We start from the raw sequence: 72,089 nt of genomic DNA, 5'->3' as shown, positions 1-72,089 counted from the left end.
CCCTAAAGAAATTCCTGACGTATCCATAGAAACGTTACTCGATTTAAAGGGAGAAGACATAGAACACATACTATTTCATAGCGACGCCATTTCTGTGTTAATTCGTCAATGTGAGGGAGCGAGGGAAGCAGTAAAGAAGGAATAGTGCATCGAAAAGAACATACTCGTATACCAAAAGAAAATCCTGTCGTTTCCATAGAAATGTTACTCGATATAGAAGGAGAAGTCAAAGAACCCACAGTATTTCATAGCCACGCAATTTCTGTCTGAATTCGTCAATGTGAGGGAGCGAGGAATGCAGTAAAAAAGGAATAGTGCATCGGAAAGGAGATACTCGTATCCCAAAAGAAAATCATGTAGTTTCAATAGAAACGTTACTCGATTTAGAAGGGGAATTCATAAAACCCATAGTATTTCATAGCGACAATTTCTGTGTTAATTCGTCAATTTGAAGGAACGAGGGATGCAGTAAAGAAGGAATAGTGCATCGGAAAGGAGACACTCGTATCCGAAAAGAAAATCCTGTCGTTTCCATAGAAACATTACTCGATTTAGAAGGAGAAGTACTAGAACCCATATTATTTCATAGCCGCGCAATTTCTGTCTTAATTCGTCAATGTGAGGGAGCGAGGAATGCAGTAAAGAAGCAATAGTGCATCGAAAAGGGGATGCTCGTATCCCAAAAGAAAATCCTTTTGCTTCAATAGAAACGCTACTTGATTTAGAAGGAGAAGTCATAGAACCAATAGTATTTGATAGCGACGCAATTTCTGTGCGTATTCGTCATTGTGATCGAGCGAGGGATGCAGTAAAGAACCAATACTGCACCGGAAAGGAGATAGTTGTATCCCAAATGAAAATCCTGTCGTTTCCATAGGAACGTTACTCGATTTAGAAGGAGTTGTCATAGAACCCATTGTATTTCATAGCGAGGCAAATTCTGAGTTAAATCGTCAATGTGAGGGAGCGAGGAATGCCGTAAAGAGGGAATAGTGCATCGGAAAGGAGATACTCGTATCCCAAATGAAAATCCTGTAGTTTCAGTAGAAACGTTACCCGATTTAGAAGGAGAAGCCAAAGAGCACATAGTATTTCATAGCGACACAATATCTGTGTTAATTCGTCAATGTGAGGGAGCGACGGATGCAATACACAAGTAATGGTGCATGTGAAAGGAGATACTCGTATCCGAAAAGAAAATCTTGTCGTTACCATAGAGACATTACTCGATTTAGAGTGAAAAGTGATAGAACCCATAGTATTTTATAGCGACGCAATTTCTGTGCTTATTCGTCAATGTGAGGGAACGAGGGATGCAGTAAAGAAGGAATAGTGCATCGGAAAGGAAATACTCGTATACCAAACGAAAATCCTGTCGTTTCCATAGAAACGTTACTCGATTAGAAGGAGAAGTCATAGAACCCATAGTATTTCATAGCTACCCAATCTCTGTGTTAATTCGTCAATGTGAGGGAGCGAGGGATGCAGTAAAGAAGGAACAGTGCATCGGAAAGGAGATACTCGTATCCCAAAAGAAAATCATGTAGTTTCAATAGAAACGTTACTCGATTTAGAAGGGGAAGTCATAGAACCCATAGTATTTCATAGCGACGCAATTTCTGTGTCAATACGTAAATGTGAGAGAGCGAGGGATCCAATAAGGAGGGAATAGTGCATCGGAAGGGAGATAGTCGTATTCCAAAAGGAAATCCTGTCGTTTCCATAGAAACGTTACTCGATTTAGATGGAGAAGTCATAGAACCCATAGGATTTCATTGCGACACATTTTCTGTGCTTATTCGTCAACGTTAGAGCACGAGGCAATCAGTAAAGTAGGAATAGTGCATCGGCAATGAGATACTCGTATCTCAAAGTAAAATCCTGTCGTTTCCATAGAAACGTAACTCGATTTAGAAGGTGAAGTCATAGAACACATAGTATTTCATAGAGACGCAATTTCATTGTTAATTCGTCAATGTGAGAGATCGAGGGATGCAGTAGAGGGGGAATAGTGCATCGGAAAGGAGATACTCGTATCCCAAAAGAAAATTCGGTCGTTTCCATAGAAACGTAACTCGATTTTCAAGAAGATATCATAGAACCTATAGTAATTCATAGCGACGCAATCTCTGTGTTAATTCGTCAATGTGAGGGTACGAGGGATGCAATAAAGAAGGAATAGTGCATCGGAAAGGAGATACTCGGATCCGGAAAGAAAATCCTGTCCTTTCCATAGAAACGTTACTCGATTTAGAAGGAGAAGTCATAGAACCCATAGTATTTCATTGAGACGCAATTTCTGTGTTAATTCGTCAATGTGAGGGAGCGAGAGATGCAGTAAAGAAGGAATAGTGCATCGGAAAGGAGAAACTCGTATTTCCAAAGAAAATCCAGTCGTCTCCATGGAAACGTTACTCGATTTAGTAGGAGGAGTCAGAAAACCCATAGTAATTCATAGCGACGCAATTTCTGCGTTAATTCGTCAATGTGAGGGAGCGAGAGATGCAGTAGAGAAGGAATAAGGCATCGGAAAGAAGATACTCGTATCCCAAAAGAAAATCCTGTCGTTTCAATAGAAACGTTACTCGATTTAGGAATAGAAGTTATAGAACCCATAGTATTTCATAGCGACGCAACCTCTGTGTTAATTCGTCAATGTGAGGGTGCGAGGGACGCAATAAAGAGGGAATAGTGCATCGGAAAGGCGATACTCGGATCCGCAAAGAAAATCCTGTCCTTTCCGTAGAAACGTTACTCGATTTAGAAGGAGAAGTCATAGAATCCATAGTATTTCATAGAGACGCAATTTAATTGTTAATTCGTCAATGTGAGGGAGCGAGGGATGCAGTAAAGAATCAATAGTGCATCGAAAAGGGGATGCTCGTATCCCAAAAGAAAATCCTTTTGCTTCAATAGAAACGCTACTTGATTTAGAAGGAGTAGTCATAGAACCAATAGTATTTGATAGCGACGCAATTTCTGTGCGTATTCGTCATTGTGATCGAGCGAGGGATGCAGTAAAGAACCAATACTGCACCGGAAAGGAGATAGTTGTATCCCAAATGAAAATCCTGTCGTTTCCATAGAAACGTTACTCGGATTAGAACTAGAAGTCATAGAACCCATGGTATTTCATAGCGACGCAATTTCTGTGTTAATTCGCCAATGTGAGGGAGTATGGGAATCAGTACAGAAGGAATAGTGCATCGGAAAGGAGATAGTCGTATCCCAATAGAAAATCCTGTCGTTTCCATAGGAACGTTACTCGATGTAGAAGGAGTTGTCATAGAACACATTGTATTTCATAGCGAGGCAAATTCTGAGTTAAATCGTCAATGTGAGGGAGCGAGGAATGCCGTAAAGAGGGAATAGTGCATCGGAAAGGAGATACTCGTATCCCAAATGAAAATCCTGTAGTTTCAGTAGAAACGTTACCCGATTTAGAAGGAGAAGCCAAAGAACACATAGTATTTCATAGCGACACAATATCTGTGTTAATTCGTCAATGTGAGGGAGCGACGGATGCAATACACAAGTAATAGTGCATGTGAAAGGTGATACTCGTATCCGAAAAGAAAATCTTGTCGTTACCATAGAGACGTTACTCGATTTAGAGTGAAAAGTCATAGAACCCATAGTATTTTATAGCGACGCAATTTCTGTGCTTATTCGTCAATGTGAGGGAACGAGGGATGCAGTAAAGAAGGAATAGTGCATCGGAAAGGAAATACTCGTATACCAAAAGAAAATCCTGTCGTTTCCATAGAAACGTTACTCGATTAGAAGGAGAAGTCATAGACCCCATAGTATTTCATAGCTACCCAATCTCTGTGTTAATTCGTCAATGTGAGGGAGCGAGGGATGCAGTAAAGAAGGAACAGTGCATCGGAAAGGAGATACTCGTATCCCAAAAGAAAATCATGTAGTTTCAATAGAAACGTTACTCGATTTAGAAGGGGAAGTCATAGAACCCATAGTATTTCATAGCGACAATTTCTGTGTTAATTCGTCAATGTGACGGAGCGAAGGATGCAGTAAAGAAGGGATAGTGCATCGGAAAGGAGATACTCGTATCCCAAAAGAAAATCCTGTCGTTTCCATAGAAACGTTACTCGATTTAGAAGGAGAAGTAATAGAACCCATATTATTTCATAGCCGCGCAAACTCTGTCTTAATTCCTCAATGTGAGGGAGCGAGGAATGCAGTAAAGAAGCAATAGTGCATCAGAAAGGGGATACTCGTATCCCAAAAGAAAATCCTTTTTCTTCGATAGAAACGCTACTTGATTTAGATGGAGAAGTCACAGACCCAATAGTATTTGATAGCGGCGCAATTTCTGTGCGTATTCGTCATTGTGATCGAGCGAGGGATGCAGTAAAGAACCAATACTGCACCGGAAAGGAGATACACGGATCCCAAAAGAAAATCCTGTCGTTTCCATAGAAACGTTACTCGATTTAGAAGGAGATGTCATAGAACTTATAGTATATCATAGCGACGCAATTTATGAGCTTATTCGTCAATGTGAGGGAGCGAGGGATGATCTAAAGAAGGAATACTGCATCGGAAAGGAGGTACTCGTATCCCAAAGGAAAATCCTTTCGTCTCCATAGGAACGTTACCCGATTTAGATGGAGAAGCCATAGAAACCATAGTATTCCATAGCGACGCAATTTCTGTGTTAATACGTAAATGTGAGAGAGCGAGGGATCCAATAAGGAGGGAATAGTGCATCGGAAGGGAGATAGTCGTATTCCAAAAGGAAATCCTGTCGTTTCCATAGAAACGTTACTCGATTTAGATGGAGAAGTCATAGAACCCATAGGATTTCATAGCGACACATTTTCTGTGCTTATTCGTCAACGTTAGAGCACGAGGCAATCAGTAAAGTAGGAATAGTGCATCGGCAATGAGATACTCGTATCTCAAAGTAAAATCCTGTCGTTTCCATAGAAACGTAACTCGTTTTAAAAAGAGAAGTCGTAGAACACATAGTATTTCATACTGACGCAATTTCTGTGTTAATTCGTCAATGTGAGGGAGCGTGGGATGCAGCATAGAAGGCATAGTGCATCGGAAAGGAGATACTCGTATCCCAAACGAAAATCCTGTCGTTTCCATAGAAACGTTACTCGATTTAGAAGGAGAAGTCACACAACACATAGTATTTCATAGCGACACAATTTCTGTGTCAATTCGACAATGTGAGGGAGCGAGGGATGCAGGATAGAAGGAATAGTGCATCGGAAAGGTGACACTCGTATCCCGAAAGAAAAACCTGTCGTTTCCATAGACAAGTTTCTCGATATAGAAGGAGAAGTCATAGAACACATAGTATTCCATGGAGTCGCAATTTCTGTGTTAATTCGTCAATGTGAGGGAGCGAGGGGTGAAGTAAAGAAGGAATAGTGCATCGGAAATGAGATAGTTGTATCCCGAAACGAAATCCTGTCGTTTCCATAGAAACGTTACTTGATTTAGAAGGAGAAGTTATAGAACCCATAGTATTACATGGCGACGCAATTTCTCTGCTTATTCGCCAATGTGAGGGAGCCAGAGATGCAGTAAAGAGGGAATAGTGCATCGGAAAGGAAATAATCGTATCCCAAAAGAAAATCCTGTCGTTTCAATAGAAACGTTACTCGATTTAGAAAGAGAAGTTATAGAACCCATAGTATTTCATAGCAACGCAATCTCTGTGTTAATTCGTCAATGTGAGGGTGCGAGAAATGCAATAAAGAAGGAATGGTGCATCGGAAAGGAGGTACTCGTATCCCATGAGAGAATCCTGTCGTTTCCATAGAAACGTTACTCGATTTAGAAGAAGAAGTCATAGAACACATAGGATTCCATAGCGACGCATTTTCTTTGCTCATTCGTCAACGTTAGGGAACGAGGCAATCAGTAATGTAGGAATAGTGCATCGGTAAGGAGTTACTTGCATCTCAAAGTAAAATCCTGTCGTTTCCATTGAAACGTAATTCCATTTAGAAGGAGAAGTCATAGTACCCATAGTATTTCATAAAGAAGCAATTTAATTGTTAATTCGTCAATGAGAGGGATCGAGGGATGCAGTAGAAGAGGAATAGTGCATCGGAAAGGAGATACTCGTATCCCAAAAGATAACTCCGTCGTTTCCATAGAAACGTAATTCGATTTTTAAGGAGAAATCATTGAACCCATAGGATTTCATAGCGACACAAATTCTGTGTTAATTCGACTTTGTGATGTAGCGAGGGATGCAGTAAAGAAGGAATAGTGCATCGGAAAGGAGATTCTCGTATCCCAAAAGAAAATCCTGTCGTTACCATAGAAACGTTACTCGATTTAGTGGGAATTATCATAGAACCCATAGTATTACATGGCCACGCAATTTCTCTGTCTATTCGTCAATGTGAGGGAGCGGGTGATGCAGTAAAGAACTAATACTGCATCGGAAAGGAGGTACTCGTATCATAAAAGAAAATCCTGTCGTTTCCATAGAAACGTTACTCGATTTTGAAGTAGAAGTCATGGAACCAATAGTATTTCATAGCGACGCAATGTCTGTGTTTAATCGTCACTGTGAGGGTGCGAGGGATGCAAAAAAGAAGGAATGGTGCATCGGAAAGGAGATACTCGGATCCGATAAGAAAATCCTGTCCTTTCCATAGAAACGATATTCGATTTAGAATGAGAAGGCATAGAGCACATAGTATTCCATAGCGTCGCAATTTCTGTGTTAAATCGTCAATGTGATGGAGCCAGGGATGGAGTCAGGAAGGAATCGTGCATCGGAAAGGAGATAGTCGTATCCCAAAAGAAAATCCTGTCGTTTCCATAGAAAAGTTACTCGATTTAGAAGGAGAAGTCATAGAACCCATAGGATATCATAGCGACGCATTTTCTGTGCTTATTCGTCAATGTTAGGGAACGAGGCAATCAGTAAAGTAGGAATAGTGCATCGGAAAGGAGATAGTCGTATCCCATAAGAAAATCCTTTCGTTTCCATAGCAACGTTACTCGATTTAGAAGGAGAAGTCATAGAACCCATAGTATTTTATAGAGACGCAATGTCATTGTTAATTCGTCAATGTGTGGGATCGAGGGATGCAGTAAAGAAGGTATAGTGCATCGGAAAGGAGATACTCGTATCCCATGAGAAAATCCTGTCGTTTCCTTAGAAACGATACTCGATTTAGAAGGAGAAGTCATAGAGCACATAGTATTCCATGGAGTCGCTATTACTGTGTTAATTCGTGAATGTGAGGGAGCGAGGGATGCAGGATACAAGGAATAGTGCATCGGAAAGGAGATACTCGTATCCTAAACGAAAATTCTGTCGTTTCCATAGAAACGTTACTCGATTTAGAGGGAGAAGTCATAGAACACATATTATACCATAGCGTCACAATATCTGTGTTAATTCGACAATGTGAGAGAGCCAGGGATGCAGTAAAGAAGGAATAGTGCAGCGGAGTGGAGATACTCGTATCCCAAAATAAAATCCGTTTGTTTCCATTGAAACGTTACTCGATCTAGAAGGAGATGTCATAGAACCAATGGTATTTCTGAGCGACGCAATTTCTGAGTTAATTTGTCAATGTGAGGGAGCAACGGATACAGTTAAGAGGAAATTGTGCATCGTAATGGAGATACTTGTATCGCAAAAGAATATCCTGACGTTTCCATAGAAACGTTACTCGATTTAGAAGGAGAAGTCATGGACCCATAGTATTTCATTGCGACGCAATTTCTGTGTTAATTACTCAATGTGAAGAAGCGAGGGATGCAGTAAAGAAGGAATAGTGCATGGGAAAGGAGATACTCGTATACCAAAAGAAAATCCTTTCGTTTCCATAGAAACGTTACTCGATTTAGAAGGAGAAGTCACAGAACACATAGTATTTCATAGCGACACAATTTCTGTGTCAATTCGTCAATGTGAGGGAGCGAGGGATGCAGGATAGAAGGAATAGTGCATCGGAAAGGAGATACTCGTATCTCAAACGAAAATCCTGTCGTTTCCATAGAAACGTTCCTCGATTTAGAAGGAGAAGTCATAGAACACATATTATACAATAGCGTCACAATATCTGTGTCAATTCGTCAATGTGAGGGAGCCAGGGATGCAGTAAAGAAGGAATAGTGCATCGGAAAGGTGACACTCGTATCCCGAAAGAAAAACCTGTCGTTTCCATAGAAAAGTTTCTCGATATAGGACAAGTCATAGAACACATAGTGTTCCATGGAGTCGCAATTTCTGTGTTAATTCGTCAATGTGAGGGAGCGAGGGGTGAAGTAAAGAAGGAATAGTGCACCGGAAAGGAGATAGTTGTATCCCGAAACGAAATGCTGTCGTTTCCATAGAAACGTTACTTGATTTAGAAGGAGAACTTATAGAACCCATAGTATTACATGGCGACGCAATTTCTCTGCTTATTCGTCAATGTGAGGGAGCGAGAGATGCAGTAAAGAGGGAATAGTGCATCGGAAAGGAGATAATCGTATCCCAAAAGAAAATCCTGTCGTTTCAATAGAAACGTAACTCGATTTAGAAAGAGAAGTTATAGAACCCATAGTATTTCATAGCGACGCAATCTCTGTGTTAATTCGTCAATGTGAGGGTGCGAGAAATGCAATAAAGAAGGATTAGTGCATCGGAAAGGAGATACTCGGATCCAATAAGAGAATCCTGTCCTTTCCATAGAATCGATATTCGATTTAGAAGGAGAAGTCATAGAGCACGTAGTATTCCATAGCGTCGCAATTTCTGTGTTAATTCGTCAAAGTGATGGAGCCAGGGATGGAGTAAGGAAGGAATAGTGCATCGGAAAGGAGATAGTCGTATCCCAAAAGAAAATCCTGTCGTTTCCATAGAAACGTTACTCTATTTAGAAGGAGAAGTCATAGAACACATAGGATTCCATAGCGACGCATTTTCTGTGCTTATTCGTCAATGTTAGGGAACGAGGCAATCAGTAAAGTAGGCATAGTGCATCGGTAAGGACTTACTCGTATCTCAAAGTAAAATCCTGTCGTTTCCATTGAAACGTAATTCGATTTAGAAGGAGAAGTCATAGAACCCATAGTATTTCATAAAGAAGCTATTTCATTGTTAATTCGTCAATGTGATGGATCGAGGGATGCAGTAAAGGAGGACTAGTGCATCGGAAAGGATATACTCGTATCCCAAAAGAAAATTCTGTCGTTTCTATAGAAACGTAACTCGATTTTGAAGGAGAAATCATGGAACCCATAGAATTTCATAGCGACACAATTTCTGTGTTAAATCGACATTGTGAGAGAGAGAGGGATGCAGTAAAGAAGGAATAGTGCATCGGAAAGGAGATACTCGTATCCCATAAGAAAATCGTGTCGCTTCCTTAGAAACGTTACTCGATTTAGAAGGTGAAGTCATAGAACACATAGTATTCCATGGAGTTGCAATTTCTGTGTTAATTCGTGAATGTGAGGGAACCAGGGATGCAGTAAAGAAGGACTGGTGCATCGGAAAGGAGATAGACGTATCCCAAAAGAAAATCCTGTCGTTTCCATAGGAGCGTTAGTCGATTTAGAAGAAGCAGTCATAGAACACATAGAATTTCATAGCGACGCAATTTATGTGTTAATTCGTCAATGTGAGGGAGCGGGGGATGCAGGATTGAAGGGATAGTGCATCGGAAAGGAGATACTTGTATACCAGTATACCAAAAGAAAATTCTGTTGTTTCCATAGAAACGTTACTCGATTTAAAGGGAGAAATCATAGAACCCATAGTATTACTGGGCCACGCAATTTCTCTGCCTATTCGTCAATGTGAGGGAGCAGGGGATGCAGTAAAGAACTAATAGTGCATCGGAAAGGAGGTACTCGTATCATAAAAGAAAATCCTGTCGTTTCCATAGAAACGTTACTCGATTTAGAAGGAGAAGTCATGGAACACATAGTATTTCAGAGCGACGCAATTTCTTTGTTAATTCTATAATGTGCGGGAACGAGAGATGCAGTAAAGAGGGAATAATGCATCGGAAAGGAGATACTCGTACCCCAAAAGAAAATCCTGTCGTTTCCATTGAAACGTTACTCGATTTAGAAATAGAAGTTATGGAACCCATAGTATTTCATTTCGACGCAATCTCTGGGATAATTCGTCAATGTGAGAGTGCGAGGGATGCAATAAAGAAGGAATAGTGCATCGGATTGGAGATAGACGTATCCCAAAAGAAAATCCTCTCGTTTCCATAGAAACGTAACTCGATTTAGAAGGAGAAGTCATAGAACCAACAGTATTTCATAGCGACGCAATTTCTGTGTTAATTCGTCAATATGAGGGAGCGAGGAATGCAGTAAAGAAGGCATAGTGCATCGGAAAGGAGATACTCTGATCCGATAAGAAAATCCTGTCCTTTCCATAGAATCTATATCGATTTAGAAGGGGAAGTCATAGAGCACATAGCATTCCATAGCGTCGCAATTTCTGTGTTAATTCATCAATGTGATGGAGCCATGGTTGGAGTCAGGAAGGAATAGTGCATCGGAAAGGAGATAGTCGTATCCCAAAAGAAAATCCTGTCGTTTCCATAGAAACGCTACTCGAATTAGAAGGAGAAGTCATAGAACCCACAGTATTTCATAGCGACGCAATTTCAGTGATAATTCGTCAATGTGAGGGATCGAGGGATGCAGTAGAGGAGGAATAGTGCATCGGAAAGGAGATACTCGTATCCCAAAAGAAAATTCTGTCGTTTCTATAGAAACGTAACTCGATTTTTAAGGAGAAATCATAGAACCCATAGTATTTCATAGCGACGCATATTCTATGTTAATTCAACAATGTGAGGGAGCGATGGATGCAGTAAAGAAGGACTAGTGCATAGGAAAGGAGATAGACGTATCCCAAAAGAAAATCCTGTCGTATACACAGAAACGTAACTCTATTTAGGAGGAGACGTCATATACCCCATGGTATTTCATATCGACGCATTTTCTGTGTTAATTCGTCAATGTGATGGAGCGAGGGATGCAGTAATGAAGGAATAGTGCATCGGCAAGGAGATACTCGTATCCCAAACGAAAATCCTATCGTTTCCATAGAAACATAACTCGATTTTTAAGGAGAAACCATAGAACCCATAGTATTTCATAGCGACACAATTTCTGTGTTAATTCGACATTGTGAGGGAGCGAGGGATGCAGTAAAGAAGGAATAGTGCATCGGAAAGGAGATACTCGTACCCCATAAGAAAATCCTGTCGCTTCCTTAGAAACGTTACTCGATTTAGAAGGAGATGTCATAGAACACATACTATTCCATGGAGTCGCAATCTCTGTTTTATTCGTGAATATGAGGGAGCCAGGGATGCAGTAAAGAAGGACTGGTGCATCGGAAAGGAGATAGACGTATCCCAAAAGAAAATCCTGTAGTTTCCATAGGAACGTTACTCGATTGAGAAGAAGAAGTCATAGAACACATAGTATATCATAGCGACGCAATTTATGTGTTAATTCGTCAATGTGAGGGAGCGAGGGATGCAGGATAGATGGAATAGTGCATCGGAAAGGAGATACTTGTATACCAGTATACCAAAAGAAAATTCTGTCGTTTCCATAGAGACGTTACTCGATTTAGAAGGAGAAGTCTTAGAACCCATAGTCTTTCATAGTGACGCAATTTCTGTGTTAATTCGTCAAAGTGAGGTAGCGAGGAATGCAGTAAAGAAGGAATAGTGCATCGGAAAGGAGATACTCGTATCCCTAATGAACATCCTGTCGTTACCATAGAAATGTTACTCGATTTAGAGGGAGAAATCATAGAACCCATAGTATTACATGGCGACGCAATGTCTCTGCTTATTCGTCAATGTGAGGGAGCGAGGGATGCAGTAAAGAACTAATAGTGCATCGGAAAGGAGGTACTCGTATCATAAAAGAAAATCCTGTCGTTTCCATAGAAACGTTACTCGATTTAGAATCAGAAGTCATGGAACCCATAGTATTTCATAGCGACGCAATGTCTGTGCTTATTCGTCAATCTGATGGAGCTAGGGATGGAGTAAAGAGGGAGTAGTGCATCGGAAAGGAGATACTCGTGTCCCAAATGAAAATCCAGTCGTTTCAATAGACACGTTACTCGATTTAGAAAGAGAAGTTATAGAACCCAAGTATTTCATAGCGACGCAATCTCTGTGTTAATTCGTCAATGTGAGGGTGCGAGGGATGCTAAAAAGAAGGAATAGTGCATCGGAAAGGAGATACTCGGATCCCATAAGAAATTCCTGTCCTTTCCATAGAATCGATATTCGATTTAGAAGGAGAAGTCATAGTGCACATAGTATTCCATAGCGTCACAATTTCTGTGTTAATTCGTCAATGTGATGGGGCCAGGGATGGTGAAAGGAAGGAATAGTGCATTGGAAAGGAGATAGTCGTATCCCAAAAGAAAATCCTGTCGTCTCCATAAAAACGTTACTCGATTTAGAAGGAGAAGTCATAGAACCCATAGGATTTCATAGCGACGCATATTCTGTGCTTATTCGTCAGTGTTAGGGAACGAGGCAATCAGTAAAGTAGGAATAGTGCATCAAAAAGGAGGTACTCGTATCCCATGAGAAAATCCTGTCGTTTCCTTAGAAACGTTACTCGATTAAGAAGGAGAAGTCATAGAACACATAGTATTCCATGGAGTCGCAATTACTGTGTTAATTCGTGAATGTGAGGGAGCCAGGGATGCAGTAAAGAAGGACTAGTGCATAGGAAAGGAGATAGACGTATCCCAAAAGAAAATTCTGTCGTTTCCATAGAAACGTAACTCGATTTTTAAGGAGAAATCATAGAACCCATAGTATTTCGAAGCGACGCAAATTCTATGTTAATTCAACAATGTGAGGGAGCGAGGGATGCAGTAAAGAAGGAATAGTGCATCGGAAAGGAGATACTCGTATCCCATGAGAAATCCTGTCGTTTCCTTAGAAACGTTACTCGATTTAGAAGGAGAATTCATAGAACACATAGTATTCCATGGAGTCGCAATTACTGTGTTAATTCGTGAATGTGAGGGAGCCAGGGATGCAGTAAAGAAGGACTAGTGCATAGGATAGGAGTTAGACGTATCCCAAAAGAAAGTCCTGTCGTTTCCATAGAAACGTAACTCGTTTTAAAAGGAGAAGTTATAGAACCCATAGTATTTCATACTGACGCAATTTCTGTGTTAATTAGTCAATGTGAGGGAGCAAGGGATACAGTTAAGAGGGAATAGTGCATCGGAATGGAGATACTCGTATCGCGAAAGAAAATCATAACGTTTCCATAGAAACGTTACTCGATTTAGAAGGAGAAGTCATGGAACCCATATTATTTCGTAGCGACGCAATTTCTGTGATAATTCGTCAACGTGTGCGAGCGAGGGATGCAGTAAAGAAGGAATAGTGCATCGGAAACGAGATACTCTTATACCAAAAGAAAATCCTTTCGTTTCCGTATAAACGTTACTCGATGTAGAAGGAGAAGTCATGGAACCCATAGTATTTCATAGCGACGCCATTTCTGTGTTTATTCGTCAATGTGAGGTAGCGAGGAATGTAGTAAAGAAGGATTAGTGCATCGGAAAGGAGATACTCGTATCCCACAAGAAAATCCTGTCGTTTCCATAGAAACGTTACTCGATTTAGAAGGAGAAGTCATAGAACACATAGTACTCCATAGAGTCGCAATTTCTGTGTTAATTCGTCAATGTGAGGGAGCCAGAGATGCGGTAAAGAAGGAATAGTTCATCGGAAAAGAGATACTCGTATCCCAAAAGACATGCCTGTCGTTTCCATAGACACGTTAATCGATTTAGAAGGAGAAGTCATGGAACCCATAGTATTTCATAGCGACGCAATTTCTGTGTTAATTCGTCAATGTGAGGGAGCGAGGGATGCAGTAAAGAAGGAATAGTGCATCGGAAAGAAGATACTCGTATACCAAAAAAAAATCCTTTCGTTTCCATAGAAACGTTACTCGATGTAGAAGGAGATTTCATGGAACCCATAGTATTTCATAACGACGCCATTTCTGTGTTTATTCGTCAATGTGAGGTAGCGAGGAATGCAGTAAAGAAGGAATAATGCATCGGAAAGGAGATACTCGTATCCCAAAAGAAAATCCAGTCGTTTCCATGGAAATGTTACTCGATGTAGAGGGAGAAGTTATAGAACATAGTAGTATTTCATGGCGACTCAATTTCTCTGCTTATTCCTCAATGTGAGGGAGCGAGGGATGCAGTAAGGAATTAATATTGCATCGGAGAGGAGGTGTTCGTATCATAAAAGAAAATCCTGTCCTTTCCATAGAAACGTTACTCGATTTAGAAGGAGAAGTCATGGAACACATAGTATTTCAGAGCAACGCATTTTCTATGTTAATTCAACAATACGCAGGATCGACAGAGGCAGTAAAGAGGGAATAGTGCTCGGAAAGGAGATACTCGTATCCCAAAAGAAATTCCTGCCGTTTCCTTAGAAACGTTACTCGATTAAGAAGGAGAAGTCATAGAACACATAGTATTCCATGGAGTCGCAATTTCTGTGTTAATTCGTGAATGAGAGGCAGCCAGGGATGCAGTAAAGAAGGACTAGTGCATCGGAAAGTAGATTAACGTATCCCAAAGAAAATCCTTTCGTTTCCATAGGAACGTTACTCGATATAGAAGGAGAAGTCATAGAACACATAGTATTTCATAGCGACGCAATGTCTGTGTTAATTCGACAATGTGAGGAAGCGAGGGATGCAGGATAGAAGGAATAGTGCATCGGAAAGGAGATACTCGTATACCAGTATACCAAAAGAAAATCCTGTCGTTTCCATAGAAACGTTTCTCGATTTAGAAGGAGAAGTCATAGAACCCATAGTATTTCATAGCGACGCAATTTCTGTGTTAATTCGTCAATGAGAGAGAGCGAGGGTTGCAGTAAAGAAGGAATAATGCATCGGAAAGGAGATACTCGTATCCCAAAAGAAAATCCAGTCGTCTCCATGGAAAAGTTACTCGATTTAGAAGGAGATGTCATAGAACCCATAGTAATTCCTAGAGACGCAATTTCTGTGTTAATTCATCAATGTGAGGGAGCGAGGGATGAAGTAAAGAAGGAATAGTGCATCGGAAAGGAGATAGTTCAATCCCGAAACGAAATCCGGTCGTTTCCATAGAAACGTTACTCGATTTAGAAGGAGAAGTTATAGAACCCGTAGTATTACATGGCGACGCAATTTCTCTTCTTATTCGTCAATGTGAGGGAACGAGGGATGCCGTCAAGAACTAATAGTGCATCGGAAAGGAGGTACTCGTATCATAAAAGAAAATCCTGTAGTATCCATAGAAACGTTACTCGATTTAGAAGGAGAAGTCATGGAACCCATAGTATTTCATAGCGACGCAATTTCTGTGTTAATTCGTCAATGTGATGGAGCGAGAGATGCAGTAAAGAGGCAATAGTGCATCGGAATGGAGATACTCGTATCCCAAAAGAAAGTGCTGTCGTTTCAATAGAAACGTTACTCGATTTAGAAAGAGAAGTTATAGAACCCATTGTATTTCATAGCGACGCAATCTCTGTGTTAATTCGTCAATGTGAGGGAGCGAGGGATGCAGTAAAGAAGAATTAGTGCATCGGAAAGAAGATTCTCGTATACCAAAAAAAATCCTTTCGTTTCCATAGAAACGTTACTCGATGTAAAAGGAGAAGTCATGGAACCCATAGTATTTCATAGCGACGCCATTTCTGTGTCTATTCGTCAATGTGAGGTAGCGAGGAATGCAGTAAAGAAGGAATAGTGCATCGGAAAGGAGATACTCGTATCCCAAAAGAAAATCCAGTCGTATCCATGGAAACGTTACTCGATTTAGAAGGAGAAGTTATAGAACATAGTAGTATTTCATGGCGACGCAATTTCTCTGCTTATTCGTCAATGTGAGGGAGCGAGGGATGCAGTAAAGACCTAATATTGCATCGGAAAGGAGGTACTCGTATCATAAAAGAAAATGCTGTCGTTTCCATAGAAACGTTACTCGATTTAGAAGGAGAAGTCATGGAGCACATAGTATTTCAGAGCGACGCAATTTCTTTGTTAATTCTATAATAAGCGGGAGCGAGAGATGCAGTAAAGAGGGAATAGTGCATCGGATAAGAGATACTCGTATCCCAAAAGAAAATCCTGTCGTTTCCATTGAAACGTTACTCGATTTAGCAGGAGAAGTCGTAGAACCCATAGTATATCATAGCGACGCAATTTCTGTGTTAATTAGTCAATATGAGGGAGCGAGGGATGCAGTAAAGAAGAAATAGTGCATCGGAAAGGAAATACTCGTATCCCATAAGAAAATCCTGTCGTTTCAATAGAAACGTAACTCGATTTAGAAAGAGAAGTTATGGAACCCATAGTATTTCATTTCGACGCAATCTCTGGGTTAATTCGTCAATGTGAGAGTGCGAGGGATGCAATATAGAAGGAATAGTGCATCGGATCGGAGATAGACGTATCCCAAAAGAAAATCCTCTCGTTTCCATAGAAACGTAACTCGATTTAAAAAGAGAAGTCATAGAACACATAGTATTCCATGGAGTCGCAGTTTCTGTGTTAATTCGTGAATGTGAGGTAGCCAGGGATGCAGTACAGAAGGAATAGTGCATCGGAAAGGAGATATACGCATCGCAAAAGATAATCCTGTCGTATCCACAGAAACGTAACTCTATTTAGGAGGAGACGTCATATAACCCATGGTATTTCATATCGACGCATTTTCTGTGTTAATTCGTCAATGTGATGGAGCGAGGGATGCAGTAATGAAGGAATAGTGCATCGGCAAGGAGATACTCGTATACCAAAAGAAAATCCTGTCGTTTCCATAGAAACGTTACTCGAATTAGAAGGAGAAGTCATAGAACCCACAGTATTTCATAGAGACGCAATTTCATTGTTAATTCGTCAATGTGAGGGAGCGAGGGATGCAGTAAAGAAGGTATAGTGCATGGGAAAGGAGATACTCGTATCCCAAAAGAATAACCTGTCGTTTCACTAGAAACGTTACTCGATTTAGAAGGAGGAGTTATAGAACACATAGTATTTCATAGCGACGCAATTTCAGTGATAATTCGTCAATGTGAGGGATCGAGGGATGCAGTAGAGGAGGAATAGTGCATCGGAAAGGAGATACTCGTGTCCCAAAAGAACATTCTGTCGTTTCTATAGAAACGTAACTCGATTTTTAAGGAGAAATCATAGAACCCATAGTATTTCATAGCGACGCATATTCTATGTTAATTGAACATGGATGCAGTAAAGAAGGACTAGTGCATAGGAAAGGAGATAGACGTATCCCAAAAGAAAATCCTGTGGTTTCCGAAGAAACGTAACTCGTTTTAAAAGGGGAAGTCATAGAACCGATAGTATTTCATACTGACGCAATTTCTGTGTTAATTCGTCAATGTGAGGGAGCGAGGGATGCAGTAAAGAAGGAATAGTGCATCGGAAAGGAGATATACGCATCGCAAAAGATAATCCTGTCGCTTCCTTAGAAACGTTACTCGATTTAGAAGGAGAAGTCATAGAACACATACTATTCCATGGAGTCGCAATTTCTGTTTTATTCGTGATTGTGAGGGAGCCAGGGATGCAGTAAAGAAGGACTGGTGCATCGGAAAGGAGATAGACGTATCCCAAAAGAAAATCCTGTCGTTTCCTTAGGAACGTTACTCGATTTAGAAGAAGAAGTCACAGAACCCATAGTATTTGATAGCGACGCTATTTATGTGTTAATTCGTCAATTTGAGGGAGCGAGGGATGCAGGATAGATGGAATAGTGCATCGGAAAGGAGATACTTGTATACCAGTATACCAAAAGAAAATCCTGTCGTTTCCATAGAGAGGTTACACGATTTAGAAGGAGAAGTCTTAGAACCCATAGTATTTCACAGTGACGCAATTTTTGTGTTAATTCGTCAATGTGAGGGTGCGAGGGATGCAAAAAAGAAGGAATAGTGCATCGGAGGGGAGATACACAGATCCCATAAGAAAATCCTGTCCTTTCCATAGAATCGATATTCGATTTAGAAGGAGAAGTCATAGAGCACATAGTATTCCATAGCGTCGCACTTTCTGTGTTAATTCGTCAATGTGATGGGGCCAGGGATGGAGAAATGAAGGAATAGTGCATCGGAAAGGAGATAGTCGTATCCCAAAAGAAAATCCTGTCGTCTCCATAAAAACGTTACTCGATTTAGAAGGAGAAGTCATAGAACCCATAGGATTTCATAGCGACGCATTTTCTGTGCTTATTCGTCAATGTCAGGGAACGAGGCAATCAGTAAAGTAGGAATAGTGCATCGGAAAGGAGATACTCGTATCCCATGAGAAACTCCGGTCGTTTCCTTAGAAACGTTACTCGATTAAGAAGGTGAAGTCATAGAACACATAGTATTCCATGGAGTCGCAATTACTGTGTTAATTCGTGAATGTGAGGGAGCCAGGGATGCAGTAAAGAAGGACTAGTGCATAGGAAAGGAGATAGACGTATCCCAAAAGAAAATTCTGTCGTTCCCATAGAAACGTAACTCGATTTTTAAGGAGAAATCATAGAACCCATAGTATTTCATAGCGACGCAAATTCTATGTTAATTCAACAATGTGAGGGAGCGAGGGATGCAGTAAAGAAGGAATAGTGCATCGGAAAGGAGATACTCGTATCCCATGAGAAAATCCTGTCGTTTCCTTAGAAACGTTACTCGATTTAGAAGGAGAATTCATAGAACACATAGTATTCCATGGAGTCGCAATTACTGTGTCAATTCGTGAATGTGAGGGAGCCAGGGATGCAGTAAAGAAGGACTAGTGCATAGGATAGGAGTTAGACGTATCCCAAAAGAAAGTCCTGTCGTTTCCATAGAAACGTAACTCGTTTTAAAAGGAGAAGTTATAGAACCCATAGTATTTCATACTGACGCAATTTCTGTGTTAATTAGTCAATGTGAGGGAGCAAGGGATACAGTTAAGAGGGAATAGTGCATCGGAATGGAGATCCTCGTATCGCGAAAGAAAATCATAACGTTTCCATAGAAACGTCACTCGATTTAGAAGGAGAAGTCATGGAACGCATAGTATTTCGTAGCGACGCAATTTCTGTGATAATTCGTCAATGTGTGGGAGCCAGGGATGCAGTAAAGAAGGAATAGTGCATCGGAATCGAGATACTCGTATACCAAAAGAAAATCCTTTCGTTTCCGTATAAACGTTACTCGATGTAGAAGGAGAAGTCATGGAACTCATAGTATTTCATAGCGACGCCATTTCTGTGTTTATTCGTCAATGTGAATTAGCGAGGAATGCAGTAAAGAAGGATTAGTGCATCGGAAAGGAGATACTCGTATCCCACAAGAAAATCCTGTCGTTTCCATAGAAACGTTACTCGATTTAGAAGGAGAAGCCATAGAACACATAGTACTCCATAGAGTCGCAATTTCTGTGTTAATTCGTGAATGTGAGGGAGCCAGAGATGCGGTAAAGAAGGAATAGTTCATCGGAAAAGAGATACTCGTATCCCAAAAGAAAATCCAGTCGTTTCCATGGATACGTTACTCGATGTAGAGGGAGAAGTTATAGAACATAGTAGTATTTCATGGCGACTCAATTTCTCTGCTTATTCCTCAATGTGAGGGAGCGAGGGATGCAATAAGGAACTAATATTGCATCGGAGAGTAGGTGTTCGTATCATAAAAGAAAATCCTGTCCTTTCCATAGAAACGTTACTCGATTTAGAAGGAGAAGTCCTGGTACACATAGTATTTCAGAGCAACGCAATTTCTATGTTAATTCGTCAATACGCAGGAGCGACAGAGGCAGTAAAGAGGGAATAGTGCTTCGGAAAGGAGATACTCGTATCCCAAAAGAAAATCCTGCCGTTTCCTTAGAAACGTTACTCGATTAAGAAGGGGAAATCATAGAACACATAGTATTCCATAGAGTCGCAATTTCTGTGTTAATTCGTGAATGTGAGGGAGCCAGGGATGCAGTAAAGAAGGACTAGTGCATCGGAAAGTAGATAAACGTATCCCAAAAGAAAATCCTGTCGTTTCCATAGGAACGTTACTCGATATAGAAGGAGAAGTCATAGAACACATAGTATTTCATAGCGACGCAATGTCTGTGTTAATTCGACATTGTGAGGGAGCGAGGGATGCAGGATAGAAGGAATAGTGCATCGGAAAGGAGATACTCGTATACCAGTATACCAAAAGAAAATCCTGTCGTTCCCATAGAAACGTTTCTCGATTTAGAAGAGAAGTCATAGAACCCATAGTATTTTATAGCGACGCAATTTCTGTGTTAATTCGTCAATGAGAGAGAGCGAGGGTTGCAGTAAAGAAGGAATAATGCATCGGAAAGGAGATACTCGAATCCCAAAAGAAAATCCAGTCGTCTCCATGGAAAAGTTACTCGATTTAGAAGGAGATGTCATAGAACCCATAGTAATTCCTAGAGACGCAATTTCTGTGTTAATTCGTCAATGTGAGGGAGCGAGGGATGAAGTAAAGAAGGAATAGTGCATCGGAAAGGAGATAGTTCAATCCCGAAACGAAATCCTGTCGTTTCCATAGAAACGTTACTCGATTTAGAAGGAGAAGTTATAGAACCCGTAGTATTACATGGCGACGCAATTTCTCTTCTTATTCCTCAATGTGAGGGAACGAGGGATGCAGTCAAGAACTAATAGTGCATCGGAAAGGAGGTACTCGTATCATAAAAGAAAAACCTGTCGTTTCCATAAAAACGTTACTCGATTTCGAAGGAGAAGTCATGGAACCATTAGTATTTCATAGCGACGCAATATCTGTGTTAATTCGTCAATGGGAGGGAGCGAGAGATGCAGTAAGAGGGAATAGTGCATCGGAAAGGAGATACTCGTATCCCAAAAGAAAGTCCTGTCGTTTCAATAGAAACGTTACTCGATTTAGAAAGAGAATTTATAGAACCCATTGTATTTCATAGCGACGCAATCTCTGTGTTAATTCGTCAATGTGATGGTGCGAGGGAGGCAATAAAGAAGGAATAGTGCATCGGAATGGACATACTCCGATCCCAAAAGGAAATCCTGTCCTTTCCATAGAAACGTTGCTCGATTTAGAAGGAGAAGTCATAGCGCACATAGTAATCCTTAGCGTCGTTATTTCTGTGTTAATTCGTCAATGTGAGGGAGCGAGTGATGCAGTAAAGAAGGAATAGTGCATCGGAAAGGAGGAACTCGTATCCCATAAGAAAATCCAGCCGTTTCCATAGAAACGTTACTCGATTTAGAAAGAGAAGTTATAGAACACATAGTATTTCATACTGACGCAATATCTGTGAAAATTCGTCAATGTGAGGGAGCGAGGGATGCAGTAAGGAAGAAATAGTGCATCGGAAAGGAGATACTCGTATCCCAAACGAAAATCCTGTCGTTTCCATAGAAACGTTACTCGATTTAGAAGGGGAAGTCATTGAACACATATTATTCCATAGCGTCGCAATATCTGTGTTAATTCGTCAATGTGAGGGAGCCAGGGATGCAATAAAGTTGGAATAGTGCATCGGAAAGGAAATACTCGTATCCCGAAAGAAAAACCTGTCGTTTCCATAGAGACGTTTCTCGATTTAGAAGGAGAAGTCACAGAACCCATAGTATTTCATAGCGACGCAATTTCTGTTTTAATTCGTCAATCTGAGGGAGCGAGGGGTGCAGTAAAGAAGGAATATTGCATGGGAAAGGAGATACTCGTATCTCAAAAGAAATTCCTGTTGTTTCCGAAGAAACGTTACTCGATTTAGAAAGAGATCTCATAGAACCAATGGTATTTCAGAGCGACGCAATTTCTGTGTTAATTTGTCAATGTGAGGGAGCGAGGGATGCAGTTAAGAGGGAATATTGCATGGGAAAGGAGATACTCGTATCTCAAAAGAAATTCCTGTTGTTTCCATAGAAACGTTACTTGATTTAGAAGGAGATCTCATAGAACCAATGGTATTTCAGAGCGACGCAATTTCTGTGTTAATTTGTCAATGTGAGGGAGCGAGGGATGCAGTTAAGAGGGAATAGTGCATCGGAAAGATGATACTCGTAAAATAAAAGAAAATCCTTACGTTTTCATAGAAATTTTACTCAATTTAGAAGGAGAGGTCGTGAAACCCATAATATTTTATAGCGTCGCAATTTCTGTGTTAAATCGACGATGCGAGGGAGCGAGGGATGCAGTAAAGAAGGAATAGGGCATCGGAACGGAGATACTCGCATCCCTAAAGAAAATACTGTCGTTTCAATAGAAACATTACTCGATTTAGCAGGAGAACCCATAGAGCCCACAGTATTTCATAGCCACGCAATTTCTGTGTTAATTCGCCGATGTGAAGGAGCGAGGGATGGAGTACAGAAAGAATAGTGCATCGGAAAGGAGATAGTCGTATCCCAAAAGAAAATCCTGTCGTTTCCATAGAAATGTTACTCGATTTAGAAGAAGAAGTCATAGAACCAATAGCATTTCATAGCGACGCAATTACTGTGTTAATTCGTCAATGTGAGGGAGCGAGGGATGCAGTAAAGAAGGAATAGTGCATCGGAACGGAGATACTCGCATCCCAAAAGAAAATACTGTCGTTTCAATAGAAACGTTACACGATTTAGAAGGGGGAGTCATAGAACCCATAGAATTTCATAGAAGCGGAGTTTCTGTGTTAATTCGTCAATGTGAGGGAGCGAGGGATGCAGTAGAGAAGGAATAGTGCATCGGAAAGGAAATACACGTATCCCAAAAGAAATTCCTGTCGTTTCATTCGATAAATTACTCGATATAGAAGGAGAAGTCATAGATCATATAGCATTTCATAGCCACACAATTTCAATGATAATTCGCCAAAGTGTGGCAGCGATGGTTGCAGTACAGAGGGAATAGTGCATCGGAAAGACGACAGTCGTATCCTAAAAGAAAATCTTGTCGTTTCCATAGAAACGTTACTCAATTTAGAAGGAGAAGTCATAGAACCCATAGAATTTCATAGCGACGCAATTTCTGTGTGTTAATTCATCAATGTGAGGGACCGAGGGATGCAGTAAAGAAGGAATAGTGCATTGGAAAGGAGATGCTCGTATCCCAAAAAAAAAAAAAAATCCTGTCGTTTCAATAGAAACGTTACTCGATTTTGAAGGGGGAGTCGTAGAACGAATTGTATTTCAAAGCGACGCAATATCTGTGTTAATTCGTCAATGTGAGGGAGCGAGGGATGCAGTACAAAAGGAATAGTGCATCGGAAAGATGATACTCGTATCCAAAAAGAAAATCCTGTCGTTTCAATAGAAACATTACTCGATTTAGCAGGAGAACCCATAGAGCCCACAGTATTTCATAGCCACGCAATTTCTGTGATAATTCGCCGATGTGAAGGAGCGAGGGATGCAGTACAGAAGGAATAGTGCATCGGAAAGGAGATAGTCGTATCCCAAAAGAAAATGCTGTCTTTTCCATAGAAACGTTACTCGATTTAGAAGGAGAAGTCACAGAACACTTAGGACTTCATAACGACGCAATTTCTGTGCATATTCGTCAATGTGAGGGAACGAGGGATGCAGTAAAGTAGGAATAGTGCATCGGAAAGGAGATACTCGTATCCCAAAAGAAAATCCTGTCGTTTGCATAGAAACGTTACTCGATTTAGAAGGAGAAGTCATAGAACACATAGTATTTCATAGCGACGCAATTTCTGTGTTAATTCGTCAATGTGAGGGAGCGAGAGACGTTGTAAAGAAGGAATAAAGCATCGGAAAGGAGATACTCGTGCCCCAAAAGAAAATCCTGTCGTTTCAATAGAAACGTTACTCGATTTAGAAGGAGAAGTAATAGAACACATAGTAATTCAAAGTGACGCAATTTCAGTGTTAATTCGTCAATGTGAGGGATCGAGGAATGCAGTAGTGGAGGTATAGTGCATCGGAAAGGAGAAACTCGTATCCCAAAAGAAAATCCTGTCGTTTCCATAGAAACGTATCTCGATTTTGAAGGAGAAATCATAGAACCCAAAGTATTTCATAACGACGCAATTTCTGAGTTAATTCGACATTGTGAGGGAGCGAGGGATGCAGTAAAGAAGGAATAGTGCATCGGAAAGGAGATACTCGTAACCCATAAGAAAATCCTGTCGTTTCCTTTGATACGTTACTCGATTTAGAAGGAGTAGTCATAGAACACATAGAATTCCATGGAGTCGCAATTTATGTATTAATTCGTGAATGTGAGGGAGCCAGAGATGCAGTAAAAGAGGAATATTGCATCGGAAAGGAGATACTCGTATCCCAAAAGAAATACTGTCGTTTCCACAGAAACGTTATTCGATTTAGAAGGAGATGTCATAGAACGCATAGTATTTCATAGCGACGCAATTTCTGTGTGAATTCGTCAAACTGAGGGAGCGAGGGATGCAGTAATTAAGGAATATTGCATCGGAAAGGAGATACTCGTATCCCAAAAGAAAATCCTGTTGTTTCCATAGAAACGTTACTCGATTTAGAATGAGATTTCATGGAACCAATGGTATTTCAGAGTGACGCAATTTCTGTGTTAATTTGTCAATGTGAGGGAGCTAGGGATGCAGTTAAGAGGGAATAGAGAATCGGAATGGAGACACTCGTATCGCAAAAGAAAATACCGACGTTTCCATTGAAACGTTACACGTTTTAGAAGGAGAATTCATAGAAACCATAGTATTTCATAGCGACGCAATTTCTGTGTTAATTCGTCAATGTGAGGGAGCGAGGGATGCAGTAATGATGGAATAGTGCATCGGAAAGATGTTACTGGTATCTCAATAGAAAATCTGGTCGTTTGCATATAAACGTTACTCGATTTAGAAGGAGAAGTCATAGGACCCATAGTATCATAGCGACGCAATATCTGTGTTAATTCATCAATGTGAGTGAGCGAGGGATGCAGTACAGAAGGAATAATGCATCGGAAAGGAGGTACTCCTATACCATAAGTAAATCCTGTCGTTTCCATAGAAACGTTAGTCGATTTAGAAGGAGAAGTCATGGGACACACAGTATTTCATAGCGACGCAATTTCTGTGTTAATTCATCAATGTGAGGGAGCGAGTGATGCAGTAAAGACGGAATAGTGCAACGGAAAGGAGATAGTCGTATCCCAAAAGAAAATCCTGTCGTTTCCATAGAAACGTTACTCGATTTAGAAGGAGATGTAATAGAAACCATAGTATTTCATAGCGACGCAATTTCTGTGTGTTAATTCATCAATGTGAAGGACCGAGGGATGCAGTAAAGAAGGAATAGCGCATTGGAAAGGAGATGCTCGTATCCCAAAAAAAAAAAATCCTGTCGTTTCAATAGAAACGTTACTCGATTTTGAAGGGGGAGTCGTAGAACGCATTGTATTTCAAAGCGACGCAATTTCTGTGCTTATTCGTCAATGTGAGGGAACGAGGGATGCAGTAAAGTAGGAATAGTGCATCGGAAAGGAGATACTCGTATCCCAAAAGAAAATCCTGTCGTTTGCATAGAAACGTCACTCGATTTAGAAGGAGAAGTCATAGAACACATAGTATTTCATAGCGACGCAATTTCAGTGTTAATTCGTCAATGTGAGGGATCGAGGGATGCAGTAGTGGAGGATAGTGCATCGGAAAGGACAAACTCGTATCCCAAAAGAAAATCCTGTCGTTTCCATAGAAACGTAACTCGATTTTGAAGGAGAAATCATAGAACCCATAGTATTTCATAACGACGCAATTTTTGAGTTAATTCGACAATGTGAGGGAGCGAGGGATGCAGTAAAGAAGAAATAGTGCACCGGAAAGGAGATACTCGTAACCCATAAGAAAATCCTGTCGTTTCCATAGAAACGTTACTCGATTTAGAAGGAGATGTCATAGAACCCATAGTATTTCATAGAGACGCATTTTCATTGTTAATTCGTCAATGTGAGGTATCGAGAGATGTAGTAAAGAAGGAATAATGCATCGGAAAGGAGATACTCGTGCCCCAAAAGAAAATCCTGTCGTTTCAATAGAAACGTTACTCGATTTAGAAGGAGAAGTAATAGAACACATAGTATTTCATAGCGACGCAATTTCAGTGTTAATTCCTCAATGTGAGGGATCGAGGAATGCAGTAGTGGAGGAATAGTGCATCGGAACGGAGAAACTCGTATCCCAAAAGAAAATCCTGTCGTTTCCATAGAAATGTAACTCGATTTTGAAGGAGAAATCATAGAACCCATAGTATTTCATAACGACGCAATTTCTGAGTTAATTCGACAATGTGAGGGAGCGAGGGATGCAGTAAAGAAGGAATAGTGCATCGGAAAGGAGATACTCGTAACACATAAGAAAATCCTGTCGTTTCCTTTGATACGTTACTCGATTTAGATGGAGATTTCATGGAACCAAAAGTATTTCAGAGTGACGCAATTTCTGTGTTAATTTGTCAATGTGAGGGAGCTAGGGATGCAGTTAAGAGGGAATAGAGCATCGGAATGGAGACACTCGTATCGCAAAAGAAAATACCGGCGTTTCCATTGAAACGTTACTCGTTTTAGAAGGAGAAGTCATAGAAACCATAGTATTTCATAGCGACGCAATTTCTGTGTTAATTCGTCAATGCGAGGGAGCGAGGAATGCGGTAAAGAAGGAGTAGTGCATCTGAAAGGAGATACCCGTATCCCAAAGGAATATCCAGTCGATTCAATAGAAACGTTACTCGATTTAGAAGGGGGAGCCATAGAACGCACTGTAATACAATGCGACTCAATATCTGAGTTAATTCGTCAATGAGAGGGAGCGAGGGATGCAGTACTTAAGGAATAGTGCATCGGAAATAAGGCAGTCGTATCCCAAAAGAAAATCCGTCGTTTCCATAGAAACGTTACTCGATTTAGAAGGAGATGTAATAGAAACCATAGTATTTCATAGCGACGCAATTTCTGTGTGTTAATTCATCAATGTGAATGACCGAGGGATGCAGTAAAGAAGGAATAGCGCATTGGAAAGGAGATGCTCGTATCCCAAAAAAAAAAAATCCTGTCGTTTCAATAGAAACGTTACTCGATTTTGAAGGGGGAGTCGTAGAACGCATTGTATTTCAAAGCGACGCAATTTCTGTGCTTATTCGTCAATGTGAGGGAACGAGGGATGCAGTAAAGTAGGAATAGTGCATCGGAAAGGAGATACTCGTATCCCAAAAGAAAATCCTGTCGTTTGCATAGAAACGTCACTCGATTTAGAAGGAGAAGTCATAGAACACATAGTATTTCATAGCGACGCAATTTCAGTGTTAATTCGTCAATGTGAGGGATCGAGGGATGCAGTAGTGGTGGATAGTGCATCGGAAAGGACAAACTCGTATCCCAAAAGAAAATCCTGTCGTTTCCATAGAAACGTAACACGATTTTGAAGGAGAAATCATAGAACCCATAGTATTTCATAACGACACAATTTTTGAGTTAATTCGACAATGTGAGGGAGCGAGGGATGCAGTAAAGAAGGAATAGTGCACCGGAAAGGAGATACTCGTAACCCATAAGAAAATCCTGTCGTTTCCATAGAAACGTTACTCGATTTAGAAGGAGATGTCATAGAACCCATAGTATTTCATAGAGACGCATTTTCATTGTTAATTCGTCAATGTGAGGTATCGAGAGATGGAGTAAAGAAGGAATAATGCATCGGAAAGGAGATACTCGTGCCCCAAAAGAAAATCCTGTCGTTTCAATAGAAACGTTACTGGATTTAGAAGGAGAAGTAATAGAACACATAGTATTTCATAGCGACGCAATTTCAGTGTTAATTCCTCAATGTGAGGGATCGAGGAATGCAGTAGTGGAGGAATAGTGCATCGGAACGGAGAAACTCGTATCCCAAAAGAAAATCCTGTCGTTTCCATAGAAACGTAACTCGATTTTGAAGGAGAAATCATAGAACCCATAGTATTTCATAACGACGCAATTTCTGAGTTAATTCGACAATGTGAGGGAGCGAGGGATGCAGTAAAGAAGGAATAGTGCATCGGAAAGGAGATACTCGTAACACATAAGAAAATCCTGTCGTTTCCTTTGATACGTTACTCGATTTAGATGGAGATTTCATGGAACCAAAAGTATTTCAGAGTGACGCAATTTCTGTGTTAATTTGTCAATGTGAGGGAGCTAGGGATGCAGTTAAGAGGGAATAGAGCATCGGAATGGAGACACTCGTATCGCAAAAGAAAATACCGGCGTTTCCATTGAAACGTTACTCGTTTTAGAAGGAGAAGTCATAGAAACCATAGTATTTCATAGCGACGCAATTTCTGTGTTAATTCGTCAATGCGAGGGAGCGAGGGATGCAGTAATGATGGAATAGTGCATCGGAAAGATGTTACTGGTATCTCAATAGAAAATCTGGTCGTTTGCATAGAAACGTTATTCGATTTATAAGGAGAAGTCATAGAACCCATAGTATCATAGCGACGCAATTTCTGTGTTAATTCATCAATGTGAGGGAGCGAGGGATGCAGTACAGAAGGAATAGTGCATCGGAAAGGAGATACTCCTATACCATAAGTAAATCCTGTCGTTTCCATAGAAACGTTAGTCGATTTAGCAGGAGAAGTCATGGGACTTACAGTATTTCATAGCAACGCAATTTCTGTGTTAATTCATCAATGTGAGGGAGCGAGTGATGCAGTAAAGAAGGAATAGTGCATCGGAAAGGAGATAGTTCAATCCCGAAACGAAATCCTGTCGTTTCCATAGAAACGTTACTCGATTTAGAAGGAGAAGTTATAGAACCCGTAGTATTACATGGCGACGCAATTTCTCTTCTTATTCCTCAATGTGAGGGAACGAGGGATGCAGTCAAGAACTAATAGTGCATCGGAAAGGAGGTACTCGTATCATAAAAGAAAAACCTGTCGTTTCCATAAAAACGTTACTCGATTTCGAAGGAGAAGTCATGGAACCATTAGTATTTCATAGCGACGCAATATCTGTGTTAATTCGTCAATGGGAGGGAGCGAGAGATGCAGTAAGAGGGAATAGTGCATCGGAAAGGAGATACTCGTATCCCAAAAGAAAGTCCTGTCGTTTCAATAGAAACGTTACTCGATTTAGAAAGAGAATTTATAGAACCCATTGTATTTCATAGCGACGCAATCTCTGTGTTAATTCGTCAATGTGATGGTGCGAGGGAGGCAATAAAGAAGGAATAGTGCATCGGAATGGACATACTCCGATCCCAAAAGGAAATCCTGTCCTTTCCATAGAAACGTTGCTCGATTTAGAAGGAGAAGTCATAGCGCACATAGTAATCCTTAGCGTCGTTATTTCTGTGTTAATTCGTCAATGTGAGGGAGCGAGTGATGCAGTAAAGAAGGAATAGTGCATCGGAAAGGAGGAACTCGTATCCCATAAGAAAATCCAGCCGTTTCCATAGAAACGTTACTCGATTTAGAAAGAGAAGTTATAGAACACATAGTATTTCATACTGACGCAATATCTGTGAAAATTCGTCAATGTGAGGGAGCGAGGGATGCAGTAAGGAAGAAATAGTGCATCGGAAAGGAGATACTCGTATCCCAAACGAAAATCCTGTCGTTTCCATAGAAACGTTACTCGATTTAGAAGGGGAAGTCATTGAACACATATTATTCCATAGCGTCGCAATATCTGTGTTAATTCGTCAATGTGAGGGAGCCAGGGATGCAATAAAGTTGGAATAGTGCATCGGAAAGGAAATACTCGTATCCCGAAAGAAAAACCTGTCGTTTCCATAGAGACGTTTCTCGATTTAGAAGGAGAAGTCACAGAACCCATAGTATTTCATAGCGACGCAATTTCTGTTTTAATTCGTCAATCTGAGGGAGCGAGGGGTGCAGTAAAGAAGGAATATTGCATGGGAAAGGAGATACTCGTATCTCAAAAGAAATTCCTGTTGTTTCCGAAGAAACGTTACTCGATTTAGAAAGAGATCTCATAGAACCAATGGTATTTCAGAGCGACGCAATTTCTGTGTTAATTTGTCAATGTGAGGGAGCGAGGGATGCAGTTAAGAGGGAATATTGCATGGGAAAGGAGATACTCGTATCTCAAAAGAAATTCCTGTTGTTTCCATAGAAACGTTACTTGATTTAGAAGGAGATCTCATAGAACCAATGGTATTTCAGAGCGACGCAATTTCTGTGTTAATTTGTCAATGTGAGGGAGCGAGGGATGCAGTTAAGAGGGAATAGTGCATCGGAAAGATGATACTCGTAAAATAAAAGAAAATCCTTACGTTTTCATAGAAATTTTACTCAATTTAGAAGGAGAGGTCGTGAAACCCATAATATTTTATAGCGTCGCAATTTCTGTGTTAAATCGACGATGCGAGGGAGCGAGGGATGCAGTAAAGAAGGAATAGGGCATCGGAACGGAGATACTCGCATCCCTAAAGAAAATACTGTCGTTTCAATAGAAACATTACTCGATTTAGCAGGAGAACCCATAGAGCCCACAGTATTTCATAGCCACGCAATTTCTGTGTTAATTCGCCGATGTGAAGGAGCGAGGGATGGAGTACAGAAAGAATAGTGCATCGGAAAGGAGATAGTCGTATCCCAAAAGAAAATCCTGTCGTTTCCATAGAAATGTTACTCGATTTAGAAGAAGAAGTCATAGAACCAATAGCATTTCATAGCGACGCAATTACTGTGTTAATTCGTCAATGTGAGGGAGCGAGGGATGCAGTAAAGAAGGAATAGTGCATCGGAACGGAGATACTCGCATCCCAAAAGAAAATACTGTCGTTTCAATAGAAACGTTACACGATTTAGAAGGGGGAGTCATAGAACCCATAGAATTTCATAGAAGCGGAGTTTCTGTGTTAATTCGTCAATGTGAGGGAGCGAGGGATGCAGTAGAGAAGGAATAGTGCATCGGAAAGGAAATACACGTATCCCAAAAGAAATTCCTGTCGTTTCATTCGATAAATTACTCGATATAGAAGGAGAAGTCATAGATCATATAGCATTTCATAGCCACACAATTTCAATGATAATTCGCCAAAGTGTGGCAGCGATGGTTGCAGTACAGAGGGAATAGTGCATCGGAAAGACGACAGTCGTATCCTAAAAGAAAATCTTGTCGTTTCCATAGAAACGTTACTCAATTTAGAAGGAGAAGTCATAGAACCCATAGAATTTCATAGCGACGCAATTTCTGTGTGTTAATTCATCAATGTGAGGGACCGAGGGATGCAGTAAAGAAGGAATAGTGCATTGGAAAGGAGATGCTCGTATCGCAAAAAAAAAAAAAAATCCTGTCGTTTCAATAGAAACGTTACTCGATTTTGAAGGGGGAGTCGTAGAACGAATTGTATTTCAAAGCGACGCAATATCTGTGTTAATTCGTCAATGTGAGGGAGCGAGGGATGCAGTACAAAAGGAATAGTGCATCGGAAAGATGATACTCGTATCCAAAAAGAAAATCCTGTCGTTTCAATAGAAACATTACTCGATTTAGCAGGAGAACCCATAGAGCCCACAGTATTTCATAGCCACGCAATTTCTGTGATAATTCGCCGATGTGAAGGAGCGAGGGATGCAGTACAGAAGGAATAGTGCATCGGAAAGGAGATAGTCGTATCCCAAAAGAAAATGCTGTCTTTTCCATAGAAACGTTACTCGATTTAGAAGGAGAAGTCACAGAACACTTAGGACTTCATAACGACGCAATTTCTGTGCATATTCGTCAATGTGAGGGAACGAGGGATGCAGTAAAGTAGGAATAGTGCATCGGAAAGGAGATACTCGTATCCCAAAAGAAAATCCTGTCGTTTGCATAGAAACGTCACTCGATTTAGAAGGAGAAGTCATAGAACACATAGTATTTCATAGCGACGCAATTTCTGTGTTAATTCGTCAATGTGAGGGAGCGAGAGACGTTGTAAAGAAGGAATAAAGCATCGGAAAGGAGATACTCGTGCCCCAAAAGAAAATCCTGTCGTTTCAATAGAAACGTTACTCGATTTAGAAGGAGAAGTAATAGAACACATAGTAATTCAAAGTGACGCAATTTCAGTGTTAATTCGTCAATGTGAGGGATCGAGGAATGCAGTAGTGGAGGTATAGTGCATCGGAAAGGAGAAACTCGTATCCCAAAAGAAAATCCTGTCGTTTCCATAGAAACGTATCTCGATTTTGAAGGAGAAATCATAGAACCCAAAGTATTTCATAACGACGCAATTTCTGAGTTAATTCGACATTGTGAGGGAGCGAGGGATGCAGTAAAGAAGGAATAGTGCATCGGAAAGGAGATACTCGTAACCCATAAGAAAATCCTGTCGTTTCCTTTGATACGTTACTCGATTTAGAAGGAGTAGTCATAGAACACATAGAATTCCATGGAGTCGCAATTTATGTATTAATTCGTGAATGTGAGGGAGCCAGAGATGCAGTAAAAGAGGAATATTGCATCGGAAAGGAGATACTCGTATCCCAAAAGAAATACTGTCGTTTCCACAGAAACGTTATTCGATTTAGAAGGAGATGTCATAGAACGCATAGTATTTCATAGCGACGCAATTTCTGTGTGAATTCGTCAAACTGAGGGAGCGAGGGATGCAGTAATTAAGGAATATTGCATCGGAAAGGAGATACTCGTATCCCAAAAGAAAATCCTGTTGTTTCCATAGAAACGTTACTCGATTTAGAATGAGATTTCATGGAACCAATGGTATTTCAGAGTGACGCAATTTCTGTGTTAATTTGTCAATGTGAGGGAGCTAGGGATGCAGTTAAGAGGGAATAGAGCATCGGAATGGAGACACTCGTATCGCAAAAGAAAATACCGACGTTTCCATTGAAACGTTACACGTTTTAGAAGGAGAATTCATAGAAACCATAGTATTTCATAGCGACGCAATTTCTGTGTTAATTCGTCAATGTGAGGGAGCGAGGGATGCAGTAATGATGGAATAGTGCATCGGAAAGATGTTACTGGTATCTCAATAGAAAATCTGGTCGTTTGCATATAAACGTTACTCGATTTAGAAGGAGAAGTCATAGGACCCATAGTATCATAGCGACGCAATATCTGTGTTAATTCATCAATGTGAGTGAGCGAGGGATGCAGTACAGAAGGAATAATGCATCGGAAAGGAGGTACTCCTATACCATAAGTAAATCCTGTCGTTTCCATAGAAACGTTAGTCGATTTAGAAGGAGAAGTCATGGGACACACAGTATTTCATAGCGACGCAATTTCTGTGTTAATTCATCAATGTGAGGGAGCGAGTGATGCAGTAAAGACGGAATAGTGCAACGGAAAGGAGATAGTCGTATCCCAAAAGAAAATCCTGTCGTTTCCATAGAAACGTTACTCGATTTAGAAGGAGATGTAATAGAAACCATAGTATTTCATAGCGACGCAATTTCTGTGTGTTAATTCATCAATGTGAAGGACCGAGGGATGCAGTAAAGAAGGAATAGCGCATTGGAAAGGAGATGCTCGTATCCCAAAAAAAAAAAAATCCTGTCGTTTCAATAGAAACGTTACTCGATTTTGAAGGGGGAGTCGTAGAACGCATTGTATTTCAAAGCGACGCAATTTCTGTGCTTATTCGTCAATGTGAGGGAACGAGGGATGCAGTAAAGTAGGAATAGTGCATCGGAAAGGAGATACTCGTATCCCAAAAGAAAATCCTGTCGTTTGCATAGAAACGTCACTCGATTTAGAAGGAGAAGTCATAGAACACATAGTATTTCATAGCGACGCAATTTCAGTGTTAATTCGTCAATGTGAGGGATCGAGGGATGCAGTAGTGGAGGATAGTGCATCGGAAAGGACAAACTCGTATCCCAAAAGAAAATCCTGTCGTTTCCATAGAAACGTAACTCGATTTTGAAGGAGAAATCATAGAACCCATAGTATTTCATAACGACGCAATTTTTGAGTTAATTCGACAATGTGAGGGAGCGAGGGATGCAGTAAAGAAGAAATAGTGCACCGGAAAGGAGATACTCGTAACCCATAAGAAAATCCTGTCGTTTCCATAGAAACGTTACTCGATTTAGAAGGAGATGTCATAGAACCCATAGTATTTCATAGAGACGCATTTTCATTGTTAATTCGTCAATGTGAGGTATCGAGAGATGTAGTAAAGAAGGAATAATGCATCGGAAAGGAGATACTCGTGCCCCAAAAGAAAATCCTGTCGTTTCAATAGAAACGTTACTCGATTTAGAAGGAGAAGTAATAGAACACATAGTATTTCATAGCGACGCAATTTCAGTGTTAATTCCTCAATGTGAGGGATCGAGGAATGCAGTAGTGGAGGAATAGTGCATCGGAACGGAGAAACTCGTATCCCAAAAGAAAATCCTGTCGTTTCCATAGAAATGTAACTCGATTTTGAAGGAGAAATCATAGAACCCATAGTATTTCATAACGACGCAATTTCTGAGTTAATTCGACAATGTGAGGGAGCGAGGGATGCAGTAAAGAAGGAATAGTGCATCGGAAAGGAGATACTCGTAACACATAAGAAAATCCTGTCGTTTCCTTTGATACGTTACTCGATTTAGATGGAGATTTCATGGAACCAAAAGTATTTCAGAGTGACGCAATTTCTGTGTTAATTTGTCAATGTGAGGGAGCTAGGGATGCAGTTAAGAGGGAATAGAGCATCGGAATGGAGACACTCGTATCGCAAAAGAAAATACCGGCGTTTCCATTGAAACGTTACTCGTTTTAGAAGGAGAAGTCATAGAAACCATAGTATTTCATAGCGACGCAATTTCTGTGTTAATTCGTCAATGCGAGGGAGCGAGGAATGCGGTAAAGAAGGAATATTGCATCTGAAAGGAGATACCCGTATCCCAAAGGAATATCCAGTCGATTCAATAGAAACGTTACTCGATTTAGAAGGGGGAGCCATAGAACGCACTGTAATACAATGCGACTCAATATCTGAGTTAATTCGTCAATGAGAGGGAGCGAGGGATGCAGTACTTAAGGAATAGTGCATCGGAAATAAGGCAGTCGTATCCCAAAAGAAAATCCTGTCGTTTCCATAGAAACGTTACTCCATTTAGAAGGAGAAGTCATAGAACCCATAGTATTTAATAGCGACACAATTTCTGTGTTAATTCGTCAATGTGAGGGAGCGTGGGATGAAGAAAAGAGGGAATAGTGCATCGGAATGGAGATAGTCGTATCCCAAAACGAAAATCTGTCGTTTCCATAGAAACGTTACTCGATTTAGAAGGAGATGTAATAGAAACCATAGTATTTCATAGCGACGCAATTTCTGTGTGTTAATTCATCAATGTGAATGACCGAGGGATGCAGTAAAGAAGGAATAGCGCATTGGAAAGGAGATGCTCGTATCCCAAAAAAAAAAAATCCTGTCGTTTCAATAGAAACGTTACTCGATTTTGAAGGGGGAGTCGTAGAACGCATTGTATTTCAAAGCGACGCAATTTCTGTGCTTATTCGTCAATGTGAGGGAACGAGGGATGCAGTAAAGTAGGAATAGTGCATCGGAAAGGAGATACTCGTATCCCAAAAGAAAATCCTGTCGTTTGCATAGAAACGTCACTCGATTTAGAAGGAGAAGTCATAGAACACATAGTATTTCATAGCGACGCAATTTCAGTGTTAATTCGTCAATGTGAGGGATCGAGGGATGCAGTAGTGGTGGATAGTGCATCGGAAAGGACAAACTCGTATCCCAAAAGAAAATCCTGTCGTTTCCATAGAAACGTAACACGATTTTGAAGGAGAAATCATAGAACCCATAGTATTTCATAACGACGCAATTTTTGAGTTAATTCGACAATGTGAGGGAGCGAGGGATGCAGTAAAGAAGGAATAGTGCACCGGAAAGGAGATACTCGTAACCCATAAGAAAATCCTGTCGTTTCCATAGAAACGTTACTCGATTTAGAAGGAGATGTCATAGAACCCATAGTATTTCATAGAGACGCATTTTCATTGTTAATTCGTCAATGTGAGGTATCGAGAGATGGAGTAAAGAAGGAATAATGCATCGGAAAGGAGATACTCGTGCCCCAAAAGAAAATCCTGTCGTTTCAATAGAAACGTTACTGGATTTAGAAGGAGAAGTAATAGAACACATAGTATTTCATAGCGACGCAATTTCAGTGTTAATTCCTCAATGTGAGGGATCGAGGAATGCAGTAGTGGAGGAATAGTGCATCGGAACGGAGAAACTCGTATCCCAAAAGAAAATCCTGTCGTTTCCATAGAAACGTAACTCGATTTTGAAGGAGAAATCATAGAACCCATAGTATTTCATAACGACGCAATTTCTGAGTTAATTCGACAATGTGAGGGAGCGAGGGATGCAGTAAAGAAGGAATAGTGCATCGGAAAGGAGATACTCGTAACACATAAGAAAATCCTGTCGTTTCCTTTGATACGTTACTCGATTTAGATGGAGATTTCATGGAACCAAAAGTATTTCAGAGTGACGCAATTTCTGTGTTAATTTGTCAATGTGAGGGAGCTAGGGATGCAGTTAAGAGGGAATAGAGCATCGGAATGGAGACACTCGTATCGCAAAAGAAAATACCGGCGTTTCCATTGAAACGTTACTCGTTTTAGAAGGAGAAGTCATAGAAACCATAGTATTTCATAGCGACGCAATTTCTGTGTTAATTCGTCAATGCGAGGGAGCGAGGGATGCAGTAATGATGGAATAGTGCATCGGAAAGATGTTACTGGTATCTCAATAGAAAATCTGGTCGTTTGCATAGAAACGTTATTCGATTTATAAGGAGAAGTCATAGAACCCATAGTATCATAGCGACGCAATTTCTGTGTTAATTCATCAATGTGAGGGAGCGAGGGATGCAGTACAGAAGGAATAGTGCATCGGAAAGGAGATACTCCTATACCATAAGTAAATCCTGTCGTTTCCATAGAAACGTTAGTCGATTTAGCAGGAGAAGTCATGGGACTTACAGTATTTCATAGCAACGCAATTTCTGTGTTAATTCATCAATGTGAGGGAGCGAGTGATGCAGTAAAGAAGGAATAGTGCATCGGAAAGGAGATCGTCGTATCCCAAAAAAAAACCTGCCTCTCCATAGAAACGTTACTCGATTTAGAAGGAGATGTCATAGAACCAATAGTATTTCATAGCGACGCAATTTCTGTGTTAATTTGTCAAATTGTGGGAGCGAGGGATGCAGTGAAACAGGAATAGTGCATCGGAAAGGAGATACTCGTATCCCAAAAGAAAATCCTGTCGTTTCCATAGAAACGTTTCTCGATTTAGATGGAGAAGACATAGAACACATAGTATTTCATAGCGACGCCATTTCTGTGTTAATTCGTCAATGTGAGGGAGCCAGGGACGCAGTAAAGAAGGAATAGTCCATCGGAAATCAGATACTAGTATCCCAAAAGAAAATCGTGTCGTTTCCATAGAAACGTTACTCGATATAGAAGGAGAAGTCATAGAACCCATAGTATTTCATAGCGACGCAATTTCAGTGTTAATTCGACAATGTGAGGGTGCGAGGGACGCAATAAAGAAGGTATAGTGCATCGGAAAGGAGATACCCGTATCCCAAAAGAAAATCCTGTCGTTTCCATAGAAACGTTACTTGATGTAGATGGAGAAGTCATAGAACCCATAGAATTTCATAGCAACGTAATTTCTGTGTTAATTCGTCAAAGTGAGGGAGCCAGGGACGCAGTAAAGAAGGAATAGTGCATCGGAAAGGAGATACTCGTATCCCAAAAGAAAATCCTGTTGTTTCCATAGAAACGTTACTCGATATAGAAGGAGAAGTCATAGAACCCATAGTATTTCATAGCGACACAATTTCTGTGTTAATTCGTCAATGTGAGGGAGCGAGGGATGCAGTAAAGAAGGAATAGTGCATCCGAAAGGAGATACCCGTATCCCAAAAGAAAATCCTGTTGTTTCCATAGAAACGTTACTCGATTTAGAAGGAGAAGTCATAGAACCCATAGTATTTCATAGCCACGCAATTTCTGTGTTAATTCGTCAATGTGCGGGAGCCAGGGACGCAGTAAAGAAGGAATAGTGCATCGGAACGGAGATACCCGTATCCCAAAAGAAAATCCTGTCGTTTCCATAGAAACGTTACTCGATTTAGAAGGAGAAGTCATAGAACCCATAGCATTTCATTGCGACGCAATTTCTGTGCTAATTCGTAAATGTGAGGGTGCGAGGGATGCAGTAAAAAAGGAATAGTGCATCGGAAAGGAGATACTCGTATCCCAAAAGAGAATCCTGTCGTTTCAATAGAAACGTTACTCGACTTAGAAGGGATGTCCTAGAACGCATTGTATTTCAAAGCGTCGCAATATCTGTGTTAATTCGTCAATGTGAGGGAGCGTGGGATGCAGCACAGAAGGAATAGTGCATCGGAAAGGAAATACACGTAGCCCAAAAGAAAATCCTGTCGTTTCATTCGAAAAATTACTCGATATAGAGGGAGAAGTCATAGATCTTATAGTATTTCATAGCCACGTAATTACAGTCTTAATTCGCCAAAGTGAGGGAGCGAGGGATGCAGTACAGAAGGAATAGTGCATCGGAAAGAAGACAGTCGTATCCTAAAAAAACATCCTGTCGTTTCCATGGAAACGTTACTCGATTTAGAAGGAGAAGTCGTAGAACCCATAGTATTTCATAGCGACGCAATTTCTGTGTTAATTCGTTAATGTGAGGGAGCGAGGGATGCAATAAAGAAGCAATAGTGCATCGGAAAAGAGATACTCGTATACCAGAGAAAAATCCTGTCGTTTCCATAGAAACGTTACTCGATTTAGAAGGAGAAGTCATAGAACACATAGTATTCCATAGCCACGCAATTTCCGTGTTAATTCGTCAATGTGAGGGAGCAAACGATGCAGTAAAGAAGGAATAGTGCATCGGAAAGGAGATACTCGTATCCCAAAAGAAAATCCTGTCGTGTCTATTGAAACGTTACTCGATTTAGGAGGAGAAGCCATAGAACACTTAGTATTCGATAGCGTCGCTATTACTGTGATAATTCGTCAATGTGAGGGAGCGAACGATGCAGTAAAGAAGGAATAGTGCATCGGAAAGGAGATACTCGTATCCCAAAAGAAAATCCTGTCGTGTCAATTGAAACGTTACTCGATTTAGGAGGAGAAGCCATAGAACACTTAGTATTCGATAGCGTCGCTATTACTGTGATAATTCGTCAATGTGAGGGAACCAGGGAAGCTGTAAAGAAGGAAAAGTGCTTCGGGATGGAAATACTCGTATACCAGAAGAAAATCCTGTAGTTTCCATAGAAGCGTTACTCGAATTAGAGGGAGATGTCATAGACCCCATAGTATTTAAGAGTCACGCAATTTCTGTCTTAATTCGTCAAAGTCAGGGTGCGAGGGATGCAGTAAACAAGGAGTAGTGCAGCGGAAAGGAGGTACTCGTATCCCAAAAGAAAATCCTGTAGTTTCCATAGAAACGTTACTCGAATTAGAAGGAGATGTCATAGAACCCATAGTATTTAATAGCCACGCAATTTCTGTCTTAATTGATCAAAGTCAGGGAGCGAGGGGATGCAGTAAAGAAGGAATAGTGCAGCGGAAAGGAGGTACTCGTATCCCAAAAGAAAATCCTGTCGTATCCATAGAAACGTTACTCGATTTAGACGGAGAAGTCATAGAACCCATAGTATATCATAGCGTACCAATTTCCGCGTTACTTCGTCAATGTGATAGACCGAGGGATGCAGTAAAGAGGGAATAGTGCATCGGAAAGGAGATACTCGTATCCCTAAAGAAATTCCTGTCGTTTCCATAGAAACGTTACTCGATTTAGAAGGAGAGGTCTTAGAATCCACAGTATTTCATAGCGACGCAATTTCTGTGTTAATTCGTCAATGTGAGGGAACGAGAGACGCAGTAAAGAAGGAATAGTGCATCGGAAAGGACATACACGTATCCCAAAATAAAATCCTGTTGTTTCAATAGAAACGTTACTCGATTTAGAAGGAGAAGTTATAGAACCTATAGTATTTCATAGCGACGCAATTTCTGTGCTTATTCGTCAATGTGAGGCAGCGAGAGATACCGTAAAGGCGGAATAGTGCATCGGAAAGGAGATACTCGTACCCCAAAAGAAAATCCTGTCGTTTCAATAGAAATGTTACTCGATTTAGAAGGAGAAGTCATAGAGCCCATAGTTTTTCAAAGCAACACAATTATTGTGTTAATTCGTCAATGTGAGGCAGCGAGAGATACCGTAAAGGCGGAATAGTGCATCGGAAAGGAGATACTCGTACCCCAAAAGAAAATCCTGTCGTTTCAATAGAAATGTTACTCGGTTTAGAAGAGGTCATAGAACACATAATATATCATAGCGACGCAATTTCAATGTTAATTCGCCAATCTGAGGAATCGAGGGATGCAATACAGAAGGAATAGTGCATCGGAAAAGAGATAGTCGTATCCCAAAAGAAAATCCCGTCGTTTCCTGAGAGTCGTTACTCGACTTAGAAGGGATGTCCTAGAACGCATTGTATTTCAATTCGTCGCAATATCTGTGTTAATTCGTCAATGTGAGGGAACGAGAGACGCAGTAAAGAAGGAATAGTGCATCTGAAAGGACATACTCGTATCACAAAAGAAAATCCTGTCGTTTCCATAGAAACGTTACTCGATTTTGAAGGAGAAGTCGTAGATCCCATAGTATTTCATAAATACGCAATTTCGGTGTTAATTCGTCAATGTGAGGTAGCGAGGGATCCAGTACAGAAGGAATAGTGCATCGGAAAGAAGACAGTCGTATCCTAAAAGAAAATCCTGTCGTTTCCATAGAAACGTTACTCGATTTAGAAGGAGAAGTCGTAGAACCCATAGTATTTCACAGCGACGCAATTTCTGTGCTTATTCGTCAATGTGAGGGAGCGGGGGATGCAGTAAAGATCTAATAGTGCATCGGAAAGGAGATACACGCATCATAAAAGAAAATCCTGTCGTTTCCATAGAAACATTAGTCGATTTAGAAGGAGAAGTCATGGAACCCACAGTATTTCATAGCGACACAATATCTGTGTTAATTCGTTAATGTGAGGGAGCGAGGGATGCAGTAAAGAAGGAATAGTGCTTCGGAAAGGAGATACTCGTATACCAGAAGAAAATCCTGTCGTTTCCATAGAAACGTTACTCGATTAAGAAGGAGAAGTCATAGAACCCACAGTATTTCATAAATACGCAATTTCGGTGTTAATTCGTCAATGTGAGGTAGCGAGGGATGCAGTACAGAAGGAATAGTGCATCGGAAAGAAGACAGTCGTATCCTAAAAGAAAATCCTGTCGTTTCCATAGAAACGTTACTCGATTTAGAAGGAGAAGTCGTAGAACCCATAGTATTTCACAGCGACGCAATTTCTGTGCTTATTCGTCAATGTGAGGGAGCGGGGGATGCAGTAAAGATCTAATAGTGCATCGGAAAGGAGATACTCGCATCATAAAAGAAAATCCTGTCGTTTCCATAGAAACATTAGTCGATTTAGAAGGAGATGTCATGGAACCCATAGTATTTCATAGCGACACAATATCTGTGTTAATTCGTTAATGTGAGGGAGCAGGGGTTGCAGTAAAGAAGGAATAGTGCATCGGAAAGGAGATACTCATATCCCAAAAGAAAATCCTGTCATTTCAATAGAAACGTTAGTCGATTTAGAAGGAGAAGTCATAGAACCCATAGTATTTCATAGCGACACAATTTCTGTGTTAATTCGTCAATGTGAGTGAGCAAGAGACGCAGTAAAGAAGGAATAGTGCATCGGAAAGGACATACACGTATCCCAAAAGAAAATCCTGTCGCTTCGATAGAAAGGGTTCTCGATTTAGAGAGAGAAGTCATAGAACCCATAGTATATCTTAGCGACCCAATTTCCGCGGTACTTCGTCAATGTGATTTACCGAGGGATGCCGTAACGAGGGAATAGTGCATCGGAAAGGAGATACTCGTATCCCAAAAGAAATTCCAGTCGTTTCCATAGAAACGTTACTCGGTTTAGAAGGAGATGTCATAGAACCAACAGTATTTCATTGCGACGTAATTTCTGTGTCTTAATTCATCAATGTGGGGGACAGAGGGATGCAGTAAAGAAGTAATAGTGCATTGGAAAGGAGATGCTCGTATCCCAAAAGAAAATCCTGTCGTTTCTATAGAAACATTACGCGAATTTGAAGGGGGAGTCATGGAATCCATAGTATTTCATTGCCACGCAATTTCGTGTTAATTCGTCAATGTGAGGGAGCGAGGGACGCGGTATAGAAGGAATAGTGCATCGGAAAGTAGATTCTCGTATCCCAAAACAAAATCCTTTCGTTTTAATAGAAACGTTACTCGAGTTAGAAGGGGGAGTCATAGAACGCATTGAGTTTGAAAGCGACGCAATATCTGTGTGAATTCGTCAATGTGAGGGAGCGAGGGATGCCGTACAGAATGAATAGTGCATCACAACGTAGATAGACCTATCCCAAAAGAAAATCCTGTCGTTTCCATAGAAACGTTACTCGATTTAGAAGGAGAAGTCATAGAAGCCATAGTATTTCATAGCGACGCATCTTCTGTGATAATTCGTCAATGTGAGGGAGCGAGGGATGCAGTGAAGAAGGAATAGTGCATCGGAATGGAGATACTCGGATCCCAAAAGAAAATCCTGTCGCTTCCATAGAAACGTTACTCGATTTAGAAGGAGAAGTAATAGAACCCATAGTATTTAAAAGCCATGCAATTTCTGTCTTAATTCGTCAATGCAGGTGGCGAGGGATGCAGTAAAGAAGGAATAGTGCAGCGGAAAGGAGATACTCGTATCCCATTAGAAAATCCTGTCGTTTCCATAGAAACGTTACTTGATGTAGAAGGAGAAATCATAGAGCCCATAGTTTTTCATAGCAACACAATTATTGTGTTAATTCGTCAATGTGAGGCAGCGAGAGATACCGTAAAGGCCGAATAGTGCATCGGAAAGGAGATACTCGTAACTCAAAAGAAATTCCTGTCGTTTCAATAGAAACGTTACTAGATTTAGAAGAGGTCATAGAACACATAGTATTTCATAGCAACGCAATTTCAATGTTAATTCGCCAATCTGAGTGATCCAAGGATGCAATACAGAAGGAATAGTGCATCGGAAAGAAGACAGTCGTATCCTAAAAGAAAATCCTGTCGTCTCCATAGAAACGTTATTCGATTTAGAAGGAGAAGTCATAGAACCCACAGTATTTCATAAATACGCAATTTCGGTGTTAATTCGTCAATGTGAGGTAGCGAGGGATGCAGTAAAGAAGGAATGGTGCATTGGAAAGGAGTTACTCGTATCCCAAAAGAAATTTCTGTCGTTTCCATAGAAACGTTACTCGATTTAGAAGGAGAAGTCATAGAACGCATAGTATTTCATAGCGACGCAATTTCTGTGTTAATTCGTCAATGTGTTGGAGCGCGGGATGCACTAAAGAAGGAATAGTGCATCGGAAAGGAGGTACTCGTATCCCAAAAGAAAATCCTTTCGTTTCCATGGAAACGTTACTCGATTTAGAGGGAGAAGTCACAGAACCCATAATAATTCATAGCGACGCAATTTCTGTGTTAATTCGTCAATGTGATTAAGCGAGGGATGAAGTAAAGAAGGAATAGTGCATCGGAAAGGAGATAGTCGTATCCCAAAACGAAAACCAGTCGTTTCCATAGAAACGTTACTCGATTTAGAAGGGGAAGTCATGGAACCCATAGTATTTCATAGCGACGCAATTTCTGTGCTTATTCGTCAATGTGAGGGAGCGGGGGATGCAGTAAAGATCTAATAGTGCATCGGAAAGGAGATACTCGCATCATAAAAGAAAATCCTGTCGTTTCCATAGAAACATTAGTCGATTTAGAAGGAGAAGTCATGGAACCCATAGTATTTCATAGCGTCACAATATCTGTGTTAATTCGTCAATGTGAGTGAGCTAGAGACGCAGTAAAGAAGGAATAGTGCATCGGAAAGGACATACACGTATACCAAAAGAAAATCCTGTTGCTTCGATAGAAACGTTACTTGATTTAGAGAGAGAAGTCATAGAACCCATAGTATATCTTAGCGACCCAATTTCCGCGGTACTTCGTCAATGTGATTGACCGAGGGATGCAGTAAAGAGGGAATAGTGCATCGGAAAGGAGATACTCGTATCCCAAAAGAAATTCCAGTCGTTTCCATAGAAACGTTACTCGATTTAGAAGGAGATGTCATAGAACCAACAGTATTTCATTGCGACGTAATTTCTGTGTGTTAATTCATCAATGTGAGGGACCGAGGGACACAGTAAAGAAGTAATAGTGCATTGGAAAGGAGATGCTCGTATCCCAAAAGAAAATCCTGTCGTCTCTATAGAAACGTTACGCGAATTTGAAGGGGGAGTCATGGAATTCATAGTATTTCATTGCCACGCAATTTCGTGTTAATTCGTCAATGTGAGGGAGCGAGGGATGCGGTATCGAAGGAATAGTGGATCCGAAAGGAGATACTCGTATCCCAAAAGAAATTCCTGTCGGTTCCATAGAAACGATACTCGACTTAGAAAGGGAAGTCATTGAACCCATAGTATTTCAGTCCGACACAATTTCTGTGTTCATTCGTCAGTGTGAGGGAGCGGGGGTTGCAGTAAAGAGGGAATAGTGCAGCGGAAAAGAGATACTCGTAACCCAAAAGAAAATCCTGCCGTTTCTTTAGAAACGTTACTCGATTTAGAAGGGGGAGTCATAGAACGCATTGAATTTGAAAGCGACGCAATATCTGTGTGAATTCGTCAATGTGAGGAAGCGAAGGATGCAGTACAGAAGGAATAGTGCATCGGAAAGGAGATAGACCTATCCCAAAAGAAAATCCTGTCGTTTCCATAGAAACGTTACTCGATTTAGAAGGAACGGTCATAGAATCCATAGTATTTAATAGCGACGCAATTTCTGTGATAATTCGTCAATGTGAGGGAGCAAGAGACGCAGTAATGAAGGAATAGTGCATCGGAAAGGACATACTCGTATCCCAAAAGCAAATCCTGTCGTCTCTATAGAAACGTTACGCGAATTTGAAGGGGGAGTCATGGAATCCATAGTATTTCATTGCCACGCAATTTCGTGTTAATTCGTCAATGTGAGGGAGCGAGGGACGCGGTATAGAAGGAATAGTGTATCGGAAAGCAGATACTCGTATCCCAAAACAAAATCCTTTCGTTTTAATAGATACGTTACTCGATTTAGAAGGAGAAGTCACAGAACACATAGTATTTCATAGCGACGCAATTTCTGCGTTAATTCGTCAATGTGAAGGAGCGAGGGATGCAGTAAAGAGGGAAATGTTGATCGGATAGTAGATACTCGTATTCCAAAAGAAATTCCTGTCGTTTCGATAGAAACTATACTCGATTTAGAAGGAGATGTCATAGAACCAACATTATTTCATTGCGACGTAATTTCTGTGTGTTAATTCATCAATGTGAGGGACCGAGGGACACAGTAAAGAAGTAATAGTGCATTGGAAAGGAGATGCTCGTATCCCAAAAGAAAATCCTGTCGTCTCTATAGAAACGTTTCGCGAATTTGAAGGGGGGTCATGGAATCCATAGGATTTCATTGCCACGCCATTTCGTGTTAATTCGTCAATGTGAGGGAGCGAGGGACGCGGTATAGAAGGAATAGTGCATCGGAAAGCAGATACTCGTATCCCAAAACAAAATCCTTTCGTTTTAATAGAAACGTTACTCGATTTAGAAGGAGAAGTCACAGAACACATAGTATTTCATAGCGACGCAATTTCTGCGTTAATTCGTCAATGTGAAGGAGCGAGGGATGCAGTAAAGAGGGAAAAGTGGATCGGAAATGAGATACTCGTATTCCAAAAGAAATTCCTGTCGTTTCGATAGAAACTATACTCGATTTAGAAAAAGAAGTCATAGAACCCATAGTAATTCATAGCCACGCAAGTTCTGTGTAAATTCGTCAATGTGAGGGAGCGAGGGATGCAGTAAAGAAGGAATAGTGCAGCGGAAAGGAGATACTCGTATCACAAAAGAAATTCCTGTCGTTTCAATAGAAACGTTACTCGAGTTAGAAGGGGGAGTCATAGAACGCATTGAAATTGAAAGCGACGCATTATCTGTGTGAATTCGTCAATGTGAGGGAGCGAGGGATGCCGTACAGAATGAATAGTGCGTCACAAAGGAGATAGACCTATCCCAAAAGAAAATCCTGTCGTTTCCATAGAAACGTTACTCGATTTAGAAGGAGAAGTCATAGAAGCCATAGTATTCCATAGCGACGCAATTTCTGTGTTAATTCGTCAATGTGATCGAGCGAGGGAAACAGTAAAGAAGGAATAGTACATCGGAAAGAAGATACTCGTATAAGAAATGAAAATCCTGTCGTTTACGTTGTAACGTTACTCGATTTGGAAGGAGAAGTCATAGAACCCATAGTATTTCATAGCGACGCAATTTCAGTGCTAATTCGTCAATGTGAGGGATCAAGGGATGCAGTAGAGGAGGAATAGTGCATCAGAAAGGAGATACTCGTATCCCAAAAGAAAAACCTGCCGTTTCCATAGAAACGTAAGTCGATTTAGAAGGAGAAGTCATAGAACCCATAGTATTTCATAGCGACAAAATTTCTTTGTTAATTCGTTAATGTGAGGGAGCGATGGATGCAGTAAAGATGGAATAGGGCATCGGAAAGGAGATAGTCTTATCCTAGAAGAATATCCTGTCGTTTCCACAGAAACGTCATTCGATTTAGAAGAATAAGTCAAAGAACACATAGTATTTCATGGTGACGAAATTCTGTGTTAAATCGTCAATGTGAGGGAGCGAGGGATGAAGTAAAGAAGTAATAGTGCATCGGAAGGGAGATACTCGTACCCCAAAAGAAAATCCTGTCATTGCCATGGAAACGTTACACGATTTAGAAGGAGAAGCCATTGCACCCATAGTAATTCATAGCGACGCAATTTCCGCGTTAATTCGTCGACGAGAGGGAGCGAGGGATGCAGTAAAGAGGGAATAGTGCATCGGAAATGAGATACTCGTATCCCAAAGGAAATTACTATCGTTTCCATAGAAACGTTACTCGTCTTAGAAGGAGAAGTCATAGAACCCATAGCATTTCATAGCGACGCAATATCTGAGTTAATTCGTCAATGTGAGGGATCGAAGGATGCAGTAAAGATGGAATAGTGCATCGGAAAGGAGATACTCGTATACCAGAAGAAAATCCTGTCGTTTCCATAGACACGTTACTCGATTTTGAAGGAGGAGTCATAGAATCTTTAGTATTTCATTGCCACGCAATTTCGTGTTAATTCGTCAATGTGAGGGAGCGAGGGATGCGGTATAGAAGGAATAGTGGATCCGAAAGGAGATACTCGTATCCCAAAAGAAATTCCTGTCGGTTCCATAGAAACGATACTCGACTTAGAAAGGGAAGTCATTGAACCCATAGTATTTCAGTCCGACACAATTTCTGTGTTAATTCGTCAGTGTGAGGGAGCGAGGGATGCAATAAAGAGGGAATAGTGCAGCGGAAAAGAGATACTCGTAACCCAAAAGAAAATCCTGCCGTTTCTTTAGAAACGTTACTCGATTTAGAAGGGGGAGTCATAGAACGCATTGAATTTGAAAGCGACGCAATATCTGTGTGAATTCGTCAATGTGAGGAAGCGAAGGATGCAGTGCAGAAGGAATAGTGCATCGGAAAGGAGATAGACCTATCCCAAAAGAAAATCCTGTCGTTTCCATAGAAACGTTACTCGATTTAGAAGGAACGGTCATAGAATCCATAGTATTTCATAGCGACGCAATTTCTGTGTTAATTCGTCAATGTGAGGGAGCAAGAGACGCAGTAATGAAGGAATAGTGCGTCGGAAAGGACATACTCGTATCCCAAAAGCAAATCCTGTCGTTTCCATAGAAACGTTACTCGATTTAGAAGGTGAAGTCATAGAATCCATAGTATTTCATAGCGACGCAATTTCCGTTATAATTCGTCAATGTGAGGGAGCGAGGAATGCAGTAAAGTAGGAATAGTGCATCGGAAATTAGATACTCGTATACCAGAAGAAATTCCTGTCGTTTCCATAGAAACGATATTCGATTTACAAGGAGAAGTCATAGAACACATAGTAGTTCATAGCGACGCAATTTCTGTGATAATTCGTCAATGTGAGGGAACGAGGGATGCAGTAAAGAAGGAATAGAGCATCGGAAAGGAGATACTCGTATCCCAAAAGAAAATCCTGTCGCTTCAATGGAAACGTTACTCGATTTAGGAGTAGAAGTCATAGAACACATAGCATTCCATAGCCACGAAATTTCTGTGGTAATTCGTCAATGTGAGGGAGCGAGGGATGCAGTAAAGAAGGAATAGTGCATCGGAAAGGAGATACTCGTATCCCAAAACAAAATCCTGTCGTTTCAATAGAAACGTTACTCGATTTAGGAGGAGAAGTCATAGAACACATAGTATTCGATAGCGTCGCTATTACTGTGTTAATTCGTCAATGTGAGGGAGCCAGTGAAGCAGTAAAGAAGGAAAAGTGCATCGGGAAAGGGATACTCGTATACCAGAAGAAAATCCTGTAGTTTCCATAGAAACGTGACTCGAATTAGAAGGAGATGTCATAGAACCCATAGTATTTAATAGCCACGTAATTTCTGTCTTAATTCGTCAAAGTCAGGGAGCGAGGGATGCAGTAAAGAAGGAATAGTGCAGCGGAAAGGAGGTACTAGTATCCCAAAAGATAATCCTATCGTTTCCGTAGAAACGTTACTCGATTTAGAAGGAGAAGTCATAGAACCCATAGTATTTCATAGCGATGCACTTACTGTGTTAATTCGTCAATGTTAGGGAGCGAGAGATGCAGTAAAGACGGAATAGTGCATTGGAATGGAGATACTCGTATCCTAAAAGATAATCCTGTCGTCTCAATTGAAACGTTACTCGATTTAGACGGAGAAGTCATGGAAAATATAGTATTTCATAGCGACGCAATTTCTGTGTTAATTCGCCAGTGTGAGGAAGCGAGGGATGCAGTACAGAAGGATTAGTGCATCGGAAAGGAGATAGTCGTATCCCAAAAGAAAAACCTGTCGTTTCAAAAGAAACGTTATTCGATTTTGAAGGGGGAGTAATACAACGCATTGTATATCAAAGGCACGCAATATGTGTTTTAATTCTTCAATGTGAGGGAGCGAGGGATGCAGTACAGAAGGAATAGTGCATTGTAAAGATGATACTCGGATCCCAAAAAAAAAATCCTGCCGTTTCAATAGAAACATTACTCGATTTAGGAGGGGAAGCCATAGATCCCATAGTATCCCATAGCCACGCAACTTCTGTGTTAATTCGCCAATGTGAGGGAGGAGGGATGCAGTACAGAAGGAATAGTGCATCGGAAAGGAGATAGTCGTATCCCAAAAGCAAATCCTGTCGTTTCCATAGAAACGTTACTCGATTTAGAAGGAGAAGTCATAGAACCCATAGTATTTCATAGCGACGCAATTTCTGCGTTAATTCGTCAATGTGAAGGAGCGAGGGATGCAGTAAAGCGGGAATAGTGGATCGGAAAGGAGATAAACCTATCCCAAAAGAAAATCCTGTCGTTTCCATAGAAACGTTACTCGATTTAGAAGGAGAAGTAATAGAACCCATAGTATTTAATAGCCACGCAATTTCTGTCTTAATTCGTCAATACAAGGGGCGAGGGATGCAGTAAAGAATGAATAGTGCAGCGGAAAGGAGATACTCGTATCCCAAAAGAAAATCCTGTCGTTTCCATAGAAACGTTACTCGATTTAGAAGGAGAAGTCGTTGAACACATAGTATTCCATAGCGATGCAATTTCTGTGATAATTCGTCAATGTGAGGGAGCCAGGGATGCAGTAAAGACGGAATAGTGCAGCGGAAAGGAGATACTCGTATCACAAAAGAAATTCCTGTCGTTTCAATAGAAACGTTACTCGAGTTAGAAGGGGGAGTCATAGAACGCATTGAAATTGAAAGCGACGCATTATCTGTGTGAATTCGTCAATGTGAGGGAGCGAGGGATGCCGTACAGAATGAATAGTGCGTCACAAAGGAGATAGACCTATCCCAAAAGAAAATCCTGTCGTTTCCATAGAAACGTTACTCGATTTAGAAGGAGAAGTCATAGAAGCCATAGTATTCCATAGCGACGCAATTTCTGTGTTAATTCGTCAATGTGATCGAGCGAGGGAAACAGTAAAGAAGGAATAGTACATCGGAAAGAAGATACTCGTATAAGAAATGAAAATCCTGTCGTTTACGTTGTAACGTTACTCGATTTGGAAGGAGAAGTCATAGAACCCATAGTATTTCATAGCGACGCAATTTCAGTGCTAATTCGTCAATGTGAGGGATCAAGGGATGCAGTAGAGGAGGAATAGTGCATCAGAAAGGAGATACTCGTATCCCAAAAGAAAAACCTGCCGTTTCCATAGAAACGTAAGTCGATTTAGAAGGAGAAGTCATAGAACCCATAGTATTTCATAGCGACAAAATTTCTTTGTTAATTCGTTAATGTGAGGGAGCGATGGATGCAGTAAAGATGGAATAGGGCATCGGAAAGGAGATAGTCTTATCCTAGAAGAATATCCTGTCGTTTCCACAGAAACGTCATTCGATTTAGAAGAATAAGTCAAAGAACACATAGTATTTCATGGTGACGAAATTCTGTGTTAAATCGTCAATGTGAGGGAGCGAGGGATGAAGTAAAGAAGTAATAGTGCATCGGAAGGGAGATACTCGTACCCCAAAAGAAAATCCTGTCATTGCCATGGAAACGTTACACGATTTAGAAGGAGAAGCCATTGCACCCATAGTAATTCATAGCGACGCAATTTCCGCGTTAATTCGTCGACGAGAGGGAGCGAGGGATGCAGTAAAGAGGGAATAGTGCATCGGAAATGAGATACTCGTATCCCAAAGGAAATTACTATCGTTTCCATAGAAACGTTACTCGTCTTAGAAGGAGAAGTCATAGAACCCATAGCATTTCATAGCGACGCAATATCTGAGTTAATTCGTCAATGTGAGGGATCGAAGGATGCAGTAAAGATGGAATAGTGCATCGGAAAGGAGATACTCGTATACCAGAAGAAAATCCTGTCGTTTCCATAGACACGTTACTCGATTTTGAAGGAGGAGTCATAGAATCTTTAGTATTTCATTGCCACGCAATTTCGTGTTAATTCGTCAATGTGAGGGAGCGAGGGATGCGGTATAGAAGGAATAGTGGATCCGAAAGGAGATACTCGTATCCCAAAAGAAATTCCTGTCGGTTCCATAGAAACGATACTCGACTTAGAAAGGGAAGTCATTGAACCCATAGTATTTCAGTCCGACACAATTTCTGTGTTAATTCGTCAGTGTGAGGGAGCGAGGGATGCAGTAAAGAGGGAATAGTGCAGCGGAAAAGAGATACTCGTAACCCAAAAGAAAATCCTGCCGTTTCTTTAGAAACGTTACTCGATTTAGAAGGGGGAGTCATAGAACGCATTGAATTTGAAAGCGACGCAATATCTGTGTGAATTCGTCAATGTGAGGAAGCGAAGGATGCAGTGCAGAAGGAATAGTGCATCGGAAAGGAGATAGACCTATCCCAAAAGAAAATCCTGTCGTTTCCATAGAAACGTTACTCGATTTAGAAGGAACGGTCATAGAATCCATAGTATTTCATAGCGACGCAATTTCTGTGTTAATTCGTCAATGTGAGGGAGCAAGAGACGCAGTAATGAAGGAATAGTGCGTCGGAAAGGACATACTCGTATCCCAAAAGCAAATCCTGTCGTTTCCATAGAAACGTTACTCGATTTAGAAGGTGAAGTCATAGAATCCATAGTATTTCATAGCGACGCAATTTCCGTTATAATTCGTCAATGTGAGGGAGCGAGGAATGCAGTAAAGTAGGAATAGTGCATCGGAAATTAGATACTCGTATACCAGAAGAAATTCCTGTCGTTTCCATAGAAACGATATTCGATTTACAAGGAGAAGTCATAGAACACATAGTAGTTCATAGCGACGCAATTTCTGTGATAATTCGTCAATGTGAGGGAACGAGGGATGCAGTAAAGAAGGAATAGAGCATCGGAAAGGAGATACTCGTATCCCAAAAGAAAATCCTGTCGCTTCAATGGAAACGTTACTCGATTTAGGAGTAGAAGTCATAGAACACATAGCATTCCATAGCCACGAAATTTCTGTGGTAATTCGTCAATGTGAGGGAGCGAGGGATGCAGTAAAGAAGGAATAGTGCATCGGAAAGGAGATACTCGTATCCCAAAACAAAATCCTGTCGTTTCAATAGAAACGTTACTCGATTTAGGAGGAGAAGTCATAGAACACATAGTATTCGATAGCGTCGCTATTACTGTGTTAATTCGTCAATGTGAGGGAGCCAGTGAAGCAGTAAAGAAGGAAAAGTGCATCGGGAAAGGGATACTCGTATACCAGAAGAAAATCCTGTAGTTTCCATAGAAACGTGACTCGAATTAGAAGGAGATGTCATAGAACCCATAGTATTTAATAGCCACGTAATTTCTGTCTTAATTCGTCAAAGTCAGGGAGCGAGGGATGCAGTAAAGAAGGAATAGTGCAGCGGAAAGGAGGTACTAGTATCCCAAAAGATAATCCTGTCGTTTCCGTAGAAACGTTACTCGATTTAGAAGGAGAAGTCATAGAACCCATAGTATTTCATAGCGATGCACTTACTGTGTTAATTCGTCAATGTTAGGGAGCGAGAGATGCAGTAAAGACGGAATAGTGCATTGGAATGGAGATACTCGTATCCTAAAAGATAATCCTGTCGTCTCAATTGAAACGTTACTCGATTTAGACGGAGAAGTCATGGAAAATATAGTATTTCATAGCGACGCAATTTCTGTGTTAATTCGCCAGTGTGAGGAAGCGAGGGATGCAGTACAGAAGGATTAGTGCATCGGAAAGGAGATAGTCGTATCCCAAAAGAAAAACCTGTCGTTTCAAAAGAAACGTTATTCGATTTTGAAGGGGGAGTAATACAACGCATTGTATATCAAAGGCACGCAATATGTGTTTTAATTCTTCAATGTGAGGGAGCGAGGGATGCAGTACAGAAGGAATAGTGCATTGTAAAGATGATACTCGGATCCCAAAAAAAAAATCCTGCCGTTTCAATAGAAACATTACTCGATTTAGGAGGGGAAGCCATAGATCCCATAGTATCCCATAGCCACGCAACTTCTGTGTTAATTCGCCAATGTGAGGGAGGAGGGATGCAGTACAGAAGGAATAGTGCATCGGAAAGGAGATAGTCGTATCCCAAAAGCAAATCCTGTCGTTTCCATAGAAACGTTACTCGATTTAGAAGGAGAAGTCATAGAACCCATAGTATTTCATAGCGACGCAATTTCTGCGTTAATTCGTCAATGTGAAGGAGCGAGGGATGCAGTAAAGCGGGAATAGTGGATCGGAAAGGAGATAAACCTATCCCAAAAGAAAATCCTGTCGTTTCCATAGAAACGTTACTCGATTTAGAAGGAGAAGTAATAGAACCCATAGTATTTAATAGCCACGCAATTTCTGTCTTAATTCGTCAATACAAGGGGCGAGGGATGCAGTAAAGAATGAATAGTGCAGCGGAAAGGAGATACTCGTATCCCAAAAGAAAATCCTGTCGTTTCCATAGAAACGTTACTCGATTTAGAAGGAGAAGTCGTTGAACACATAGTATTCCATAGCGATGCAATTTCTGTGATAATTCGTCAATGTGAGGGAGCCAGGGATGCAGTAAAGACGGAATAGTGCATCGGAAAGGAGATAATCGTATCCCAAAACAAAATCCTGTTGTTTCAATAGAAACGTTACTCGATTTAGGAGGAGAAGCCATAGAACCCATAGTATTTTTTAACGACGCAATTTCTGCGTTAATTCGTGAATGTGAGGGAGCGAGAGATGCAGTAAAGAAGGAATCGTGCTTCGGAAATGAGATATTCGTATAACAAAAGAAAATGCTGTCGTTTCCATAGAAACGTTACTCGATTTAGAAGGGGAAGTTATAGAACCCATACTATTTCATAGCGACGCAATTTCTGCGTTAATTCGTCAATGTGAAGGAGCGAGGGATGCAGTAAAGAGGGAAAAGTGGATCTGAAAGGAGATACTCGTAACCCAAAAGAAATTCCTGTCGTTTCGATAGAAACTATACTCGATTTAGAAAGAGAAGACATAGAACCCATAGTAATTCATAGCCACGCAAGTTCTGTGTAAATTCGTCAATGTGAGGGAGCGAAGGATGCAGTAAAGAAGGAATAGTGCAGCGGAAAGGAGATACTCGTATCACAAAAGAAATTCCTGTCGTGTCAATAGAAACGTTACTCGAGTTAGAAGGGGGAGTCATAGAACGCATTGAATTTGAAAGCGACGCATTATCTGTGTGAATTCGTCAATGTGAGGGAGCGAGGGATGCCGTACAGAATGAATAGTGCGTCACAAAGGAGATAGACCTATCCCAAAAGAAATTCCTGGCGTTTCCATAAAAACGTTACTCGATTTAGAAGGAGATGTCATAGAAGCCATAGTATTCCATAGCGACGCAATTTCTGTGTTAATTCGTCAATGTGATCGAGCGAGGGAAGCAGTAAAGAAGGAATAGTACATCGGAAAGAAGATACTCGTATATGAAATGAAAATCCTGTCGTTTGCGTTGTAACGTTACTCGATTTGGAAGGAGAAGTCATAGAACCCATAGTATTTCATAGCGACGCAATTTCAGTGCTAATTCGTCAATGTGAGGGATCAAGGGATGCAGTAGAGGAGGAATAGGGCATCAGAAAGGAGATACTGGTATCCAAAAAGAAAAACCTGCCGTTTCCATAGAAACATAAGTCGATTTAGAAGGAGAAGTCATAGAACCCATAGTATTTCATAGCGACACAATTTCTGTGTTAATTCGTTAATGTGAGGGAGCGATGGATGCAGTAAAGAAGGAAAAGGGCATCGGAAAGGAGATAGTCGTATCCCAAAAGAATATCCTGTCGTTTCCACAGAAACGTCATTCGATTTAAAAGAATAAGTCATAGAACACATAGTATTTCAAGGCGACGAAATTCTGGGTTAATTCGTCAATGTGAGGGAGCGAGGGATGAAGTAAAGAAGGAAAAGTGCATCGGAAAGGAGATACTCGTACCCCAAAAGAAAATCCTGTCGTTGCCATGGAAACGTTACACGATTTAGAAGGAGAAGCCATTGAACCCATAGTAATTCATAGCGACGCAATTTCCGCGTTAATTCGTCGACGAGAGGGAGCGAGGGATGCAGTAAAGAGGGAATAGTGCATCGGAAATGAGATACTCGTATCCCAAAGGAAATTACTATCTTTTCCATAGAAACGTTACTCGTCTTATAGGGAGAAGTCATAGAACCCATAGCATTTCATAGCGACGCAATATCTGAGTTAATTCGTCAATGTGAGGGATCGAGGGATGCAGTAAAGAAGGAATAGTGCATCGGAAAGGAGATACTCGTATACCAGAAGAAAATCCTGTCGTTTCCATAGACACGTTACTCGATTTTGAAGGAGGAGTCATAGAATCCATAGTATTTCATTGCCACGCAATTTCGTGTTAATTCGTCAATGTGAGGGAGCGAGGGATGCGGTATAGAAGGAATAGTGGATCCGAAAGGAGATACTCGTATCCCAAAAGAAATTCCTGTCGGTTCCATAGAAACGATACTCGACTTAGAAAGGGAAGTCATTGAACCCATAGTATTTCATTCCGACACAATTTCTGTGATAATTCGTCAGTGTGAGGGAGCGAGGGATGCAGTAAAGAGGGAATAGTGCAGCGGAAAAGAGATACTCGTAACCCAAAAGAAATTCCTGTCGTTTCATTAGAAACGTTACTCGATTTAGAAGGGGGAGTCATAGAACGCATTGAATTTGAAAGCGACGCAATATCTGTGTGAATTCGTCAATGTGTGGATGCGAAGGATGCAGTACAGAATGAATAGTGCATCGGAAAGGAGATAGACCTATCCCAAAAGAAAATCCTGTCGTTTCCATAGAAACGTTACTCGATTTAGAAGGAACGGTCATAGAATCCATAGTATTTCATAGCGACGGAATTTCTGTGTTAATTCGTCAATGTGAGGGAGCAAGAGATGCAGTAATGAAGGAATAGTGCATCGGAAAGGACATACTCGTATCCCAAAAGCAAATCCTGTCGTTTCCATAGAAACGTTACTCGATTTAGAAGGAGAAGTCATAGAAGCCATAGTATTCCATAGCGACGCAATTTCTGTGTTAATTCGTCAATGTGATCGAGCGAGGGAAGCAGTAAAGAAGGAATAGTACATCGGAAAGAAGATACTCTTAAAAGAAATGAAAATCCTGTCGTTTGCGTTGTAACGTTACTCGATTTGGAAGGAGAAGTCATAGAACCCATAGTATTTCATAGCGACGCAATTTCAGTGCTAATTCGTCAATGTGAGGGATCAAGGGATGCAGTAGAGGAGGAATAGTGCATCAGAAAGGATATACTCGTATCCCAAAAGAAAAACTTGCCGTTTCCATAGAAACATAAGTCGATTTAGACGGAGAAGTCATAGAACCCATAGTATTTCATAGCGACACAATTTCTGTGTTAATTCGTTAATGTGAGGGAGCGATGGATGCAGTAAAGAAGGAATAGGGCATCGGAAAGGAGATAGTCGTATCCCAAAAGAATATCCTGTCGATTCCACAGAAACGTCATTCGATTTAGAAGAATAAGTCATAGAACACATAGTATTTCATGGCGACGAAATTCTGTGTTAATTCGTCAATGTGAGGAAGCGATGGATGAAGTAAAGAAGGAATAGTGCATCGGAAAGGAGATACTCGTACCCCAAAAGAAAATCCTGTCGTTGCCATGGAAATGTTACACGATTTAGAAGGAGAAGCCATTGAACCCATAGTAATTCATAGCGACGCAATTTCCGCGTTAATTCGTCGACGAGAGGTAGCGAGGGATGCAGTAAAGAGGGAATAGTGCATCGGAAATGAGATACTCGTATCCCAAAGAAAATTATTATCGTTTCCATAGAAACGTTACTCGTCTTAGAAGGAGAAGTCATAGAACCCATAGCATTTCATAGCGACGCAATATCTGCGTTAATTCGTCAAAGTGAGGGATCGAGGGTTGCAGTAAAGAAGGAATAGTGCATCGGAAAGGAGATACTCGTATACCAGAAGAAAATCCTCTCGTTTCCATAGACACGTTACTCGATTTTGGAGGAGGAGTCATAGAATCCATAGTATTTCATTGCCACGCAATTTCGTGTTAATTCGTCAGTGTGAGGGAGCGAGGGATGCAGTAAAGAGGGAATAGTGCAGCGGAAAAGAGATACTCGTAACCCAAAAGAAAATCCTGTCGTTTCATTAGAAACGTTACTCGATTTATAAGGAACGGTCATAGAATCCATGGTATTTCATAGCGACGCAATTTCTGTGTTAATTCGTCAATGTGAGGGAGCGAGGAATGCAGTAAAGAAGGAATAGTGCATCGGCAATTAGATACTCGTATACCAGAAGAAATTCCTGTCGTTTCCATAGAAACGATACTCGATTTACAAGGAGAAGTCATAGAACAGATAGTAGTTCATAGCGACGCAATTTCTGTGATAATTCGTCAATGTGAGGGACCGAGGGATGCAGTAATGAAGGAATAGAGCATCGGAAAGGAGATACTCGTATCCCAAAAGAAAATCCTGTCGCTTCAATGGAAACGTTACTCGATTTAGAAGTAGAAGTCATAGAACACATAGAATTCCATAGCCACGAAATTTCTGTGGTAATTCGTCAATGTGAGGGAGCGAGGGATGCAGTAAAGAAGGAATAGTGCATCGGAAAGGAGATACTCGTATCCCAAAAGAAAATCCTGTCGTTTCAATAGAAACGTTACTCGATTTAGGAGGAGAAGTCATAGAACACATAGTATTCGATAGCGTCACTATTACTGTGTTAATTCGTCCATGTGAGGGAGCCAGGGAAGCAGTAAAGAAGGAAAAGTTCATCGGGAAGGGGATACTCGTATACCAGAAGAAAATCCTGTAGTTTCCATAGAAACGTTACTCGAATTAGATGGAGATGTCATTGAACCCATAGTATTTAATGGCCACGCAATTTCTGTCTTAATTCGTCAAAGTCAGGGACTGAGGGATGCAGAAAAGAAGGAATAGTGTAGCGGAAAGGAGGTACTAGTATCCCAAAAGAAAATCCTGTCGTTTCCGTAGAAACGTTACTCGATTAAGAAGGAGAAGTCATAGAACCCATAGTATTTCATAGCGACGCAATTACTGTGTTAATTCGTCAATGTGAGGGAGCGAGAGATGCAGTAAAGACGGAATAGTGCATCGGAAAGGAGATACTCGTATCCTAAAAGATAATCCTGTCGTCTCAATTGAAACGTTGCTCGATTTAGACGGAGAAGTCATGGAACACATAGTATTTCATAGCGACGCAATTTTTGTGTTAATTCGCCAATGTGAGGAAGCGAGGGATGCAGTACAGAAGGATTAGTGCATCGGAAAGGAGATAGTCGTATCCCAAAAGAAAATCCTGTCGTTCCAATAGAAACGTTATTCGATTTTGAAACGGGAGTAATACAACGCATTGTATATCAAAGGCACGCAATATCTATTTAATTCTTCAGTGTGAGGGAGCGAGGGATGCAGTACAGAAGGAACAGTGCATTGTAAAGATGATACTCGTATCCAAAAAAAAAATCCTGCCGTTTCAATGGAAACATTACTCGATTTAGGAGGGCTAAGCCATAGATCCCATAGTATCTCATAGCCACGCAACTTCTGTGTTAATTCGCCAATGTGAGGGAGGAGGGATGCAGTACAGAAGGAATTGTGCATCGGAAAAGAGATAGTCGTATCCCAAAAGCAAATCCTGTCGTTTCCATAGAAACGTTACTCGATTTAGAAGGAGAAGTCATAGAACCCATAGAATTTCATACCGACGCAATTTCTGTGTTAATTCGTCAATGTGAAGGAGCGAGGGATGCAGTAAAGCGGGAATAGTGGATCGGAAAGGAGATAAACCTATCCCAAAAGAAAATCCTGTCGTTTCCATAGAAACGTTACTCGATTTAGAAGGAGAAGTAATAGAACCTATAGTATTTAATAGCCACCCAATTTCTGTCTTAATTCGTCAATACAAGGGGCGAGGGATGCAGTAAAGAATGAATAGTGCAGCGGAAAGGAGATACTCGTATCCCAAAAGAAAATCCTGTCGTTTCCATAGAAACGTTACTTGATTTAGAAGGAGAAGTTATAGAGCACATAGTATTTCATAGCGACGCAATTTCTGTGTTAATTGGTCAATGTCAGGGAGCGAGGGATGCAGTAGAGAAGGAATGGTGCATCAGAAAGGAGATACTCGTATCCCAAAAGAAAATCTTGTCGTTTCCATTGAAACGTTACTCGATTTAGAAGGAGAAGTCGTTGAACACATAGAATTCCATAGCGATGCAATTTCTGTGATAATTCGTCAATGTGAGGGAGCCAGGGATGCAGTAAAGACGGAATAGTGCATCGGAAAGGAGATAATCGTATCCCAAAACAAATTCCTGTTGTTTCAATAGAAACGTTACTCGATTTAGGAGGAGAAGCCATAGAACCCATAGTATTTCTTAGAGACGCAATTTCAGCGTTAATTCGTGAATGTGAGGGAGCGAGAGATGCAGTTAAGAAGGAATCGTGCATCGGAAATGAGATATTCGTATCCCAAAAGAAAATGCTGTCGTTTCCATAGGAACGTTACTCGATTTAGAAGGAGAAGTTATAGAACCCATACTATTTCATAGCGACGCAATTTCTGTGTTTATTAGACAATGTGAGGGAGCGAGGGATGCAGTAATGAACTAATAGTGCAGGGGAAAGGAGATACACGTATCCCAAAAGAAAATTCTGTCGTTTCAATAGAAACGTTACTCGGTTTAGAAGGAGAAGTCATGGAACCCATAGTATTTCATAGCGACGCAATTTGTGTGTTATTTCGTCAATGTGAGGGAGCGAGGGATGCAGTAAAGACGGAATAGTGCATTGGGAAGAAGATACTCGTATTCCAAAACTAAATCCTGTCGTTTCCATAGAAACGTTACGCGATTTAGAAGGAGACGTTATAGAACCTATAGTATTTCATAGCGACGCAATTTCTGTGCTTATTCGTCGATGTGAGGGAGTGAGGGATGCACTAAAGAACTAATAGTGCATCGGAAAGGAGATACTCGTATCATAAAAGAAAATTCTGTTGTTTCCATAGAAACGTTACTCGATTTGGAAAAAGAAGTCATGGAACCCATAGTATTTCATAGCGACGCATGTTCTGTGTTAATTCGTCAATGTGATTGAGCGAGAGATGCAGTAAAGAGGGAATAGTGCATCGGAAAGGAGATACTCGTATCCCAAAAGAAAATCCTGTCGTTTCCATAGACACGTTACACGATTTAGAAGGAGAAGTCATATAACCCATAGTATTTCATAGCGACGCAATTTCATTGTTAATTCGCCAATGTGAGGGAGCGAGGGATGCAGTACAGAAGGAATAGTGCATCGGAAAGGAGATAGACGTATCCCAAAAACGAAATCCCTTTGTTTCCTTAGAAACGTTACTCGATTTAGAAGGAGAAGTCTTAGAACCCATAGTATTTCATAGCGACGCAATTTCTGCGTTAATTCGAGAATGTGTGGGAGCGAGAGATGCAGTAAAGAAGGAATCGTGCATAGGAAATGAGATATTCGTATCCCAAAAGAAAATGCTGTCGTTTCCATAGAAACGTTACTCGATTTAGAAGGAGAAGTTATAGAACCCATACTATTTCATACCGACGCAATTTCTGTGTTTATTCGTCAATGTGAGGGAGCGAGGGATGCAGTAATGAACTAATAGTGCAGGGGAAAGGAGATACTCGTATCCCAAAAGAAAATTCTGTCGTTTCACTAGAAACGTTACTCGGTTTAGAAGGAGGAGTCATAGAACCCATAGTATTTGATAGCCACGCAATTTCTGTGTTAATTCGTGAATGTGAGGGAGCGAGGGATGCAGTAAAGATGGAATAGTGCATCGGAAAGGAGATACTCGTATCCCAAAAGAAAATCCTGTCTTTTCCATAGAAAAGTTACTCGATTTGATAGGTGAAGTAATAGAACCCATTGTATTTCACAGCGACGCAATTTCTGTGCTTATTCTTCAATGTGAGGGAGCGAGAGATGCAGTAAAGACGGAATAGTGCATCTGAAAGGTGAGACTCCCATCCCAAAAGAAAATTCTGTCGTTTCAATAGAAACGTTACTCGGTTTTGGAAGGAGAAGTCATAGAACCCATAGTATCTGATGGCCACGCAATTTCTGTGTTAATTCGTGAAAGTGAGGGAGCGAGGGATGCAGTAAAGAAGGAATAGTGCATCGGAAAGGAGATACTTGTATCCCAAAAGGAAATCCGCTCGTTCCCATAGAAACGTTACTCGATTTGATAGGAGAAGTAATATAACCCATAGTATTTCACAGCCACGCTATTTCTGTGCTTATTCTTCAATGTGAGGGAGCGAGGGATGCAGTAAAGTCGGAATAGTGCATCGGAAAGGAGATACTCGTATCCCAAAAGAAAATACTGTCGTGTCCATAGAAAAGTTACTCGATTTGAAAGGAGAAGTCATAGAACCCAAATTATCTCACAACAACGCAATTTCTGCTCTTATTCGTCAATTTGAGGGAGCGAGGGATGCAGTAAAGAACTAATAGTGCATCGGAAAGGAGATACTCGTATCCCAAAATAAAATACTGTCGTTTCAATAGATACGTTACTCGATTTAGAAGGATAAGTCATGGAACCCATAGTATTTCATAGCGACGCAATTTGTGTGTTATTTCGTCAATGTAAGGGAGCGAGGGATGCAGTAAAGACGGAATAGCGCATCGGAAAGAAGATACTCGTATCCCAAAAGAAAATCCTGTCGTTTCCATAGAAACGTTACTCGATTTAGAAGGAGAAGTCGTATAACCCATAGTATTTCATAGCGACGCAATTTCATTGTTAATTCGCCAATGTGAGGGAGCGAGGGATGCAGTACAGAGGGAATAGTGCATCGGAAAGGATATAGTCGCATCCCAAAAGAAAATCCTGTCGTTTCCATAGAAACGTTACTCGATTTAGAAAGAGAAGTCATAGAACCCATAGTATTGCATAGCCACGCAATTTCTGTGTTAATTCGTCAATGTGAGGGAGCGAGGGATGCAGTAAAGAAGGAATAGTGCATCGGAAAGGATATAGTCGTATCCCAAAGGAAAATTCTGTCGTTTCAATGGAAACGTTATTCGATTTTGATGGGGGAGTAATAGATCGCATTGTATTTCAAAGCCACGCAATATCTGTGTTAATTCTTCAATGTGAGGGACCGAGGGATGCAGTCAAGAGGGAATAGTGCAGCGGAAAAGTGATACTCGTAACCCAAAAGAAAATCCTGCCGTTTCTTTAGAAACGTTACTCGATTTAGAAGGGGGAGTCATAGAACGCATTGAATTTGAAAGCGACGCAATATCTGTGTGAATTCGTCAATATGAGGAAGCGAAGGATGCAGTACAGAAGGAATAGTGCATCGGAAAGGAGATAGACCTATCCCAAAAAAAAAATCCTGTCGTTTCCATTGAAACGTTACTCGATTTAGAAGGCACGGTCATAGAATCCATAGTATTTCATAGCGACGCAATTTCTGTGTTAATTCGTCAATGTGAGGGATCAAGGGATGCAGTAGAGGAGGAATTGTGCATCAGAATGGAGATACTCGTATCCCAAAAGAACAACCTGCCGTTTCCATAGAAACATAAGTCGATTTAGAAGGAGAAGTCATAGAACCCATAGTATTTCATAGCGACACAATTTCTGTGTTAATTCGTTAATGTGAGGCAGCGATGGATGCAGTAAAGAAGGAATAGGACATCGGAAAGGAGATCGTCGTATCCCAAAAGAATATCCTGTCGTTTCCACAGAAACGTCATTCGATTTAGAAGAATAAGTCATAGAACACATAGTATTCCATGGCGACGAAATTCTGTGTTAATTCGTCAATGTGAGGGAGCGAGGGATGCAGTAAAGGAGGAATAGTGCATCGGAAAGGAGATACTCGTACCCCAAAAGAAAATCCTGTCGTTGCCATGGAAACGTTACACGATTTAGAAGGAGAAGCCATTGAACCCATAGTAATTCATAGCGACGCAATTTCCGCGTTAATTCGTCGACGAGAGGTAGCGAGGGATGCAGTAAAGAGGGAATAGTGCATCGGAAATGAGATACTCGTATCCCAAAGGAAATTACTATCGTTTCCATAGAAACGTTACTCGTCTTAGAAGGAGAAGTCATAGAATCCATAGCATTTCATAGCGACGCAATATCTGAGTTAATTCGTCGATGTGAGGGATCGAGGGATGCAGTAAAGAAGGAATAGTGCATCGGAAAGGAGATACTCGTATACCAGAAGAAAATCCTCTCGTTTCCATAGACACGTTACTCGATTTTGAAGGAGGAGTCATAGAATCCATAGTATTTCATTGCCACGCAATTTCGTGTTAATTCGTCAATGCGAGGGAGCGAGGGATGCGGTATAGAAGGAATAGTGGATCCGAAAGGAGATACTCGTATCCCAAAAGAAATTCCTGTCGGTTCCATTGAAACGATACTCGACTTAGAAAGGGAAGTCATTGAACCCATAGTATTTCATTCCGACACAATTTCTGTGTTAATTCGTCAGTGTGAGGGAGCGAGGGATGCAGTAAAGAAGGAATAGTGCAGCGGAAAGGAGGTACTAGTGTCCCAAAAGATAATCCTGTCGTTTCCGTAATAAACGTTACTCGATTTAGAAGGAGAAGTCATAGAACCCATAGTATTTCATAGCGATGCAATTACTGTGTTAATTCGTCAATGTGAGGGAGCGAGAGATGCAGTAAAGACGGAATAGTGCATCGGAAAGGAGATACTCGTATCCTAAAAGATAATCCTGTCGTCTCAATTGAAACGTTACTCGATTTAGACGGAGAAGTCAGGGAACTCTTAGTATTTCATAGCGACGCAATTTCTGTGTTAATTCGCCAATGTGAGGAACCGAGGGATGCAGTACAGAAGGATTAGTGCATCGGAAAGGAGATAGTCGTATCCCAAAAGAAAATCCTGTCGTTTCAATAGAAACGTTATTCGATTTTGAAGGGGGAGTAATGCAACGCATTGTATATCAAAGGCACGCAATATCCGATTTAATTCTTCAATGTGAGGGAGCGAGGGATGCAGTACCGAAGGAATAGTGCATTGTAAAGATGATACTCGTATCCCAAAAAAAAATCCTGCCGTTTCAATAGAAACATTACTCGATTTAGGAGGGGAAGCCATAGATCCCATAGTATCCCATAGCCACGCAACTTCTGTGTTAATTCTTCAATGTGAGGGAGCGAGGGATGCAGTAAAGAAGGAATAGTGCATTGTAAAGATGATACTCGTATCCCAAAAAAAAATCCTGCCGTTTCAATAGAAACATTACTCGATTTAGAAGGAGAAGTCATAGAACCCATAGTATTTCATAGCGACGCAATTTCTGCGTTAATTCGTCACTGTGAAGGAGCGAGGGATGCAGTAAAGCGGGAATAGTGTATCGGAAAGGAGATAAACCTATCCCAAAAGAAATCCTGTCGTTTCCATAGAAACGTTACTCGATTTAGAAGGAGAAGTAATTAAACCCATAGTATTTAATAGCCACACAATTTCTGTCTTAATTCGTCAATACAAGGGACGAGGGATGCAGTAAAGAATGAATAGTGCATCGGAAATTAGATACTCGTATACCAGAAGAAATTCCTGTCGTTTCCATAGAAACGATATTCGATTTACAAGGAGAAGTCATAGAACACATAGTATTTCATAGCGACGCAATTTCAGTGCTAATTCGTCAATGTGAGGGATCAAGGGATGCAGTAGAGGAGGAATTGTGCATCAGAATGGAGATACTCGTATCCCAAAAGAAAAACCTGCCGTTTCCATAGAAACATAAGTCGATTTAGAAGGAGAAGTCATAGAACCCATAGTATTTCATAGCGACACAATTTCTGTGTTAATTCGTTAATGTGAGGTAGCGATGGATGCAGTAAAGAAGGAATAGGACATCGGAAAGGAGATCGTCGTATCCCAAAAGAATATCCTGTCGTTTCCACAGAAACGTCATTCGATTTAGAAGAATAAGTCATAGAACACATAGTATTCCATGGCGACGAAATTCTGTGTTAATTCGTCAATGTGAGGGAGCGAGGGATGCAGTAAAGGAGGAATAGTGCATCGGAAAGGAGATACTCGTACCCCAAAAGAAAATCCTGTCGTTGCCATGGAAACGATACACGATTTAGAAGGAGAAGCCATTGAACCCATAGTAATTCATAGCGACGCAATTTCCGCGTTAATTCGTCGACGAGAGGTAGCGAGGGATGCAGTAAAGAGGGAATAGTGCATCGGAAATGAGATACTCGTATCCCAAAGGAATTAATATCGTTTCCATAGAAACGTTACTCGTCTTAGAAGGAGAAGTCATAGAATCCATAGCATTTCATAGCGACGCAATATCTGAGTTAATTCGTCGATGTGAGGGATCGAGGGATGCAGTAAAGAAGGAATAGTGCATCGGAAAGTAGATACTCGTATACCAGAAGAAAATCCTCTCGTTTCCATAGACACGTTACTCGATTTTGAAGGAGGAGTCATAGAATCCATAGTATTTCATTGCCACGCAATTTCGTGTTAATTCGTCAATGTGAGGGAGCGAGGGATGCGGTATAGAAGGAATAGTGGATCCGAAAGGAGATACTCGTATCCCAAAAGAAATTCCTGTCGGTTCCATAGAAACGATACTCGACTTAGAAAGGGAAGTCATTGAACCCATAGTATTTCATTCCGACACAATTTCTGTGTTAATTCGTCAGTGTGAGGGAGCGAGGGATGCAGTAAAGAAGGAATAGTGCAGCGGAAAGGAGGTACTAGTGTCCCAAAAGATAATCCTGTCGTTTCCGTAATAAACGTTACTCGATTTAGAAGGAGAAGTCATAGAACCCATAGTATTTCATAGCGATGCAATTACTGTGTTAATTCGTCAATGTGAGGGAGCGAGAGATGCAGTAAAGACGGAATAGTGCATCGGAAAGGAGATACTCGTATCCTAAAAGATAATCCTGTCGTCTCAATTGAAACGTTACTCGATTTAGACGGAGAAGTCAGGGAACTCTTAGTATTTCATAGCGACGCAATTTCTGTGTTAATTCGCCAATGTGAGGAACCGAGGGATGCAGTACAGAAGGATTAGTGCATCGGAAAGGAGATAGTCGTATCCCAAAAGAAAATCCTGTCGTTTCAATAGAAACGTTATTCGATTTTGAAGGGGGAGTAATACAACGCATTGTATATCAAAGGCACGCAATATCCGATTTAATTCTTCAATGTGAGGGAGCGAGGGATGCAGTACAGAAGGAATAGTGCATTGTAAAGATGATACTCGTATCCCAAAAAAAAATCCTGCCGTTTCAATAGAAACATTACTCGATTTAGGAGGGGAAGCCATAGATCCCATAGTATCCCATAGCCACGCAACTTCTGTGTTAATTCTTCAATGTGAGGGAGCGAGGGATGCAGTAAAGAAGGAATAGTGCATTGTAAAGATGATACTCGTATCCCAAAAAAAAATCCTGCCGTTTCAATAGAAACATTACTCGATTTAGAAGGAGAAGTCGTTGAACACATAGTATTCCATAGCGATGCAATTTCTGTGATAATTCGTCAATGTGAGGGAGCCAGGGATGCAGTAAAGACGGAATAGTGCAGCGGAAAGGAGATACTCGTATCACAAAAGAAATTCCTGTCGTCTCAATAGAAACGTTACTCGAGTTAGAAGGGGGAGTCATAGAACGCATTGAATTTGAAAGCAACGCATTAACTGTGTGAATTCGTCAATGTGAGGGAGCGAGGGATGCCGTACAGAATGAATAGTGCGTCACAAAGGAGATAGACCTATCCCAAAAGAAAATCCTGGCATTTCCATAGAAACGTTACTCGATTTAGAAGGAGATGTCATAGAAGCCATAGTATTCCATAGCGACGCAATTTCTGTGTTAATTTCGTCAATGTGATCGAGCGAGGGAAGCAGTAAAGAAGGAATAGTACATCGGAAAGAAGATACTCGTATATGAAATGAAAATCCTGTCGTTTGCGTTGTAACGTTACTCGATTTGGAAGGAGAAGTCAAAGAACCCATAGTATTTCATAGCGACGCAATTTCAGTGCTAATTCGTCAATGTGAGGGATCAAGGGATGCAGTAGAGAAGGAATAGGGCATCAGAAAGGAGATACTGGTATCCCAAAAGAAAAACCTGCCGTTTCCATAGAAACATAAGTCGATTTAGAAGGAGAAGTCATAGAACACATAGTATTTCATAGCGACACAATTTCTGTGTTAATTCGTTAATGTGAGGGAGCGATGGATGCAGTAAAGAAGGAAAAGGGCATCGGAAAGGAGATAGTCGTATCCCAAAAGAATATCCTGTCGTTTCCACAGAAACGTCATTCGATTTAGAACAATAAGTCATAGAACACATAGTATTTCAAGGCGACGAAATTCTGTGTTAATTCGTCAATGTGAGGGAGCGAGGGATGAAGTAAAGAAGGAATAGTGCATCGGAAGGGAGATACTCGTACCCCAAAAGAAAATCCTGTCATTGCCATGGAAACGTTACACGATTTAGAAGGAGAAGCCATTGAACCCATAGTAATTCATAGCGACGCAATTTCCGCGTTAATTCGTCGACGAGAGGGAGCGAGGGATGCAGTAAAGAGGGAATAGTGCATCGGAAATGAGATACTCGTATCCCAAAGGAAATTACTATCGTTTCCATAGAAACGTTACTCGTCTTAGAAGGAGAAGTTATAGAACCCATAGCATTTCATAGCGACGCAATATCTGACTTAATTCGTCAATGTGAGGGATCGAGGGATGCAGTAAAGAAGGAATAGTGCATCGGAAAGGAGATACTCGTATACCAGAAGAAAATCCTGTCGTTTCCATAGACACGTTACTCGATTTTGAAGGAGGAGTCATAGAATCCATAGTATTTCATTGCCACGCAATTTCGTGTTAATTCGTCAATGTGAGGGAGCGAGGGATGCGGTATAGAAGGAATAGTGCATCCGAAAGGAGATACTCGTATCCCAAAAGAAATTCCTGTCGGTTCCATAGAAACGATACTCGATTAGAAGGTGAAGTCATAGAATCCATAGTATTTCATAGCGACGCAATTTCCGTGTTAATTCGTCAATGTGAGGGAGCGAGGAATGCAGTAAAGTAGGAATAGTGCATCGGAAATTAGATACTCGTATACCAGAAGAAATTCCTGTCGTTTCCATAGAAACGATACTCGATTTACAAGGAGAAGTCATAGAACACATAGTAGTTCATAGCGACGCAATTTCTGTGATAATTCGTCAATGTGAGGGAACGAGGGATGCAGTAAAGAAGGAATAGAGCATCGGAAAGGAGATACTCGTATCCCAAAAGAAAATCCTGTCGCTTCAATGGAAACGTTACTCGATTTAGAAGTTGAAGTCATAGAACACATAGTATTCCATAGCCACGAAATTTCTGTGGTAATTCGTCAATGTGAGGGAGCGAGGGATGCAGTAAAGAAGGAATAGTGCATCGGAAAGGAGATACTTGCATCCCAAAACAAAATCCTGTCGTTTCAATAGAAACGTTACTCGATTTAGGAGGAGAAGTCATAGAACACATAGTATTCGATAGCGTCGCTATTACTGTGTTAATTCGTCAATGTGAGGGAGCCAGTGAAGCAGTAAAGAAGGAAAAGTGCATCGGGAAAGGGATACTCGTATACCAGAAGAAAATCCTGTAGTTTCAATAGAAACGTGACTCGAATTAGAAGGAGATGTCATAGAACCCATAGTATTTAATAGCCACGCAATTTCTGTCTTAATTCGTCAAAGTCAGGGAGCGAGGGATGCAGTAAAGAAGGAATAGTGCAGCGGAAAGGAGGTACTAGTATCCCAAAAGATAATCCTGTCGTTTCCGTAGAAACGTTACTCGATTTAGAAGGAGAAGTCATAGAACCCATAGTATTTCATAGCGATGCACTTACTGTGTTAATTCGTCAATGTTAGGGAGCGAGAGATGCAGTAAAGACGGAATAGTGCATTGGAATGGAGATACTCGTATCCTAAAAGTTAATCCTGTCGTCTCAATTGAAACGTTACTCGATTTAGACGGAGAAGTCATGGAAAATATAGTATTTCATAGCGACGCAATTTCTGTGTTAATTCGCCAATGTGAGGAAGCGAGGGATGCAGTACAGAAGGATTAGTGCATCGGAAAGGAGATAGTCGTATCCCAAAAGAAAATCCTGTCGTTTCAATAGAAACGTTATTCGATTTTGAAGCGGGAGTAATACAACGCATTGTATATCAAAGGCACGCAATATCTGTTTTAATTCTTCAATGTGAGGGAGCGAGGGATGCAGTACAGAAGGAATAGTGCATTGTAAAGATGATACTCGGATCCCAAAAAAAAAATCCTGCCGTTTCAATAGAAACATTACTCGATTTAGGAGGGGAAGCCATAGATCCCATAGTATCCCATAGCCACGCAACTTCTGTGTTAATTCGCCAATGTGAGGGAGGAGGGATGCAGTACAGAAGGAATAGTGCATCGGAAACGAGATAGTCGTATCCCAAAAACAAATCCTGTCGTTTCCATAGAAACGTTACTCGATTTAGAAGGAGAAGTCATAGAACCCATAGTATTTCATAGCGACGCAATTTCTGCGTTAATTCGTCAATGTGAAGGAGCGAGGGATGCAGTAAAGCGGGAATAGTGGATCGGAAAGGAGATAAACCTATCCCAAAAGAAAATCCTGTCGTTTCCATAGAAACGTTACTCGATTTAGAAGGAGAAGTAATAGAACCCATAGTATTTAATAGCCACGCAATTTCTGTCTTAATTCGTCAATACAAGGGGCGAGGGATGCAGTAAAGAAAGAATAGTGCAGCGGAAAGGAGATACTCGTATCCCAAAAGAAAATCCTGTCGTTTCCATAGAAACGTTACTCGATTTAGAAGGAGAAGTCGTTGAACACATAGTATTCCATAGCGATGCAATTTCTGTGATAATTCGTCAATGTGAGGGAGCCAGGGAGGCAGTAAAGACGGAATAGTGCATCGGAAAGGAGATAATCGTATCCCAAAACAAAATCCTGTTGTTTCAATAGAAACGTTACTCGATTTAGGAGGAGAAGCCATAGAACCCATAGTACTTTTTAACGACGCAATTTCTGCGTTAATTCGTGAATGTGAGGGAGCGAGAGATGCAGTAAAGAAGGAATCGTGCATCGGAAATGAGATATTCGTATAACAAAAGAAAATGCTGTCGTTTCCATAGAAACGTTACTCGATTTAGAAGGAGAAGTTATAGAACCCATACTATTTCATAGCGACGCAATTTCTGCGTTAATTCGTCAATGTGAAGGAGCGAGGAATTCAGTAAAGAGGGAAAAGTGGATCGGAAAGGAGATACTCGTAACCCAAAAGAAATTCCTGTCGTTTCGATAGAAACTATACTCGATTTAGAAAGAGAAGTCATAGAACCCATAGTAATTCATAGCCACGCAAGTTCTGTGTAAATTCGTCAATGTGAGGGAGCGAAGGATGCAGTAAAGAAGGAATAGTGCAGCGGAAAGGAGATACTCGTATCACAAAAGAAATTCCTGTCGTTTCAATAGAAACGTTACTCGAGTTAGAAGGGGGAGTCATAGAACGCATTGAATTTGAAAGCGACGCATTATCTGTGTGAATTCGTCATTGTGAGGGAGCGAGGGATGCCGTACAGAATGAATAGTGCGTCACAAAGGAGATAGACCTATCCCAAAAGAAATTCCTGGCGTTTCCATAGAAACGTTACTCGATTTAGAAGGAGATGTCATAGAAGCCATAGTATTCCATAGCGACGCAATTTCTGTGTTAATTCGTCAATGTGATCGAGCGAGGGAAGCAGTAAAGAAGGAATAGTACATCGGAAAGAAGATACTCGTATATGAAATGAAAATCCTGTCGTTTGCGTTGTAACGTTACTCGATTTGGAAGGAGAAGTCATAGAACCCATAGTATTTCATAGCGACGCAATTTCAGTGCAAATTCGTCAATGTGAGGGATCAAGGGATGCAGTAGAGGAGGAATAGGGCATCAGAAAGGAGATACTGGTATCCAAAAAGAAAAACCTGCCGTTTCCATAGAAACATAAGTCGATTTAGAAGGAGAAGTCATAGAACCCATAGTATTTCATAGCGACACAATTTCTGTGTTAATTCGTTAATGTGAGGGAGCGATGGATGCAGTAAAGAAGGAAAAGGGCATCGGAAAGGAGATAGTCGTATCCCAAAAGAATATCCTGTCGTTTCCACAGAAACGTCATTCGATTTAAAAGAATAAGTCATAGAACACATAGTATTTCAAGGCGACGAAATTCTGGGTTAATTCGTCAATGTGAGGGAGCGAGGGATGAAGTAAAGAAGGAATAGTGCATCGGAAAGGAGATACTCGTACCCCAAAAGAAAATCCTGTCGTTGCCATGGAAACGTTACACGATTTAGAAGGAGAAGCCATTGAACCCATAGTAATTCACAGCGACGCAATTTCCGCGTTAATTCGTCGACGAGAGTGAGCGAGGGATGCAGTAAAGAGGGAATAGTGCATCGGAAATGAGATACTCGTATCCCAAAGGAAATTACTATCGTTTCCATAGAAACGTTACTCGTCTTATAAGGAGAAGTCATAGAACCCATAGCATTTCATAGCGACGCAATATCTGAGTTAATTCGTCAATGTGAGGGATCGAGGGATGCAGTAAAGAAGGAATAGTGCATCGGAGAGGAGATACTCGTATACCAGA

This window comes from Schistocerca serialis, unplaced genomic scaffold (assembly GCF_023864345.2).
Source record: "Schistocerca serialis cubense isolate TAMUIC-IGC-003099 unplaced genomic scaffold, iqSchSeri2.2 HiC_scaffold_849, whole genome shotgun sequence".
Taxonomy (NCBI): domain Eukaryota; kingdom Metazoa; phylum Arthropoda; class Insecta; order Orthoptera; family Acrididae; genus Schistocerca; species Schistocerca serialis.
Note: the sequence above shows the minus strand (reverse complement) of the source record.